The 72089-nt window shown below is 41.8% G+C and overlaps 2 protein-coding genes across 5 annotated transcripts; both read right to left on the minus strand.

Moving 5' to 3' along the window:
* Positions 1-18530: 18530 nt before the first annotated feature.
* On the minus strand, positions 18531-26248 carry ING2 (inhibitor of growth family member 2). 3 transcript variants are annotated; one of them, XM_045998577.1, is made up of 2 exons: positions 25902-26248; positions 18531-21016 (listed from the first exon to the last, which is right to left on the minus strand). In XM_045998577.1, exons 1-2 carry the CDS (start codon positions 26071-26073, stop codon positions 20346-20348), a joined length of 843 nt encoding a protein of 280 aa, XP_045854533.1. In that variant the 5' UTR covers positions 26074-26248; the 3' UTR covers positions 18531-20345. The 3 variants fall into 3 exon arrangements, with proteins under 3 accessions (XP_045854533.1, XP_045854535.1, XP_045854534.1); XM_045998579.1 differs by lacking the exon at positions 25902-26248 and adding an exon at positions 25045-25100; XM_045998578.1 differs by lacking the exon at positions 25902-26248 and adding an exon at positions 24895-25031.
* Positions 26249-64834: 38586 nt separating this feature from the next.
* Positions 64835-68606, minus strand: LOC123937571 (CDKN2A interacting protein). 2 transcript variants are annotated; one of them, XM_045998529.1, is made up of 3 exons: positions 67979-68606; positions 67395-67525; positions 64835-66966 (listed from the first exon to the last, which is right to left on the minus strand). In XM_045998529.1, exons 1-3 carry the CDS (start codon positions 68248-68250, stop codon positions 65624-65626), a joined length of 1746 nt encoding a protein of 581 aa, XP_045854485.1. In that variant the 5' UTR covers positions 68251-68606; the 3' UTR covers positions 64835-65623. The 2 variants fall into 2 exon arrangements, with proteins under 2 accessions (XP_045854485.1, XP_045854486.1); XM_045998530.1 differs by having other exon boundaries at positions 66837-66966; positions 67426-67525.
* Positions 68607-72089: the final 3483 nt, after the last annotated feature.

Raw genomic sequence — 72089 nt, forward strand, 5'->3', positions numbered from 1 at the left:
TCACCTGGCGAGAATTTCTTTAACTGAACGATGTACCCCTGAAGGGTGGCAAGTGACACCATCCCAGAATGTACCACCTTTACTACTCTTTGTCCAACGTGGTATAAAAAGCATGTGGTTCCAACTACTTTTTTGGGTCTTTGTTTTCCTACGGGGGTTCCTGCGCCCACGTGAAATCTGTACGTTTTTCTCTCATCGATCTGTCTTGCGTTGATTTAATTCTCAAGCCCAGCTGGAGACCCTAAGAGACGACACGTAAAGTCTGGTGTCCCCTGTGTTACTTTCTTCTAGCAAATCTACTTTCTGGATAGGAAGCCCTATCCAGAAACACGTTCAGTTCGCACACCAAAAAATCTGGAGGAAAAAAAAGAAAAGGATGGAGGGAAGAAACCACAAGCTGTCAACGTCACTCGCCTGGGGCTGCACTTAGAATGGCCAACCGTTTTCTTAACTGGAATTGGGCCGAGAGAGTGAAAACCAGCAGTGGCAATCTGAGAAATGGGATGGGGGCAAAGCCAGGGGTGACTACAGAGGAACTGGGCCCGTGACTCTGTCCACGTGCTGAAGTCAGGTTGATTTGCTGGAATCTCCCTCATCTCTTTGCCACGCCAATAGTCTATTAATTTCCACCACGGGAAGCATTTGAGGAGGGCGTCCTGTAAAAAGAACTAGGCTGTAGGCGGAACATAGTAGACTCATTACCTCTGTCCTGTTACTGAGAACCTGCTTTCCCCAGTTATCTTCAGTCTCTAGGGGTTGCAACCTATTTGCAGCAGATCCTAAGGAGGGAAACACACACCACAAGCCTTCTGCACAGTTCTCCTTATCGTCTTCCTCTTTTGAGGTGGGGTGTCACTAACACCAGAGCAGAAACTCATCTGTCTACTGGGAGGGCCCCTCAACGCTGTTGCAGTTAGCTCCGCTGAGGATTCGGGTGGCCCTGTTCTCCAGTACGGTACCAGCTTAGGTTCCTCATGAAGCATGTTCCTTGACCCCAGGGCTTTTCCAGTCTCGTGCCATTGCAAATGATTCCCGGTTTCTAGATAGGCTCCGGGTCAGCATCTGGGCACCCTGTAGAGAATCACACTGATAAGCTGCCTGGACCCAGCCAACAAGGATGCTAGGTGTCCAAAAACAGATGCCTTCCCCTAAATGGAAAGAGGAAGGCCTTGACCTGGCTGGTGGGGATCATCTGATATTCTCTATAGAATCAAAATGTCATTATCACATCTAAGGAAATTAATGATAATTTCATTATGTCATCTAATATTCAATTAGGCTCAAATTTCCCCATTTGTTTCCAAGATGTCTTTTGTAGCTGTTTTTGTTCAAGCCAAGAGCCATTCAAGGTTCACAGATTGCATCTGAGTACGTGTCTTTTTTCTCCCAGAACTACTACCCCCGTGTGCTCAACACCCCCCCCCCCCATTTTTCCCCCTGAAACTCTGGCTTTTTGGTCTGTCTGTGCCAGTTATCTCACATTCTGGATTTTTCTGATTGTTTCCTTATGTTGTAATTTAACTGGTTCTGTTCCCTCTAGATGTTAGCTCTGGAGACATTTGATTTGATTTAGATTTAACATTTTGACAAAAATATTCGTAGTTGATGTTGGATATTTCAGACTACATCACACCACAAAGCATGGAACAGTGAACTGTCTCACTATTAGTAATGGGTTTGATTAAGGTACTGACAGCCAGGGGCACCTGGGTGGCTCAGTGGGTTAAGCCTCTGCCTTCGGCTCAGGTCATGATCCTGGGGTCCTGGGATCAAGCCCCACATTAGGGTCTCTGCTCAGCAGGGAGCCTGCTTCCCCCTCTCTCCCTGTCTGCCTCTCTGCCTACTTGGAATCTCTGTCTGTCAGATAAATAAATTTTAAAAAATCTTTTATAAATAAATAAATAAAAGGTACTGACGGCCAGACCTTTCCACTGACCAGGTATGTTTCCCTCTGAAGGCAGTTAACAATGTGGGTGGTGATGCTTGGGCACCATGTAAATATCCTTTTCTTACGGTGATCCTCTTTCTCAGGTGGGGAAACATTTCAAACTCTTTCAAACTGACATATTCGATGACCCCTGGGCAGTGAGTCTTCCTGTCACTACTTCTGTGAAGACCCCATGTGGACCCCAAATTCCGTCTTGAGAATTTTAAGTCCCCTGGGAACAGGGAATCGAAGAAACAGATCGGTCATCTGTTACTGGAAGGAAGCAACAAGTGGCTTCCTCCAAACTTAGGAAGAAAACTAAGATAGGAGTGAGATGGGAAATTACAAGCTGAGGAACCTCGCACTAAGCGTGAACTCCCATCAAGTCAGCCCTTTACTCTGAGGGTCTTTGAGTGTGGGCTTGGCAAGTATCAACAGCATTTCTGAGATAAAGGTGTTGGAGTCATCCTTCCTATTCCTGGTGGGTGGTGGGTTATTGTAAGTTAGCTTACTATATCAACACCTGTGGCTTGCTATCGGCCTGGTTCTGGAAATTCCAGGCTGTGTGGACAGGGCCCTGGGAGTAGATGGACCTCTTTAAGTCAATCTCCTTTATCCTCTGGATCATGTCAGCTTTTTGGACTCCAAGGGATAGGAAAACTAAAGAAAAAGACAACTGGAAAATGAGCTGAAAGAGAAAAAGGAAACATTTCAATAACTGCCCCATACAAAGTCTCTGGGTGTTTATTAGTTTCTCCTGAGGAGAGATGAGAAGATTATGAATGTCTTGCCCAAAATGAAATTGCATTCTCAAAGGGCCTAGGTGAAAGGATGGGAGTCATCCCGGGGTCACTTCCAGCCAGATGAGGTCAAATACACTAACCGATGAGGACAAAGCAGTGTGTTCCTCAAGGAAAGACTATCCTACTGTTACCTCACCTGACCCTCGGACAAGATATGTGCACGAAATCTGGCAAACAAACCAATGGGCTTTATCTCTCTTACCAGAGATACTAACCCAGACCCAGAGCTTCTCACGTGGCTTTTGAGATTGAAATTCAACAGGGTCCTATGCTGGACCAAGACAAACGAAGTGGGGTGGAAAGAATTTGTACAATGGCAAAGTTCCTTAATCACTCAACAACTATTTATTGAGGACTAATTGCTAACTAACTGTGGAAGGTTTAGGAGGTGAATAAATAGCCCCTTTCCTTGTTTCCCCCCACACACATGAACTAACAGAGAAATAAGGAGCAGGTGAAATGCCAGCCTTATTATTAACAAGCTGGTGGAGAGCATGACTCTATAGCTAAGTGATCTTGCTACGTGGATTACATTCATTACATTGCCTGGTTCCAGCTGTTCCACAGGGGCAGACCCTTATCCAGTGGCAGAGGGGACATGCAATGCACATTCTTGGTGGCAGGTGGGATTGACAAGAGCTTCCAGCAAATTCCCACCTATTTTTCAACCATTTCCCACCCTGTCTTTCCCTCCAAGCTGTTCTAAGGCTTTGCCACGATTCCAGAGCAATCCCAAAAGATCTGTATAAAGTGTGCTCAGATGGTCCTAAGTTCCGCTGGCCCAATCAAAACCCTTCTTCCCATATCTATCTAGGTTAGAATATTAGGTCATGCTGATCATGTGGTCTTAATTCAAATGAATCTCAAATTTATTGAAACATTAGATCATGTAAGAAGAATATTCAACGAGAAAAGTGGGACCAACACTTTAAAAAGAAGGAAAATAATATATAGTGTATAAATTGTAATATCTAATATGTAATAATACAACGTGCTATATAACATACATTTGTCTAGGGCAGGGTGACCAGCACAGAGACATGCGTCTCTGTTTGAATGCTTGTTGAGAGATGGCCTTCTCCACAGTTCACAGCTTCTCCCTTTCTTTGAGCAAAGAATCCATTAGCTTTCTGGGACTTCAAGATTAGAAGTTTTTTTTTCTTTTTTCTTTTTTACCTCCCATGGCATTGGCAGCAAGACATCTGCAGTGGAGGGTAAGTGGATGGAAGTGATCCAGGGAGAGTTCAGCTGACATGGAAACTGGGAGGGACCTGAGCCAGTCAGAGCAAAGATGGGTCGCTGCGGGCTGGTACTGCACCATCTGAGAGGATCAACAGCTCAATGGTACTGAGAAGGCTTGGTTTATCAGGCTAAGGGCTGGTGATGTAGATCTGCGAGGTGATGGGTGAAGCTGTAAGGACTGAGAAGGGAGGGTGGAGAGAAATAGACATCCACGGCTGAGCATCAGGTGACATTCCCAGTTAAGGAGACAGAGAAGGACTAATCCAGATAAGAAAAGGGTCCTATATGTGAAAGCAAATGGAGTACGATTTCCAGGAAGGCAAAATCAGACAATGGCGAGAAATGGAGATACTGTCGCAAAATCAGACAATGGCGAGAAATGGAGATACTGTCGAGCACCACAAAGGTCGAGGACAATGTGGAGTGTTTGAAAAGCAAGTAGGAACGATGCCAACTTTTTTAGAATGCCTCACCACCAGTATGTCTTTGGAGCCCCAACTGGGAGGGCAGATAATGACTTCAGGGAAGCCATGCACAGCCCTCCCTTTACAATTTGTTGATGATGAGCCTCTGTTACATGCTTAGCACAGGACCTAATCTAGAAGCACTTGTCCCTGCTTTCCCAACTCAATGTAGCCCGAAAATTCCAAGGTCCTCTACTACAAACTAAGAAAGAGTTTGAAAAATCCGTTTGGGAATCCAGCAAACAGAAAGGTACATTCTCTTTATGGATCCTGTTTAACCCAGTCTGGAATGAGTTGCTGATAATAACTTGTTTTGATCTTTTGCAAAATGATCCGCATAGAACTGCGACCAGAAAGCAGAATGCCTGCTGTAAAGAATGTCTAAAGGTCCACTAGAACTGCAAAAGCAAATGGGTTTGATCTTCAGAGCTAAAGCCAATCAACTGACGGTAGCTCCTTAAAGGTGTGTATTGAGAAGACTTTTTGAGGTCACCAGAGGTCAACAATAAAGAATGCCAGGAAAAACTTAGCTATGTCTGGCGTGGGTCCCTAACTTCTCCACTCTGGTCAAATATTTGCTATTTCTATACCGCTCTTTCCCCACATCATACAAGACTGGCCAATCAGTATTTTCCTGGGATGTAGCACATTGAACATTATTTTTCTAATCTATCTATGACCTTGTACATTTGCTGTTTTGTCTTCAGCTTGTTTAGGCAGAGAACAACACCCTGAAAAAGAGAGCACTTGTATATTGACAAAGACAGAATCTGGGAAAGATCCTCCCTGATGTAAGTAATACAGTTTTGATGTCTGGATAGCAGAGGATGGTTTTCTACATTTTGACACAGGAAATCAAGGGTAATAAGTTGACCCTTCATCTTTCCCAGGGGATAAACATCAAGCCCTATGTGTATGGCTTGATTGTTACAGAATCTGACAAATTTGTTTTTGCAGTCATAGTAGGTTCAAGTAAAATTCAGTGAGCCCTGTCTTCCTTTATTCAGACCCAACTGCCCAGTGCACAGTTGGTATTTTGTGATAGTGACTGTCCATGTGATGCTTTTATAACAGGCTTGTGCTATGTACTAGTTCTTAAAGAATTAAACATTATTGGGTGCCTGGGTGGCTCAGTGGGTTAAGCCTCTGCCTTCAGCTCAGGTCATGATCTCAGGGTCCTGGGATCAAGTCCCACATTGGGCTCTCTGCTCGGCAGGGAGCCTGCTTCCTCCTCTCTCTCTCTCTCTCTCTCTCTGCCTGCCTCTCTGCCTCCTTGTGATCTCTCTGTGTCAAATAAATAAAAAAATAAATAAAAAATTTTAAAAAAATAATTAGGCATTATTAAAATTAATTTCTCATTTCCTCTACTCAACCTGGTATTTTATGTCTTGCTTTGGAACCAAAAGCGTTCTTGTGTTTTCCTTCCAAACATGTTTTCTCCCCAAACATGAACTAAATGCACCAGCTTTTAATTTTAGAGAAAAGACACAATCTCAGTGTTTCCTTAGTGCCCTGAGAAGTAGATCCCTGCCAGATCCATTGATCAGTCAGTAATATGGACAAGTAGTGGTTCCATTCATCATCTTCCTTCCAAGAAAACAGGCCTATTGAAAAGGGATGATATGGTTAAAGGCCAAAGACGCTGGTTTAGGTTAGTAAAATTTTATGACATTCAGTCAAAAACATTTTTATTAAGAACATATAGTGTGTTTGCACTGTTCTAGGCACTGAAAATACAGCTGTGAGCAAGACATGATCCCCATTCCCAAGGAACTTACATTTTAGTGGGAGAAGACAGTCAAGTAACTTTATGATCTGAAGAAAAATCAAAGGGAAAGGGGGAATAACACATTATTGGAACACTTTCTCCTTCCATGGGTGTTCTTTTTGAATTGTGTTCGTATGCAATGTCAAATTTCCAGAAACTCAAGATTTCTTTGGATTAATATCACATTAGCAGGACTAATGATATTAAAATTCTGGCGAGAAGGCTAAGGTCACATAATCATTCTTTTTTTATTTTTTATTTTATTTTTTAAATATTTTTATTCTTTTGGAGGCATCACTGGGATAGATAATCATTCTTTAGTTAGAATGGCATAGATTATGGTCTTTCTTCTAACCTAGATGGAGTTGGGTAAGAATTTTGGTAGAGGAACACAGGGCATTCTACAACATAAAATAGGTATTTGTGGAGTGATGGAGGGAGAAAATGAAATGGAAATTTGAGAGCAGAATACTGCAGGCCAGAGGGAAGAGTAAGTGCAAAGGCCCTGTGGTTGAAGCGATAGATATGTTCAGGGCACAGCAAGGCGGCCGATCTGATATGACTGGAAGAGAGTGAACTGAAGGAGAGTGCTAGGAGAAGTCAACACTCAGAGCCTGATGAAATGCAGCCTTTTAGGCCACCATAAATATTTTGGGTTTTACTCTGAGTTGGGCATACACTGAAGGACATTTAGCAGAGGAGAGACTCATTTGCTGAATCTCTTTAGCGGCTTTGTTGAAAATACACATATGGGGCACCTGGGTGGCTCAGTGGGTTAAGTCTCTGCCTTCAGCTCAGGTCATGATCTTGGGGTCCTGGGATCGAGTCCCGCATTGGGCTCTCTGCTCAGCGGGGAACCTGCTTCCCTCTCTCTCTCTCTCTCTCTCTCTGCCTGCCTCTCTACCTACTTGTGATCTCTCTGTCAAATAAATAAATAAAATATTTTAAAAAAAGAGAAAATACACATATGGACATGGGTAGAAACAGGAAGATTGGTTGGGAAGTCATTACAACAGTTCTGGCAGAAGTGATTGACGATGGTCTAGACGAGGCAAAGATCAGCAGAGCAATAAGCCACTTAATAGATTTTGAAGGTCACACTGACGGGATTTGCAGACAGATTTGTCCAGGAGTGTAAGAGAACCAAAGGAATCAAGGATGACTCCAAGATTTTTGGCTTGAGCAACTGGAAGATGGAACTGCCCTTTACTACAAAGAGAAAGACAAGGAAAGAACAGGTTGGTGGCCACGTCGTGGGGGGCGGGGAGTACAAAGACTAGGGGCTAAGGTATTTCATTTGAGATGGCCATCAGACAGGCAAAGGGCAGGAGGGCAGAGGGCGAGGCGAGCTGAGATGCGGGTTGGGTCGCTCGTACACATTTGGGAGTCATCTGAGTACACAAGGAGTTCAAAGTCACCAGACAGGCTGAGATTCTGCAGGGAACATTCATCAGTGTCCTTCAGAAGCCTCCGCCTGGGACACTCCAGCCTCGGAGAACAGGAAGAAGGGGCACATTCAGCAAAACAGAATGAGCTGGAACAATGAGTGCGGTTGGCGGGGATGCGCAAGCAAGTGCACTTCGTACCCTGGAGGCCGAGTGAAAAGAGACAAAATATTTTAAGAAAGAGTGACCATTTGTGTCCAGTGCTGGCATTTGGAAAGATAAGGATAGAGAACCAACAATTGAAGTGGACAATGTGAAGGCAGTTTCCTTGGAATGCTGGAGACAAAGCCATTCTGAGGAGAATGGAAGGGAAGAGAGTCAAGCAGAGGCAGCCCTTTGGGGAGTTTCACCCCACAAGTGAGTGAAAATGGGGCACAAGTTGGCGGAGGATGTGGGACCGCTTACTGTCACTATTTTTTCCTTCTTGTTTTTAAGATGGGAAATGTTGAAACATTATATGCCAGTAGGAAGTCCGGTGGAAGGGGCAGGTGGGGGTCATTTGGACCAGAAGGCGTAACCATGGCAGCGAAGTCCCCATGTGCAGGTGGGTGGGGCTTCCAGAACAGAGAGCCATGCCCTGGAAGGCGATGGAAGGCAGGCAGGCCAAGAGAGCTCAGTACTGTAGAAAGAGTGGCTGGAGAACTCCGATGAGCCTTGTTGTTGCCAGTGAAATAAGAAGTGAATTAATCCACTTGTGAGTGTAGAGGGTGGAAGCCACTGCACATTTGCAGGGCAGCAAGAGCAGAACAGGGGTCCCCAGAGTGAGAAGGGAGCTACAGATTGGGGGGGGTCTGTGAGGCCGCGCTAACCTCCTTCCGGCCCCCCAGGCTGCAGAAGCCAAGTGGGCTGAGCTGGGTGTTGACGGGGTTGAGGGTAAAGAAGCAAAGGAGTGGAGAATGTGTGTGAGCACCGGAAGTGTGATGGGCCCTGGAGTCTGAGTCAGGTAAAGGGGCCAAAGTCAACCTGAGAAGGCGAGGGAGTGGGAAGGTTGGGCGGGAGAATTTTGGAGGTCCCAGTGCTGAAGGAGAGCTCAAGTCAGAGTAGAGAAAGGAAGGAGCCAGAATGACAGGAGGCGGTGGTCAGAGGGTGGGATGCTGAAAATCAAGAACGGCCCTTTGGTAGCAGGTGAAGATCCTGGTAATCACAAAGTCTCAGGCTAAAGTGGGATGAAGTATTTGAGGCGAGAGGGTCAAGGCCAATGTACTGGATAGATTATATCTGTCAATGATTTCTGGTTTTGCTCTCACATCCACGAAATGTTTTTGGAAAAACTGTGTATCCTCTCAGACATAGAACCTGACCTCTAAAATGTTTCATCATAAGCTAACATGCGTGCAAAAAATATAAATTCTGGCATATTATCTACATCGGCATTTTATTTATTATTTATTTATTTAGGAAGCTCTACGCTCATTGTGGGGCTGGAAATCAGGACCTCAAATTCAACAGTCTCCCGCTGGCCCGACTGAGCCAGCCAGACGCCCGGTACCGCCATTTTAAAATAAAGCCATTACATTACTCAAATAAAGTCAATGGAATATAAACACTATACATGTAAAGGCATCAACAGATAAGAGTCTAACACTGTTTTCTCCCTGAAATTATACATCCATTCCAGTTCCCCCACAAAATAGTACCCTAATGATGCATTCTTTATTCTTAAGGATTGTTTGGCTACCCTCTTCTTCTTCGCAACAAAAATATGCCTCTAAGTTGAAAACTTTCTGAACTGTGAGTATTACGATTACTAGTGCACAATTGCTTAAAACATTATAAAATTGATAATTTATTAAAAATAAGGAAAACTGTGTAAAGCATGACAAAGATTTGGGAGTGTGTTTTATGCACTTTGTGAAAGTTTTCCCAATATCGGTATTTTGGATGTTCCCCACGTTCAAATGTTCCTCAAAGATTCCCCAAAAACTTAAAAAATTTGAGGCAGCTAAATGGATTGCTATCTTACCTAACAGGGCCTTTAAGACTATCATGAAACAATGGGAGTAAAAAGCTGGTGCTTTTTCAATGTTTTAGAAGAATTTATGGCACCTCCGCAGTTTGGAAAAAAACGTGACATGATGTTTCACAGCACGATGGTGGTAGGGAAAGAGCTTTGCTCTTCTTTTTTTCTTTCTTCTTTTCCTTTCCTTTCCCTCTTTCCCTTTTTTCCTTCCTCCCTCCCTTTCTTTTCTTTCTTTCCTTTCCTTTTTTTTTCTTTTCTCTTTCTTTCTTTCTTTTCTTCTTCCTTTTCTTTTTTTCTATTATTTTCTTTTCTTTCTCTCTTCATGTAAAATGAGTGTGATTGTGAAAAGGGAGCAGGGAGATTTTCCTTCGGCCCATCACCCGCCCTTGAACTCAATACTTTTTTCGCTTCTGAATAAACAAACTATTCTCAAAATAGCTTTACCAAACCCATTTCTAGAGACAGACAGGAAGCCTGTTGCTTCTCAGTATATGGAGGCCAGCCATCAGTTACTGCTTTATAGGGAGCTACCCCCCAGCCCCTCTTTCCAATAAGCCTCCGTATTCTTTTTTTTTTTTAAAGATTTATTTATTTGACAGATAGAGATCACAAGTAGGCAGAGAGGCAGGCAGAGAGAGAGAGAGGAGGAAGCAGGCTCCCCGCTGAGTACAGAGCCCGATGCGGGGCTCGATCCCAGGACGCTGGGATCATGACCTGAGCTGAAGGCAGAGGCTTTAACCCGCTGAGCCACCCACCCGCCTCCCTATTCTTGATACCACTCGTGCCACTGTTCAAAGGCCTCAGGGACAAGGCCTTATACCTTCTTTCTGTCCGTTAGGCAGTACTCCTCAGTCAGGTGGAGGAAGGGTTTTAAGGCTTCCTAAATGAATCTGATACAACAAATCACGATATTGTTTAAGTCAGAATTGGTTCTGGTTCCAGGAATATTGTACTTACCTTATTCTTCATGGCTATTGAGCTTTCCAAAGACCCCAACTTATAACAAGATGAAACAAGTAAAAAGATTTCCTACTCTCTCAACTCAACGGTGCTAGAAATGGTGAATTTGGAACTCTGCCAGTTGCTGCCTGGAGTTGTAAGTCTTGAGCAACGGACCACCCCTTTTCTCCAGAGGCTCTGTGCCTCATACACAATCCAGATTTTGGTTCTGTCTACAGAAAGTGTTTCCGTACCCTTTCACAGAAAATTTTGACCATGACATTGGTTAAGAAATTCTGCCTTTTCAGTAAATGCATTTTACAGAAACAGATTATATTACTTTGAAATAACAATAAAAATCTCCAAGGACAACAGTTTACTTGATCTTTATAGTTTCTAAAGCCAAAGGGGTATCACAACAGCAAGTCCTAATAAATGTCAGAGCCCACTGGGAACACCAAATTTTCCCCAGAGGTCAGTTCTCTTATCATTGACTCATATGGTAATAATAAAATATGGTTTGGGTTCATATCTTTAGTATAACTTGCTCTTTATAGTTCCTGTTCTTCCCAGAAACAGGTACAAGATTATTAACAGGGGTCTCTTCTGGAATTTCTCTGATCAAACATGAAGGCTATATAGCTCCTTTGTACCAGAAATCTAGGCCAATTTTACCAATCAAGAAATTGAGCACAATACTTTTCAAGGTTGAGCTAATAGGGCTACATAACCCAATTACATTTGACGGACAATTCTGACTTGAACAATATCGTGATTTGTTGTATCAGATTCATTTAGGAAGCCTTAAAACCCTTCCTCCACCTGACTGAGGAGTACTGCCTAACGGACAGAAAGATGGTACAAGGCCTTGTCCCTGAGGCCTTTGAACAGTGGTACGAGTGGTGTCAAGAATACGGAGGCTTACAGGAAAGAGGGACTGGGGTGTAACTTCCTATAGAGCATCCTCACCCAAAATAGGGCAGTAGTCTCAAAAAGTTGGAAAGCCTGCCTACTTCCTCAGAGTAAAAAGAGCCATTATGGGCGAAATGTGGCAGGATTTCTCAGGACCTCTATCATGAATCTCTAAGAGTAGGAGTACCACAGGCCACATACCCCAGCTTTTGGGGACAGAAGAGCCTTCCAGAACCCACTGAACACTCTAGGAAACTCTGGATTGGAATATAATGTCACCGCGAGGCAGACATGTCGGCTGGTCACGACAGGAATGTTCTAGTTCTAGGGTATGCTTTTGCGAATTACTCTTTCAGCCTACCTACATTATCCTGGAGTTGTCATATTAACGTCAAAGGTCAGGATGAGGCAAGTCAGTGGAAAAATGGAAAAGGTCGGCAAGGAAACAAATGACATATAGTTTCTGTCTGGGAATTATTTACCAATGATTGTGTAGTAACATTCTCTTTCATAGCATAATATTTGCGTTCTTCCTCCCTCAGGAGGATGGTCTTCAGCGGAGCGTGAGGAGGAAACAAAGATTCGGGTATCTGGTAAAAAAAAAAAAACAAGCAAACTACCCCAGCAATTTCTCTACCTTAACCTCTCACATAAAGTAGTACCCGGAGCTACTATTTTGCACCTCACGGAGTTAACCACTAGTTATGTAAGCAGGTACTACCAACTCTGACCCATAAAGTGCTTCTTTACAAAAATGCTTTACCAAGATCCTAAACTCACTCTCGTTAGCTTCAAAGGCTCAGTCTTGTTTTCAGATTTTCAAATGACATGAAAGTAATATATAAAAGTTTTAAAATCTCTCAATCCCAGATAATTAAGCATTTGATCTGCATTGGAAAGAGAAACCTAATTAATTCCAGATGCATTTTAACAAAGACTTAAAGAAGAAAAAATAACTTACATCCTTCTATATTTTCCTCTCTTAACTAGCATGGAAAGTTTCTTTTCCCCTGTGTAATTAGGAAAGTTCTAGACTGTTTGTTTTACTAAACTGCACTTCACATTCAGCCAGAATTTCTCCAAAATAACACTAAACTGATGGAGATGTAGAAAACTTTCAGTGTGATACCCAAGCATCATAAATTCAAAGCCAAAGCTACTATAAACATTTTGTAGTCAAAGCTGAGTAACTTTTCAGTCGCTATTTTGCTACAGTGTATATAATCTCTTTTCTTAATCTGTGAGAACTGATTTTTTTCAAGTTGGTGAGAAATGCAAATTTATAACCAAAAAGCAAAATGCACTGTAAATATCAGAGGGAAAAATTTCCGACAGTTGAGGGATTTAAGAAGGCTCAGGAAGGGCCGCAAATTCTGTCTTAAAGGCTTGGTAGTGCTATATACTACCTAATTCTACATTCCCGATAAGCCTAACAGCAGGTTCTTCTGTCCGTATCCAAACCCTTACTTCCCACTGAGGGCACAATCTCGTATCACCAGTCTAAACCCTGAATCTTTGGAGAGCAAACGAGCTAGTTGGCCTAACACCTTTGCTTCTATGTGGGAAGTTTCTAAGATTAATGTACTATATAAACAAAGGACTCTGGTCAAAGTAATTCATTTTTGCTGTTCAAAGCAAGAATATAACAAAACACTGCCATCTGAACAGTCAGAATCAAGAGAGGAAATCCACATATTTAAAAAACCAAAACTGGGGCGCCTGGGTGGCTCAGTGGGTTAAAGCCTCCACCTTCCGCTCAGGTCATGATCCCAGGATCCTGCGATCAAGCCCCGCATCGGGCTCCCGGCTCAGCGAGGAGCCTGCTTTTCCCTCTCTCTCTCTGCCTGCCTCTCTGCCTGGTTGTGATCTCTGTCTGTCAAATAAATGAATAAAATCTTTAAAAAACTAAAAATAAAAAACCAAAATCATACATTGATGCTCGAGCACTAGATCCTCTCTTAGAATGTATTTATTTTTAAGCTAGACGCAAATCTGACCAAATCCTTTTCCAGGGCTAGGCAGGCAGTTTTAGAAGCAACGAAAAACGGAACTCATTAAACGCAGCCACATTTATTTTAAAAAGAACTAGTCTGTGGCCAGCAGAGAGGTAGCAGCCCTCCACACGGGGGCAAAATGGGAGGACGTCCCCGTACATAAAATGGGTGCCAAGTCAAAAGATGAAGATCTCAAATCTTCGTTTATGTCGAAAAGGATCGAAGGACGTATCTAAGAAGGCAGGACGAATTTGTATCTAATGCAATTAAAATGGGAAAGACTGCTCTAGTGCGTGTGGGTGCACAAGGCCCAAAACACACTGCAACTCCCCAAATCTCAGGCCTTTGGGGTCAGGACATGTCAGTGTTATCTAATTCATAAGAAATTGGAATTTTTTTTTTTTTTTAAGTGAAGATCGCCAAATCAAGAATCCACTAGCCAGTGAGCAACTGAGGAAGTTACCTGGAAAATTTTAAGGATTTTTTTTTTTTTCCCCAGGCTGGAATGCCAGGCTCAAAAGCAACTACAGACAAGGCCGCCTGGGACAGCTCTCTCGGCTCACTGAGTCGCATCGGAGGAGCTGCAGGGTTTTTTATCCTGAGATTAAGAATAAATGAGGCGACCAGAAACTTAGGGGAGTCAGGATAACGCCAGTTACTTTAATACTGATGCAGGGAGGGCACCCAGGTGGCTCAGATGGTTAAGTGGTTAAGCGTCTGCCTTCAGCTCAGGTCAAACCGGGGTCCTGGGATCAAGCCCCACGTTGGGCTGCTTGCTAAGCGGGAGCCTGCTTTCCCCTCTCGCTCTGCCTGCTGCTCCCCTCCCCCGCCCCCCTGCTTGTACTCTCTGTGTGTCAAATAAATAAATTTTTAAAAAATTTATCTGACAGAGAGCGATCACAAGTAGGTAGAGAGGCAGGCAGAGAGAGGGGAGGAAGCAGGCTCCGATGCGGGCTCGATCCCAGGAGCCTGGGATCATGACCTGAGCCGAAGGCAGAGGCTTAACCCACTGAGCCACCCAGGTGCCCCAATAAATAAAATCTTTTTAAAAAAAATACTGATGTGGGTAATGCTGGTCAATATCTTGGTGTTGGTGGCAGCAGTTGGTGGGGGGGGGTTGTTTACAGAAACCTTTATAACTAGGCGGAGTCTCTCTGCAGGCACGTAGGTACACAGATGCCTTCAAGACCTGTTTGTATTTCTGTTTTATACTGATAGTCGAGAAACTGCAGTAGTTAACCTTCTGTTGCTTAAAGTGTTTCCCAGAGAAGGGTGGTAAGGGAGTGCTCAAAATTCTCTTTAAATCCTTTAGATTCCATCACACAGAATGACTTGACTTGGTGCTTATGTCTTTTTACCCCTATCTAATAGTAATTATTAGTAATTACTAAGAGTAATTACCTAATATTAATCACACTTCTTAAAAGGGGAGAACGGTTTTGAGGCTGTTTTCACAGCAATCCTACACAGCTAGAATTTAATAAACACTGCTCTGTTTTCATTATATTTTAAAGTAAATCCCGTCAAATCGATATCAATTTTCCACTCGATTTATTTCCAAAATAAATCGACCTCAAAAAGTGAGTTGTTTTAAAGAGAAGTTTTGAGTAAGTAACACTTTCAAATATAAAATTAGAATGGGGTGTGGACATGGCGAAAATCCATCAAGATCACTCTAGTGTCTGAAGTTTAGAAAACCCTGTTTGGAAGTCCCGTTACCACGCACGTGAACTAAACACCGTTATCTCATAAACTCAACAATGAGTAGGTTTGTGATCCGGAGACCTCTTTCCTAAGAATGCGAAGGGATGTGAATAATAATAACCATGTTTTTGGCATAACTGCATCTTAAATCACTCGTTTTACAGCTGAACAAACTGCAGGCCAAGGAGGAGGACAAGCCAGCCAGCCGAGACCCCAGAGAAATCCGTGTTTCTGGAATCCTCAAACAGGGTACTGTACCGCCTTCACATATAGGAAATGATAAAGGAGCTCTGGTCTCTGTAATTGATGTATAGTTTAGGCAACACAGTAAGGGTAATTTCAAGATAACTTACACTTAACTTAAAATAGATTTTCGATGACATCAGACTATGAGCACTTGATTCGGGAAGGGCTGAAGGATGGTCTGGCTTACTTCTCCCCCCACTGCTCCTTGAAGACAGGCTCTTCTCCATTTCGGGTGGAAGGGAATGAGGACAGATCCCTCCAAGGAAGCCACCCACTGGGCATATAAAAAGGACAGGGGAGCTGTTTTTTCCAGCTCCCTGTAGGGATATTTTGAAATTCTGTTATTTGGTCTCTGCTTGCATCCAGGCAACAAGTTATGACCAAAGACTCCAGCCGACCTACAGTTCTGACTGGACTTCTTGGTCCACTCTCCCACTGTCCTCAGGGCAACATCCCTTCCCCTCTTCCCCATCTCAGGCCTTCATGGGGAAAGTGGCAGCTGTTAAAAGAAAATCTTATTTTGCCCAGTACCAAATCTAGGGAGCTACCTGCATTCACACATGTTCACTTCCAGAACCCAAGCTCCCAGGTTACAAAGATTCGGGTTTTGTCTTGATCCCTGTTTTATTCCCGAAGACCTAAAACAGTGCCTTGTAAGTAATCGGTGTACAATAAATATTTCCATAAATGAGTTAAAACAGCATCTTCCTTCTTGACACAGGAACCGGGACTGTCCCTGTGCCTATCTGAGATGAAGCCTTCACAAGTCCAAGTTCTCACTCCTTCCTGCCTGCCTCGTTAGGTTTCACGTGTTCAGTAAGCCACTTCTCGTGACAGCGTGTATCTGTCCCCTTCTAATGGAACATTCCAATCTGTGTATGACCATGCTGCATGGTCTCCTTGAGTTAAAATCCTCCCTTAGCTCACCCACACTCAGCTCCATCCGCACTCCCCTTTACATCAAAACCTGAGTTGTCTGGAACTGCTGATTCTGCTTCTGCCCCCTTCTGCTCACAACCCACTCCAAGCCGTTCTTCATCCCCAAACTCCGAGCCTGTTAACTCCCAAAACCCCCCAACCTAGGGGCTAACTCAGCCTTCATCGTATTTGATCAGCACTTGAATGGCCATTCCATTCTGGAAAAGCATCACTTCTGTTGTGGTGTGCCACGTTTTTCTGCTTTATGTGAGAGATCTGGAAGTCTCCTTTGCTGGCTCCCCCTTCCAAATGCTGGAGGGCCCCAGGGCCCACCCCACCCTCTTCTGGATCGACAGGGTTGCGCCTCAGACCCTGGGTCCCAGAGCCAGCAGCATCAGCCTGGCTGAAGAGCTTGTTAGGGATGTAGGCTCTCGGGTCCCACACCAGACCTACCGAATCTGAATCGGCGTCTTAGCCAAAACAGGTGACTCTTAGGCACATTAAAAGTTGAGAGGCACTTTTCTGTTTACAAGTGATTTCAGTCACGTGGCTTTAAACTCTTATTCATTGGCTAATTCCCAAATGTTTGGCTCCTGGCCCCTTCCTCAATTCCATGCTGCATCCCATGAGAAGCCAGGTTTCTGAAACCCAAATGCAATCAGAAATCTTGAATTGTCCCCTTCAGCCTAAAAACCTAAGGTCACCCTTATCATCTCTTTGCTTTCGAATCGCTGGGCCAAAATCCTCCTGCTGGCAAGATCTTGAAGACATAAGCAGAGTCCTACCACTGGCCACCGTTTCCACACTTCTGCCCTGGTCTATGCTACCAATATCTCTGGGGCAAAGACTTCTAAGAGAGTCTCCTGATACTCCCTGTTTTCACCATGACTCTCTATGACCCGTTTTGCATGCAGCATGATATTGTGATCTTCAAAGAAGTCTTCGATATAAACTCAAATATAAACTCTTCAATATAAACCCTTCCCAAATTTTCTACCATGGATTTCAAGTGTCACCATTTTCTAGTGCCTTCCACAGCGTCAAGTTCTCTCGTCAAATCGACAAGCTTGTTTTACTCCTCCTTTCCCTTAAATCTTTGCTTTCCTCACTTCCTTATTTCCCTCTGGTACAGCTCAAAGATCACCTCCTTCAAGACTTTCTTTAATCACCATAATTAAGACCCACCTACCTTCCCATCCATTTTGTTACTCTGCTCTACTCCCCTCTAATAGTTACCTAATGTTACCTACTCTGATACCCCATAAAACGTCTGGTACGTGAGCAAGGACTTTTTCTTTTGAAACCACCACTGGTTAGAATGGTGCCCAGCACACAAAGCATTCAAGTGTTGGCAGACCACTGCGGATAAGGGACAACTTCTTGTGCATGTTGTTCTAGGGCTAGAGAGTCGTATAAATCTGGATGTAGAGAAGCCACCTACAGTTTTCAAGAGGCTCAAATTTTCCTAATATGGCAGTTCTAAAAAACGTTTCTGTAGATTAGAATCACCTGGGGATTTAAAAAAAATTCTAATGTTTCAGCCACATTCCAAATGAATTAGATCACAATTGCTGCGTGTGGGACCTAAGTATCTGCATTTCTTGAAGCTTTGGAGGTAATTCTAATAGGAGACAAGTTTAGGAGCCACTGGTTTATAGCATGAGTTGGTAATCACGGTCTGAGATGGTATATGAAATCCAGAACACTTAACAAAGAAATCCTAGGGGCGCCTGGGTGGCTCAGAGGGTTAAGCCTCTGCCTTCAGCTCAGGTCATGATCTCAGGGTCCTGGGATCGAGCCCCGAATCGGGCTCTCTGCTCAGCAGAGAGCCTGCTTCTTCCTCTCTCTCTCTGCCTGCCTCTCTGCTCCTTGTGATCTCTTTCTCTCTGTCAAATAAGTAAATAAAATCTTAAAAAAAAGAAAGAAATCCTTGTCAAAACTTATGCAAACTTAAGACTTCTATTTCCCGTGTGGTATAGAAAACAAACAAAAAAATTCATAAAAATAAAACTGTCTCAAACATTAGGTCTTAAATAGAGCACATTTTCCAAGGTTTTCCGTGTCTGTTTTCCTGTCAAGGCTAATCCAAATTTGGGTACTTCCGTTACGAAGTTTTTTGTTTGTTTTGTTTTTTCCTCACATGCTGAGGGAAATTTAATGTATGAAGAAGTGTTGACTTCTACATAGTCACATGTGAAAGCTTTCGGAGACTGTGAACATACAGATATTTTTAATGGTGTCAGGTAAATAGCTCTATCCTGGTACGAGGATGTAATCACTAAGACAAAAAGCTGTATTCTCAAGAGAGAAAACAATTTTTTTCACAACTCAACTATGTTACAATAAAATAAATTCTTCATCATGCTGTCTGATATTTCTCGCTCAAGAAGCAACATAACCACCGACGGGTTCCAGTCATCAAGCAAAACATCCTTAGGACAGAAGTTAATCAAATATTGTGCATGTGCCTGTCTCAAAGGTCACCTTTAAACTGTCTTCCTGCCTCAGAATGAAGAACAAAATTAACAAGAAAGAAAAACAAGTCATTTGATTATTAAAATCCCACTGTAGTGCAAATACTATAGATCTCGAAAGAACCTTGAAGATACTTAGGCCAACCTCATGTTACAGATGAATAATCTGACCCCCAGAGGTGAAATAACGTGCCTAAAAGTCACACAGGAGAGCTAGAAGAGAAAAAAAAATTTTTTTTTTTTCCAAACAAGCAGACAGAATTTTTCACATGTTAATCAAAAAGAATCAAGATCATCAGATTAGGGAGAAATGAGGAATAAAAAGTATGTTACACATGGATTTAAAGGACTAGTTAATCTGATGCCCCCTCCCCAAACCAAAAAAATTCTCCAAATAGATGTTCATATATCCATCAATATGCTTATCCTTAAAATAGCAGAATCTTGGAAAATTCAATTTACAAATACATTATTCATTGTATCGTTATCATGAAATTAGTTCATTAAACATGAAAACATCAAACAGCACCAATACCAGAAAGTTAAAGTGAATACACTATTACTTAAAATAATATATAATCACTGATTGGGACAGAAATCAACTATAGCCACTAGAAAACCATCTGAACTCCTGCTTGACAGAAAGGCAGTATTTAAAGACTTGTGTATGCCCTATTGCCCACTGATAGGCCTGTGGCCGGGCATCACAGCAGCGGGTCATTGGAAAATGTTGTTAAATAAGATGCCTTTTTTGAATTGCTCAGCCTTGAACCATGATACTACATAACCCCGAATTTTCCACTAGAAGCCAATGGCACCATTCTTGAGATCCTAACCATGCTTACCTGTCCCAATTAGAACAAAACAAAACTCCCTTACTAAGCACTAGATGAAATGTACCTAGGAGGCAGCAGCAAGGCATTTACAAATGGGCTACTGACAGTGTATCAAAATGCTACTAAGGAAAATACAGCAGCAAATACTCTAGTAAGAGCACAGTATTCCACATGGAATCCCAAATTACTCTTATCTCTAGCTCCTTGGACTCCTGGAAGACTAGAGATGAACACGTGTGTGTATAAATGGGCGAGGGAGAAAGAAGCTCTACATGTAGTGTTCGTATTTTAAATTACCCAAGATAATCTGAAGGCTTACAGATAACTCCAACTGTACCTAAATTGTTTAAAGCCCGGAGAACTAAAATGCTCGCCAAACTTTGGTGTTTACCCAAAAAACAGCACTGTGGTTTTAAATGAAAGTGAAAACAGGCCTGGTTTGTGAAGCTTTTATAATGTCCACACCACGCTCTCCCCGTTCCCTGCTCCTTTCATCAGGTGATCTAAAGCCTACCTGGTTTAAAATATTTGGTAATTCAGTGCAGAAAATTAAGGTCACAGACAAAGTACAACAACTTTTAATACACCATTAATACTAATGATTAAAAATTATTGCATAGTCTTATGCATTTACCCTAAAACATTTTCCGAAAGTAAATCCTGAAAGAATTATATAAAAGACAAATAACCTTTTAAAATGTGGATGGCATTTACTACCTCGATCTTCTATCCTTTTTTGCCTTGTCAGTACTTCTGTCCATTGTTTTCTCATTATCTCCCCTGCACTTTGGGCAATACCACTTCCCCTTTGGTTTATAGGTAAGTGAAACACACGAAAAGTGAAACCATTCAATTGGACACTGTTCATTGTCACATCCGATCATTTCCCCGTAAGACACTTGGTTACATAAACAGTATGTAGGTTCATTGGGATCTATTGCAAACTCAACAGGCGATGCTTCCCTTTCCTGCTTGGCCTTGGAGCGCTTCTTTTTCTTGGCTGACTTGGATTTCTTTTCTTTAGGTGGCTGATCATCACAGTCTTCAATCCCATTCGTCATGTGACATAAATCACGGCTTTCACTGGTTCGCTGTCTGCGGGGTCTTCTTGAAGATCTTTCCGGTTGGCTGGAATCCATCTTTGCTTTATCCGAGGCCCGTTCACCTTCAGCAGGATCTTGAAAACACTGTGAATGCAACTCCATTTGCCTTGCCCGATTTTCCACCAATTCGAGCATCTGTGTGACAATCTGAATTTTTTCATCTCCCAATTCTTGACTATTGATTAATGCTCTCTGGAGATGCTGCTGTAGGCGTTTTTTCTGGTTTGAATCATCTTCTTTCTTATATTTTTCATAGACATCATCAATTTCCTTTAATGTTTCTAAAAATGTAAGAGAAAAATCAGAACATTTGTGCATTAGCACATATAATATTTTTTAAGCTAGCTATCTTTCACAGAACTGGTAAGCTGAATGAACTCAAATCATAAAATCGCACTCCTCTTGGTATATATACATTGAAAAGCATTATTTCCCATAGAAAGATCATCCAATATGAAAGTATATTCAGAAATAAATTAATAAAAATACAGAGCTTTCTTTTTTAAAATTTTTTATTTTTTTTACAAAGCTTTCTAATACTCATGAGTCTATTAAAAAGGGTAAGAGGTGTGGCTAGCTCAGGTGGTAGAACATGTGACTGCTGATTGCAGGATCATGAATTCAAGCCCATACTGGGCATTGAGCTTACTTAAAAAAAAAAAAAAAATGGGGGGGTGTCTGCGTGGCTTAGTTGGTGGAGCATCTGCCTTGGGCTCCGGTCATGATCCCAGGATCCTGGGATTGAGCCCCACATCAGGATCCTCACTGGGGTGGGGGGTGGGGGGGGAGGAGCCTATTTCTCCATTTCTCTCTGCCTGCAGCTCCTCCTGCTTGTGCCCTCTCTGTCAAGTACACAAACAAAATCCTTAAAAAATTTTTTTAAAAAGGATAAGAAGAGATGTATGTACGAATTAGTACTCAAAATATTTTACATGGGCAAGAACCCTGTATGCACTTTATAGTCTACCTCGCAAAGTCACTTAAACTTCATTTGAACTTCAAAACAGCACTGGGATAAACTTTACATGCCAGACTTCAACTGTAAAACTTAGAGAGGTTCTAGAAGTAGGCTACAGATGCCTATCCAATTGTGTTTACAGGACTTACAGTTCAATCGATGACTTGCTACATGACTCCAGAGAGACACTGCACCTTGACTTTCATATAATACCCCTGGACTCTTGAACAACAGACACGAGTAACTCTTCCCACCATATTAGTCTTACTAGCTCATTTATTTTATCATATGGGAGATTCTGAAAACCAAATTATTTCCAGGGTAGGTTTAGGTTCAGATTCTGGCATCAACTGACGAAGCTATTAACAAAATTACGGTAAGGTCAGCATTGGGTCACTCTGCTTTTGCAGAGAACTCAGCAGTTGGTTTTAAGCTTTCTGAACTGCTGATTTGGGTATTGTATAGCATGTGGGACACATTGAAATCAATTAAAAATGTCTGAGTCACTAGACAGTATACAATAATCTGAAAACATAGTCCCAGATGTCACCAAAAATTCATGTAAGATCAGTTTTTTATTCAAGTCTGTTCTATTTCTTGTCATTGTGAGATATAAAGCTATCTAACAGAACTGTCTTACTAAACGTGGAGAGGCAAAAATTGACTCCAATTTATCGCACTGCATGGCATATCAGTGTTTTATGTTCTAAGGGTACTGCCAGCACGGGGCACACCATCATTCTACCTTCCAATACTATTACTCTAACGATAATAAAAGAAATGTTAGACAAATAAAATGCATACACTAGGGCTGTCTCCAAGAATGGTTAACACAAAGCAGGTCTTCAACACAACTCATGAATTAATTCCTCCCTAGAAATTGTAAGTACTCACATGTGATGGACAACTGCTTAACCTGGGATATGGGACAAAGTGCCAACTTTTTTTTGAGCGTCCGCATACCTGCACAGCATATTTAATTTAATTTTTTTAAAAGACTTTATTTATTTATTTATTTATTTGACAGAGATTACAAGTAGGCAGAGAGGCAGGCAGAGAGAGAGAGGAGGAAGCAGGCTCCCCGCTGAGCAGAGAGCCTGATGTGGGTTTCGATCCCAGAACCCTGAGATCATGACCTGAGCTGAAGGCAGAGGCTTAACCCACTGAGCCACCCAGGCGCCCTGCACAGCATATTTTAAAACAAAGTTCATATCTAGTCCATTTGCCAGCTAGGCATGTAAGTGGTTTTCGTAAGAATATAATTTTTCCCCAGGAAAAATAATTTTGTATTTTCCCCTCAGCCACAAAACTTGAGAATTAAAATATAAAGGTAAACCTCATTTTAGATATTCTGTACCTAACTATCAGGAGTTAGATGCTAGTATATCATACAGGCACACTGATACTATATATGAGAAGAATTCATATTTCTAAGACTCCTTAATTACAAAGTGAAAGAAAAAAGGAAACTAACACTTACATTTGATAAAGATTTTCTCATTCAATCCCCAAGGCAACCCCATGAGGAAGCTATCACTTCTATACATGAAGATAATGAAGTTCAAGAGATAACAAACCCAGACTCTGAACTCTGCCACATCGGTATGTCTGGCTCCACTATTGAAGCACTTTTTACTAAGCTACATGGAAGGCACTTGAAAATAAATATTAATTTTTAGTTCAATGGTTATTTACCCAAGAGATTATGAACAAGAAAATCAGAACAAAAACTGAGGTTCTCCAATAACCATATCCCACAGTAAATACTTCTTTCAATTGTGAAACTATTGTCTTCATTTCTCTAGTTTTAAAAGTTTTTAAGGTTACTTTTAGCGATTCTTCAGTAATCTCTGAAAGTGTCTCAAATAGGCAGGAGAGAAACTGCTTTGATTTCCCGTATAATTTGTATCCCTAAATACTGCAGTAAGTATTAAATCCAAAACCAGAAAATACTTAAGAACTGGCAAAGAAATAAAAAAGCATATGAAATCTGAACTAAGAACACACGAGCATATAAAGCTAAATTGTCCATGTGGAGCTTAGTAAGCATGGGAACAGACTGAAAACTAGATTCTTCTTTTATATTAATCTTGAAACTAACCAAGCTTAATGGAGCTGAAAATGTTTATAATCTCTCAATCTTTTAAAGCTTAATATTGTTTCTCCTGTTACTAGAGTTACTTAGGACAATTCTAGATGGTAAAAATGGCAGATTTCCCTGTAACCGATTTGCTCTCCCAAATTCAAATGAAAATAGCTTAACTACTATAAAGGCAAATACGTGTCTTTCACGAAATGTAAAACCATGCAAGCTTTACAAACTTCAGAGTTACTGTCTGGAAAACTAAAAATGTTCAATACACAGCACATATGTATCATTTTTAGGCTACAATTCATGTATATGTTCCGGGTCTGTAGAAAATACCTTTGGAGAGATTTTGCTAAATAAGTTTTTATAAAAAGCTAATAGTTTAAAAAAAAAAAAAAAAAGATGTGCACATGAAGTAGCCAGGCTACTTCCCCACCTCATCAAACAAGTCACTTAAACTCTTGTAAATTTTAACTTGTCTGTAACATACGTTTTTACTTCATAGAGCTATTGTGAGATAATGTTCTGGACCTGGCACACAGCGATGACACACAGTAAGTAATCACTATTTAATTCTCTTTCCCTCTAACGGAGATCAGTCCTATCAACAACCCTACCATATGGGTTCGGAAGGCAGAAATAAATTACAGATTCGAAAACACGACACTTAAATATTCTAACATGCTACAGGCCAGAAGATATCACCCCAGAAGTGGGTTCCTTTGAGACCAAATCATGAGTAAAGGGTCTAGAAAAACAGAGAATGGGATCCAAAAAGTTATCTTTTTAAAGTCCGTACGGCTGTTTCCACATTACGTCCAAGGTCTATGCCTTGATCAGGCTTCTTAAACGCAAAACCGTTACACTTAAATTTCTCCCCTCCCAGTAGCACCAGAAAGGTCCACCAATAGTGGATGATAAATGAAGCGCTCTGTAGGAAAGCCTGATTCCCTGTCTTAGTTTTCTTGGGGCTGACCACAAAGGGTGGTTTTTGCCTCATCACTCAAACTTGGCGAAGGAGGGACCCACGGGTTAAAGGACGCCAGGCGGTTGCCCAGTCAACCACCCACTTCCACCTGGAGCCCGGAAGTGACGCAAGGCCCGGAACCTACGCGGTGCTAGGGTCAGCAGTGGTCCTAGTAGCTGAGCGTTTCTTCGTCCTGATTGAATGGTGGAGAAAGGGTCGACAAACATGTCCCAAACCTCAACACTGACTCTGCTAGGCACCAACTAAACTCTTCCGCAAGGCTCCGACGCCTTACCCGCAGCCAGCTCCGCCCAAACCTTCCGGCAACCAGCCATTTCCGAGGCGGGTGGGAGCGCGCCTGTCCGCGCCCCTCCCACGTTCTACGTCACTCCCCAGGCCCCGCCCCCGGGGACGGGAGGCCCTCCCCGCCACACACACACCCCTCTTCCTCTCCCCGCGGGGACCCCTCCCCTTTTAACCATTTGGCTGATGGCGCTGGGGAAAGGCTGCGGCCCAGAACTTTCCCTGGGGCGGGAGAAGGGAACGTACTCTGTTCCCGAGCCGGGAGCTGGAGAGCCGGAGAGCCGAGGGAGGGACCTCCCCGAGTCCGCCTTCGCGGCCCTCTCCTGCCCCCACCCCCCCCGCACGTTCCAATGCATCTCCTCTTGGGGTGCGGGCCGGAGGGGGGAGTGGGGAGAAAGCCGGGCCCCGGAGACCAGCGGGAGCCCGGCTGCGGCCGGCCGCTCACTCCTTACAGCCTCCCGCCCGCTGCACGCTACCTCGCCGGGGCAGAAGGGTCTGCGGCACGGGGCAGGCAAGCGCCGGAACAAACGCTGCTTAAAATGGCTGATTCCTCTCCACACCAGCTGCAGCCGCTGGGTCTGCAGCGGGGGCTGACGAGCGGCCCCCACCCCCACCCGTGATACCCCACAGAAGTCCTCGCCGACCGCAGCGGGGGAAGGGAGGGCCGCGAACCCGGTCTCCGGCCCCTCTCCTCAGTCCCACACACCAGACCCCTCGTGCACTCGGGGAGCCTGTCACCGGAGAGATGTAAAGTGGCACTTCCCCGGGCAGGCTCCGAGCGACAGTGCGCGGAGGCCAGCGAATCCGACTGAGGGGAGGACCCGCACGGGCAGCCCCGCGGCCCCCTACCTTGATATTTGTTGTCCAGCTCTCGAAGCACAGACACGTTCCTCTGCATGTCGTGGGGCAGCGACTCCACACACTCGAGGTAGTCCTGCACGTAGCAGGTGAGGAGCCGGCTCCGCTCCCCGGTCAGGAGCGCGGCCGACGAGTATAGTTGCTGCTGCTGCTGCCCTAACATCCTGCCGCCGCTGCTGCTCCTCGCCGCCGCCGCCGCCGCCGCCTCCGCATCCAGCAGCCACACATGCAACAGCCACGGCCGCCGCGGCTCCTCCGCTCGGCAGCCCGGCGCCGCGGGGACACCGGCAGCCGCTCAAGAGGGCACAGCCGAGTCCCCCGATCTCCACTCCCCCCAAAAGAAGCCCTCACTCCCCGCCCCCGCGGTAACAAGCCCAGGGGCGGGGCGAGATCAGGGCTCCCTCCTTTTCCCCTCCCTCCCCAAGACTAGAGCAGCGGGGATCCCCCGGCGGACCTGGCGCCGGGGTCCCGGGCGTTGACACTTCCTGTCCCCCTCGGAGTCCCCAGATGCTACCAATGCCGTCACGTAGCACGGATCCCCATGACAAGCCCCTCGCTGCCCCCTTTCCTCCCAATCACCCTCCGTGCCTGTCGGAGAGTCTCTCACTGGACTGCCCCCGCCCCTCCGCCTGCGGCCGCCTCTGCGCCTGCGCAGGACTTACTCCTAATAAGGCCGGGGGCCCGCCCCTACCGCCCTACCGAAGGGTTCGCATTCTCCCGCCTTCCCTCCGCCACCCGGGCGATTGGTCTGTCAACTCTCGGCCCGCGGGGAGGGTGCGGAGGACGGCCAAACGGCAGGCTGCGCCCCGCCCCCTCTTAAAGGGGAAGCACTGTCAAGCCCGCCTCTTTGCTCAATGTCTGAATGGGACTTGAGAGGGAAGGTGGCTGGCTCCTTCCTTCCGTCTTTCCCACAGGGAAAGGGAACCTCGGTCCAGCTCCCTCGGCCCGGTGTTACCGACATTTTCCCCGTCGGGTGGATCTGGCGCGGTAACTCGCAGGGCTTTAAAAGAGCAGCAGGCGGCCGGCCGCTTTTCGCTACAACCCGGAGTAAGGCCGGCGGGAACTACGCGACCCAGCGTGCAGCGGGCGCGGCTCCCGGCATGCTCGGCGGCCGTGTTCCCGCCGATCCGCCGCGGCTCGCTCGGCCGCCGCCTCAGCGCTGCCCGCGGGCCCCGGCCCTCCTCCCGCGGCGGCTCTCGACCTCACCGAGCGCCGGGAGGGGTGGGGGGTGGGGTGCTGGTCGCCGAGGTAGGCGGTGCTCCCGCGGCCCCCTGCATTTCCTTTCTCTTAGTCAGCTCGCCTTTTAAATCTCCCTCCTGGCTTTAGCACATTTCCGCCCTTTCCCATGGGCGGGAGGTCTCCCGCCGCTGAAGTACCTGCAGGTTTTGGCCACCCTCCGGCTCTTCAGGAATCCTCCGTTTAGTTTAGTCGCCCTCTGCCCCAGAAACGTGTTTGTCCGACACACAACCTTTAAGGAGAATTTTACCCCCTCGAGTGTCAGAACGTTTAAGCATTAAACGTCGGCGCGGGCTTAGAGCCAAGAGGGGCGCAGCACCCGCTTTTCATCTTTTTACCCTAGGACCGAAAGCCGCTGGGGGTCGGGGAAGACGGGAAATGAGAATAAAAGCCTAACCAGTAATCAGGCCCACGTCCTTATCTATGTGATCGACTTTCAGGGCTTAATTCTTGGGTGGTGTTGAATGAAACGCTCCGCGGAGGGGCTGATTTTCATGCCAGACTAACTCTCAGTATGCAATCCCATTTGTTTTTGAAAGAAATGGCTGTAAATAGAACGAATTTGCGCAGAATTTTAGCGGAATGCCTAGGAAAAGGAGTCCTCTTCTGAGTAGTACCTGTGAGTTGAAAAGGAAACCTAAGCGGCTGTTTAACTTGGGATTTCTCCTTCTGTCCAGTTCGTTCCCGGGGGTGGTACATCTGTGTGGTGACCTATGCAGAGCACTTTGAAGTAACCACTGACGTGCAAAGAGAAGTGTAGGCTTTGATCTACAAGAAATTTTAAATTGTAAGCCAAAACAAAGCCCTCCAGAAAATTCGGCATCGCGGGAACAACAAAAATATTGCACGGGACTCGGAGATTGTCTGGGAGTGTTATCCTATGACGCTGTTGTGGTTTTGACTACTGGAATATTAAATCGACCCAGGCAGTAGTACGGTGTGGTGTGTTTCGGAGAACCGTGTAGGGATTTCCTTGTTGTCATTCTTGCAAGCTTTCAGATTAAACAGCCAGATTTTGTCCAAAAAACGGTCACTGTTAAAAATGGAATTTTGTTGGTTTTTACCTGACCCCTACTGTTTTTGTTTACTAATGGGTTTGATTTCAGTAGTCATTATTGGAGGCCCAAAATAATGCAAGATGCGTTTTTACTGATTTAGGTTAGGCACTGAATGTACCCTGGATTTTATCCACAGCCTGAGAAGTAACCTGCAGGCAGATAGGACACGTGGTTAGAACCTAGCAATAAGGGAAGCAGAGATACGGAATACTTAAGACTGTGGCCTTCAGGAACCTGGAGCAAGAAGAGAGGAAAGGAAGCTGAGTATGATAATGGAGATCTTTTATACATTATTTTCACCTTTCATAACTGTCGAACAGGTTGTCTGGAAGCAAAAAATCCAAATAATGATTTTTCAGCTTGTGTTGGTGTATGCGTATAAGAACACTGTAATATGGGTGTGTGTGTGTGTGTGTGAATATTTCAGATGTGCTTTTTTTTGCTATACTTATAAAATTAATCAATGGCTCATTCCTGCTATATTTATGAAAGCACACTGGGGGGTGGGAGTACTTACATGGGGGGAAAATCACCATATTCCCCATCGTGGTCTTTTCTTCTCGGTAACCACTTAACTGGACATTTGGGGGCTTTCACATTGGATTGCCTTGCCGAACCAAATGCGAAATTTTAAAGTCACCAGTTCTCTGCAATGTAGAAATTAACTGGTGATATTAAAACCTCTGATACAGCAAAAAGTCATCTTATTTACTTTTTAAAAATTTTCCTACCAGGAGGTAACCCTAAAAAAAAAAGATAGGTGACCCCGAAATTAGTAGGCGTGTCTGGGATTACCTGAAATTTTAAAATCATTTTCTTTTAAAAGATCGCTGTTAGGAAGTGTTTATGCCTCTAAACCTATGTCTTGTAGCCCGTATTTATATTGTGAGGGGGGAGGGCAAAGCTTCAAACTCTCAGTGAAAACAAACTAGCAGATAGTTCTGAAGGATTCCTAAAGATACCGCCTGAGAAAATTCAGCTATTGCTTAAGTCAGGCCAATTAAATTTGAAATGCTTTTCTTCTTTTTGCTTCTTAATGTTTTGTAAGACTTTTTAATTATGGAAAATTTCAAACATGCACCAGAGTAGAGGTAATAGGGACACCTGGGTGACTCACTGGGTTAAGCGTCTGCCTTGAGCTCAGGTCATGATTCCAGAGTCCTGGGATGGAGTCCCACATTGGACTCCCTGCTGAGCAGGGAGCCTGCTTCTCCCTCTGCCTGCTGCTCCCCCTGCTTGTGCTCTCTCTCTCTCTGGCAAATAAAATCTTTTAAAAATCTTTAAAAAAAAGAGTACAGGTAATAATACAATAATCCTAATGCACTATTCATCCAGCTTGAACATATATCAATATATAGCCTCTCCCTTCGGCTCAGGTCATGATCCCAGGGTCCTGGGATCGAACCCCACATAGGGCTCTCTGCTCGGTGGGGAGCCTCCTTCCTTCTCTCTCTCTTCCTGCCTCTCTGCCTACTTGTGATCTATCTGTCAGATAAATAAATAAAAAATATTTAAATATATGGCCAACATTATTTCACCTGTGGCCTTTCACACTTCCTTTCCCTTGCTGCATTGTTATATTTTATCTGTAAATACTTTAAATATAGAGGGATAAGAGATAATTAAAAAAAAAAAAAAAGAAAAAACCACACACCCACAATTCTATTATCCCATCAAAAAGATTATCATTTAATATTCAGACCATTAAAATTTCCAAATTTTCCTAGTCTCATTAATATCATTTTACACTAGGTTTAACAGAATCCAAACAAGTTCCACACCTTGCATTTAGTTAGATCTTTTCTGAACCAGTAAAAGGCAGTTAATTCCCAATTTAACTCAGTGAAGCAAATAGCAATGTTTTTCTAAGGAGGATATTTGGGTAGTTAAAAAGCACTGTTAGGGGGTGCCTGGGTGGCTCAGTGGGTTAAAACCTCTGCCTTCAGCTCAGGTCACTATCTCAGGGTCCTGGGATAGAGCCCTGCATCGGGTGCTCTGCTCAGTGGAGAGCCTGTTTCCCCCTTTCTCTCTGCCTACCTCTCTGCCTACTTGTGATCTCTGTCAAATAAACAAATAAAATGTTAAAAAAAAAAAAAAAGCACTGTTAGAAGTATAAGGAAAGTCTAGGAAAGCACTTTAAACAAAAATCCTCATATTAAAAGGTCACCAATTGATAGCCCACAGTAGAAATATAATTGTATCTAATGCAAATAAATAAATTAATACAAATCTAAGAGTTCGTATTAGTTTACAGTGTAATTTGTTCTGGAAGATCCAGTGAAGCATGTTAAATTGTAGTGAAAAAGCCTAAAACTTTAAGTCAGTTCATTAGTGTGATAGGTAACTAAAACAGTCTGTCTCCACCGAGGTCAGTTTTCAAGTATATTTAATTGCTTTATTGCATAAGTAGTATACACTAATTTTATTTAAAAAAACAGAAAATAGAGCTAAAAAGCAGATGCATAAAAATCACTATGAACTGGAGATAGCTCTTTTCAGTTTCTAAGTATATCCCCAAGATATAATTCCACTTTACTTCTTTGCTTTAAGGAAATACTTAGGCCAAAACTAAAAGATCATGTTAAGAAAATAACCAGATTCTTGAGGTGGAACATGAGAAATATGAGCAGTATTGTACATTTAGTCTGTACATTTAGCTCATGAGGTAGCACAGATTTAAAGTTGCGTGTGTGCAGTCAATTCCACTGTGGGTTATAGTATTGTTCAGCATTTAGAATGACTACTGTCAGCAAGATGATCACAGCAAAAAATGGAAGGGATTGTGAATGACTGGGACTGTAGTAAAAAGAAAATTCAGTATCATGAACTATCATTCCCATAGCCAAGAAGAAAAAGCGAACACATATTATCTACTTTGGTTATCTCAGAGAGAAAAAATAACACATACGGTATACTTTGCATATTGCTGACCAGAAAAACATTCAGTTTTCCCTAGGTGGTTACCATAGTTACATGAGCTGTTTATAACATCAAGAGGAGGAACTAGGTCACAGTATTGAAGGAGTCTGAATTATGCAATTATGTTTCCTAAAAACGGGAAAGGGTTTAAATTTTAAGGAAGAGAGATTTTTACTGTATGTTCAAAATTGGAAATTCTGGTCTCATTCTGCCAGTGAAACCTAAAATTTTGCCCAAAATTAAATAGTTGATACTATACGTAGAAATTGTTCAGTCCATACAAATGCTGTTAACAGTGTGTGCTGTAATCCAGAAGTGTGATAAGAGATGCCAATGTATTCCGTGAAGATAACCTGTTTACCTTAGTGAGGTATCTTTTTTTTTTTTTTAAGATTTTATTTGTTTATTTGACAGATCACAAGTAGGCAGAGAGACAGGCAGAGAGAGAGAGGGAAGCAGGCTCCCTGCTGAGCAGAGAGCCCAATGCGGGGCTTATATATATGTGTGTGTGTATATATATATATACACATATACATATATATACATCCTATATATACACACATATATTTTACATGTATATACACACACATATATATACATACATATATGTATATATATATACACACATATATATAAACTAAGATATATATATGTAAAATATATGTGTGTATATATAGGATGTATATATGTACATATATATATATTTTTAAATAAGAACCTCACAAGATGATTATTTTTTTTCAATATTTTATTTATTTGACAGAGAGAAATCACAACTAGGCAGAGAGGCAGGCAGAGAGAGAGGAGGAAGCAGGCTCCCTGCGGAGCAGAAAGCCCAAAGTGGGGCTCGATCCCAGGACCCCGGGATCATGACCTGAGCCGAAGGCAGAGGCTTTAACCCACTGAGCCACCCAGGCGCCCCAAGATGATTATTTGATTCAGGAACCATGTCTGTTGTATCAGAGCTCGCACAGTGCTCAAAAATAAAAGCTGGATGCAGGAAAAGAAAATGAAAAATTGCATCTCAAGGTTGCAGGAATTGCAAGTGGTTATTTTTAATCTCATGATCATCAGTTTAGACTCATAGATATTTTTAGCTAAAAGTAATCTCAGATCAATGGTTTCCCCCAAAGGAAGAGAGAGGGGACAACAGGCAGCCTCACTGAGAAGCTGGGTGAGCCTCTGCCACTAATAGTAATTTATCATAACTACATGGCTGGAGGACCCGGGCAGGCTGGGGGTCCCCATTGATAGATGACCCCTAGACCCACATGTTTTTACAGATGGTGATTTGGAGACCCAGAAAAGTTAATTTGCCCAAGGTTACATAGTAATTTATGAAATAAGTGTACACCTAGAAATTTAAGAGTAAAACAAATACTTGGTAGTTTTATTATCTGGCTGGTAATCATTAGAAAGGACAAAAGTACCCATAGGGAGAAAAGTGAAGAACTTGGGGCATTCTAAAATTACTTTTTCTGAGAACTCTTACAGCAAATTTAACAAAATTACCTCTAAAGGTAAATTAGAATTTCCTGAACAATAATATTCCAAATAATCAAAATTAAAAGTGCTAGAAACCCTGTTTTCGTAGACTTGTTACTGTCAATGCTAATGCCTCATGCCTTCGATTTTGGCCAAAGTAAGTATGATCTTTTATAGAGAATGCTAATACTACTGGCCAGGAGCCTTTTGCTTAATCTTTTGTTCCTTTTAAATTGTTCTAACTCATTGTTTTGTTTTGTTAGGAAGATGAGATATATTTTGTTTAACAGGTTTGGACCCTTATTAATTTAAATATTTTTTCATTGCTATTTCTTTCTTAATTCAAGTATGTGTACAATGTTATAATAGTTTCAGGTGTACAACATACTGTTCCCTCAGTAGTATTAGACAGAATAGGCAATCCTTACCATGATAAGTGTAGTCCCCATTTGTCACCATACAAAATGATTACATTATTATTGACTATATTTCCTGTGTTGTACTTTTCATCCCTGTGACTTCTTTCTTTCTTTCTTTTTTTTTTTTTTTTTAGATTTTTATTTGACAGACAGAGATCACAAGTAGGCAGAGAGGGAGGGAGAGGCAGGCTCCCTGCTGAGCAGAGAGCCATCTCAGGACTCTGAGATCATGACCTGAGCTGAAGTCAGAGGCTTTAACCCACTGAGCCATCAAGGCGTCCCCTTATGACTTGTTTCTAACTGATTATTTAATGAGGCTCTATTGGAGCTATTCTTACATTAATCACTGTTGTCATGGTTAATTTAATCCACCATTTTGGTAGATACTGATTTCTGAGGATGATAAATTTTTAAAAATTGCTTAGCCAGTTTTATTTCCATAAATTGAGGTCTTCTGACTCCTTTTTTTTTTTTTTTTAGTATTTTTTGGGGGGTAGACATTTTATTTTTTTAATAAAGTATAATTAATATACAATGTTTTATTAGTTTCAGATGTACAACATTGATTCGACAATCCTATACATTACTCAGCACTCACCAAATAGTCAGGATCTGTCACCCCACAATGTTATTACAACATTTTTTACCATATTCTCTGTGCTGTACTTTTCACTTCTGTGAGTTATTTATTTTATAACTGGTAGTTTGTATCTCTTAATCCCCTTTATCTATTTTCCTGACCCCCCCATTCTCTGACTCCTTTACATACAAAAGAATATATAAACAGTATATCTCACTTTATCCAATGTATGTGTTTCTGAAAAATTGTGCTTAAACCTTACTTTGCTATAAGTAATTTTAAACATGCCATTCTATAAAATAAGAGATCCAAGTTTTGAAAATATTTAAGACAAATAATTTGTCTGATTTTATTTCATTTATTAGAATGTCCTCAAGTGTTTTGTTCTTGAGAAAACATAGGTTGTATTCTTCATTATCTAATTGCAACCGAAGTATAGTTTCTTTTGCTTGTTTTAAATGTGGTATACATTCCAGATACCTTAGCATGATATGCTTTGGTTACAGAAATGTCATCTTCAGGAAGAAGACTTTTGAGAAAGTGATAGTAGAAATGTTTTCTTCTGGTATCTGGCAAAAGTAAGTACTAGAATTAGAGGGATAAAAAAAATCAAAGATATAAAAAGGAGAACATTTATATGGAAAATATTAGAGGCTGAATAGTTTTCTATTATGGGAAACCAGAGAAAGGAACGATTATTTAAGCCATTAATGGTAGTTGTACAATATTAGAATTAAAATTTAGGGACCGTGATATATAAATTATATCTATGGAAACTAGTTGTGATACTTTTATGCATAATGAAAAGACAATTGTAATACAGGGTTGGGCAAATAGTATCTCTAACTTAATCTTTGAAAATTGGCATGTTGATTCAAATTAATTTCAAAAGAGCCTAGTGCCTTTCTTATATGATATTATCTTAGACTATCCCTAACTTTTTGTATTTAGGTAAAATATCTCTGGAAGAATAGTCCAGCAGTATTTACTGATAGTTGTTACCCCTAACTTAGGGCCTAGGGACCTACAGTTGGAAGGACACTTAGTTTTCACAAATACCATTTTATACATTTAATTGACATTTTCTTATTTGAGTATCATTGACACAATGTTACATTAGTTTTAGGTGTACAACACAGTGATTCAGACAAGTTTATGCATTATGCTATGCTTTAATTTTTTGCTACATGTATTACTTTAATAAAATCTTAAGCAGGTTCCACACTGGGACTCAGTCTCTCAACTCTGAGATCATTACCTGAGCCAAAATCAACGGTTAGACGCTTAACCAATTGAGCCACCCAGGTGGCCCCAAGATTTAGTTCACTCTTATGAGAATGTTTCTACTACTGCTGTTAATATTGTCTCCACTTGGCATACCAGCATTGTAATTGCATATACATTATTATATAAATTAAAACCAAGAAATGCAATTTGGTAAATTTGAAGCTTTTGAAGACTTCCTACTTGAGGAACTAATCTGGGAAGTTTTGCATCAGAAACACATTTTTTTGTGAAGGTTTTTTTTAGCAGTATAAGAGAAGTTCCATGTAGCCTTTTTTAAAATTCAGTATATAGCCCTCAACTTGTTAGGAGCTTTTTAAAATTTTGTATAGTCTTGGGGCACCTGGGTGGCTCAGTGGGTTAAAGCCTCTGCCTTCGGCTCAGGTCATGATCCCAGGGTCCTGGGATCTAGCCCTGCATCGGGCTCTCTGCTCAGCAGAGAGCCTGCTTCCTCCTCTCTCTCTGCCTGCCTCTCTGCCTACTTATGATCTCTGTCTGTCAAATAAATAAATAAAATCTTTAAAAAAATTTTTTTGTAGTCTTATTTGAGTACGTTATTAAGGTGGAATAAATTTTTTATCATTTTTTTAAATTGAATGCTTGAAAATTCATATTCAGGTCAATAGTATGTATTAATGCCATCTATAACTTCTGACTACAATCTCAGACAGGACCTATGAAATATATCTACCCAAGAAGGAGTCCTTCCGTGAAGACTCTTATTTAGCTGTGGTATTCTCTATAGGATTGAAATTTAACAGAAGTATTTAATGAAGAGGAATCTGAATGTAGCAGATGAGAAAGGGAAAAGATGGGGAGAAGAGTCCAGCAAAGAGAGGATGATGTCCAGGAAGGAATTATTTGCTCTGTTGCTTGACTCAAAGAACTCCAAGAAATTTGATTCCACACCACTGGACATATCTTTCAATTTAGGATAGAAATTAATTTTTTTCTAGGGGTACCTAGGTGGTTCAGGTTTTAAGCATCTGTTTTTGGCTCACGTCATGATCCCAGGGTCCTGGGATTGAGCCCCACATTGAGCTCCCTGCTCAGTGGGGAGTCTGCTTCTCCCTTTCCTGCTTCCCCTGCTTGTGTCCCCTCTCTCATTGTCAAATAAAGAAGTAAAATATTTTTAAAAAACACATAAATTTTTATCTAATAAAATAGATATTAGTAGATATATAAGACACAGGAAAACAATTGAGCATAGTGACCTGAGTGGTTACAAGACCTTATGTAAGAGACCGTCTTCAGAAAGTTATTCTTCAGTACATGGATGTTGCTTTCTAGAAAAGAACTGGAGTGACAGGACTGCTGTAAGGAGGGAAGGGTGACAGGGAGAGGAAGGGAAAGCAAGAAAGGAGCAATTAACAGGGAAATGCAGTCATATGGAAAGAACGAGATAGATTCAGGAAGCTTCTAGGAGGTAATATCACCTGATTTTAGTGACTCTATCTAGGGGATGGGAGAGAAAAGAAGTCATCTAGAATTTTGGGTTGGGCCATTAGTGGGTCATGGCAATGCTGTATGAAATAGAAACTCCAGGAGGCAAAGCAGGTTTGTAGGGGAGAGACTTAAATCATACAAGGAGATAACTGTAGTTTTTACGTCTTTGGGCTCTATTGGTCTTAGGCCTCCTCTGTCAAGCCACAGAAACAATTGCTTCCTGTAAGTAGCTTGCTTGTTTGTAAAGAACAGCCAGCTACAAAAAATTGGAGGCTGGGAATGTGTTGGGAAGAGTAGAAAGAGTGGGGAAATGATTTAGATATACAGTGGTCTTAAAAATGTCTTTCCACACGTCAGGACTTAGCTTCCTATTATTTCTATCAGTAAGCCAGGAATTGAAATAGACAATAGCAGGGACAAATACAGACCATTATGAGGAAAAAGTTAATGTGGCGGGTATTTGATTATACCTTGCTTGTCTCCATGGGAACCATGATTGACCGTTGCCCAACCCTGGGATTTGGCCCTTGGAGTGTTTTTATGGTAATGACAATGACTTTGTTACATACACCTGGATCAATTACTTTGGTTTTGTTGCTGGGGTCCTGAGTGTCAGTTGCCATGGCTGATTGCACAGCAGAATATATATATGTATTAACACTTCTGTAGAAGCCTTAGACCCCAAAACTCAGTTGGGTTTCCATGGGCAGAGGCATTCCACAGATTCCTATAGTTTGCTGCTAGAGAGAGAAAGAAGTCTATGCTGAACCTCTCTGGACTTCACCAATGGATCTTTTCCCCATCACTTTTGCTCTCTACCGTTTGCTGTAACAAATTTTAGTTAAGTGTATAACATGCTCTTGAGTCTTGTGAGTCCTTCTGGGAGCACCAAATATACAAAATGCTGAAGAAATTTAAAACCCAATTTGTCCATCCAAGTCTTGGTAGGATTTACCGAAAAAAAAAATTAACAGATGTAAGTATGTATCTGTGTGTGTAGATTTAAACTAAATCGAGTCTTTGGCTCATGCCCAGGAGACATTTATAGTCTCTATAGGGATATAGGACAGAGATAGAGTGTTGGGAAAATGCTTACAGGCATAAGTATAAATAAAAGCGAATTAGAAATAAATATAGAAGCAAGGCAAATTAAAAGACTAAAATTGGTTAGAGTCAGTCAAGATTTAAATATGGGGCATATTTCAGAAGAAATACACAACCAGCTTGTCAAACCGTAGCTTTTATCTTTTCGCCCATGTATACTTCAACAGTATATTAAAAAAATGTAAAAGAAAAACATTTTTTTTCTCAGTTTTATCTGTTAGGTACTGAGTCCAAATCAAGTTTGACTGAACTATTTGTGTGGAATCAAAATTAGTACAAAATTACGATGTAAGTACTGTATGTGGTGATTGAGTTCTGCAATTATTTCAGCAGTGAGTTAGTATTCTTACATAGAACCATTCCAAAGACTCCACACCAATTCCCATTTTAGTCAAGAAGCAATATCTGGTAGTTTCTTCAGCTATTTACTTACAGTGCTTACATCCAAAGATTGAGAGTGAACTTTGAAAGCTCTGCTTCTGGTAATGGCCAAAGAGCTCCTATCAGATCACAGATATTTGGGGGAAAAAAAAGACACTGGGGAGCAAGGAAAGGAAGGCCAATTCTGGAGGGAAGTCAACACTTGGAAGAATGAGGCGGCACTTTAGGGGTTTCCTTGTTTTAAGTGTTTTAGCCTGCAGCATCCGGTCATGTAGGGTGACCTAAACTTAGAAACTTGCAGGCATATCGGTTTGATGAACCAGAAAATGGAGTCCAGGGCAAACATAGTGTGGTATAAGGTCTAAAATTAACATCATATACTACCTTGACGTCTGGTAAAATCAGAAGTGTCTTGACTGACCTAAGTCTAAGTGCTCTTCCCCACGCTGCTCTTGTGGATAAGGTCTCCTAGCCGAATAACCCTCCCTGTCTTGGGGACCACATATATTTCCTCCTTATCCCTGCAAGCTTATGGAATTATACAAACAAACAAATCACATTCTCCCATGGGAACCAGGGGCTACCTCATCCCCTTGATATTACAAAACCTGCCTCTCACAGTGCCTGGTTATTTATTCCTAAGCATAACTTCCACGCAGCCCTACATGGGGTTTGGTATCCTCCACTCAGACTGTCAGGATATGAGACCAGTAACTGCTGTTCATCTTCTCTGTCCAGTGCTGGGTGCCATGTGTTAGGCCATTCCCATACCCACAGGATGGGAATTCTTCCTTTCCCTTACCAATGAGATGTAGAGGCAATTAAATAGTATTGGGAAGTGGGGGAGAGAGATCCCAGCAAGGAGAGAGCCAGAGAGAGGGAGGCTTAAAGTCTACAGAAACTTGCCAAATCTCTAGCTAACTCCTAGACTACACATGCGCAGGATAGTCCAAGCAGCCTAGATAAGGCTAAAAGAACTGCACTGAGTTAGAATTTGAGCTTAGCCAAGGTAAACTGCCTGCTGAAGCAAAAAATTAGAGAAGCATAACAGAACCAAGCATCTCTAAAGCACGTCACTAAGTCATCGTTCACTTCGATACAGGATAGTATCCAAGATTACTAGACATATGGAGAAATAAGAAAATGTGATCCAAAATTCAGCCCATGGATGTCAGCTCCAAGATGAACCAGATGATGGAATTAGAGACAGGGATTTTATTTTATTTTTTTGTATTTTAAATATTTTATTTATTTATTTGACAGACAGAGAGGTCACAAGTAGGCAGAGAGGCAGGCAGAGAGAGAGGGAGAAACAGGCTCCCTACTGAGCAGAGAGCCCGATGCAGGGCTCAATCCCAGGACCCTGAGATCATGACCTGAGCCAAAGGCAGAGACTTAAACCACTGAGCCACCCAGGCGCCCTGAGACAGGGATTTTAAAGCAGCTGTTGGAACTATGCTTCAAGAACTTTAGAGGAAATACACTCAAAACAAAAGAAAATATAGGAAATCTCAGAAGAAGAAAGAAATTCAAAAAGAAGCAAAAGGTAATTCTATAACTGAAAAAGTATATCCGAAATAAAACTTGCACTCAATAGCCCTAAGATCAGAGTGGAAATTATAAAATATTTGTGAATTTTAACATAAATCATTACAAAATACTCAATCTGAAGATCTGAGAGGAAAAAAATACTGTAAAATAAATAATAAATAGTACCTCAGGGACCTTCAAGATGATACCAAAAGGTCTAACATGTAGGGTTCCAGAAGGGACAGAGAGAGAGAATGGGCCATAAACGTTTTTTGAAGAAATGTGGCTGAAATTTCCCCAAATTTGATGAAAGACATAAATTACCAGATTCAAGAAGCTATAGGCTGTAATGAAAATCACATCTAGGTACAGCAGTCAAACTGCTAAAAAGCAAAAGCAAAGAGAATATTTTGAAAATAGCCAGAGAAAATATTAAATGAGGGGAACAAAGATTTGAACTACTACCGACTTCCCATCAGAATCAAGAGGAATGGCATCTTTAAAGTGCTAAAAGAAAAAAGTCAACCCAGAATTGCATCAAAATATTCTTCAAGATGAAATGAAAATATCTTTCAAGAACGAAGGCAATTTAAGATGTTTTTATTTAGAAGAAAACTAAGAGAATTTGTCACCAGCAGGCCTATACTATAAAGAATGTTAAATGAAGTTCTTTAGACAGAAAGGAAATAATACTAGATGGAAAACTGAACATTCAGGAAGGAATAACGAAGCACCAGAAAAATAAATAGAAAGGGATTTTTTGGGGGTCATAGTTTCTTTAAAATATATAAGTTTAAAGAAAAAGCCTAATTGTATAGTGGGGTTTATAGTATATGTAGATATAATACATAGGACAAGTAAAGGTGTCAGTGGGATGCAAAGTTCTTGTATTTTATGTGAAGAGGTACAATATTAACTTTAAAAATACTAAAAAGTTAAGGATGTGTATTGTAATTCCTAGGGTAACCATTTAAAAAAAACCCTCAGAGGGTTTTGCTAAAATTAAAATAGAAGTCTAAAAATTATTCAGTTAACACCAAAGAAATCAAGAAAGGAATAACATGGGAGGGGAAAAAAACCAACCCAGGTGGACTAGACAAAACAAATAATAAAATCATTGACTTTCATATCATCCATATCAATAATTACATTAAATGTAATTCGACGAGGGACACCAGGGGGGCTCAGTCCATTAAGTTTCTGCCTTCAGCTCAGGTCATGATCTTGGGGTCCTGGGATCAAACCCTACGTTGGGTTCCCTATTCAGTGGGGAGTCTGCTTCTCCCTCTGCCCGCCCCCAAACGTGCTCTCTCTCTTGCTCACTCTCTTTCAAATAAATAAAATCCTTAAAAAAAAATGTATTAAAAATGTATTTACGATCTAACTCAAAGTTAAGGACCTTTAAAATTGTTTTGTTTATCATTCCAGTTTCTTTCATCTGTGTACTTTTTTTACATAATTGAGCTGATAATGTACCTTTTTTTACATAATTGAGCTGATAATGTATATACTCCTTTGCATTGTTTATAATGGCTAAGGAATATTTCATCATATAAAATACCATAATTACTTTATAATTTCTGTTCATTCAGGTTGTTTTCAGTTTTTCAATCTCTTAAGATTGAGATGATCATCTACATGCTTAATTATTTTTATATATTTCAAACTATTTTCTTGATAGAGACCCCTTTAAGCAGAATTAGTGCATAAAATGGGACAGCTAATTGTCCTACAATATATATTCTCCCCTATTTCCACAGTAACAGAATTTTAAACATGTGTATGGAAATTCAGTACAAAAACGACATTCCTCCTTTACAGCTAGATATAGCCACATGTCTAAATTCTGACCTATAAAATACAATAGGAAATGTCATGTGACAGCTTCCAGGACTTTTCCAAGAGGCAGCATGCCAATGCCTATTCCTGATTTGCCCTCAACCACCCTGCTGCCTGGAACATGGCTGTCACCATCTTGGGCCACGTGGACAAGGACCCCAGCCTAGGGATGGCATCGTGGAGCTGTGAGCTGGATGAAATTTGCAGCTTGAAGACAGCACAAAGCAGAGCTGCCACAGCAGTCCTGGACGGCCTACCCTGGACTAAATTTATATGAGAAGGAAATAAACATTGTTCTTGTGGACACTAAAAAAAAAAAAGAATTAGAGCATAAAAGTTCTTGCCACATATTGATAATAGGCAGATACTCTCTTTCCCTTCCCTTCTGCCTTCCTTCTTCTGAATCATTCAGCAATATCCACAGTCTTAAGTGCTTTCTTTCTGTGCTTTGGGATTTTGGATTTTCCTCAAATCCCTCTTTCAGTTACAAAGTCCTCCGTACAAGAGTGCCAACTAACAGTCTAACAGTGGGACATCTAGGTATTTTAATGGCATCCCACCTAGAGAAAGAGAGAGAAGCTCAAGATTCACATGCTATCCATCCTGCTTCCTAAACTCTTATCTCTTCCCCAGGATATTTATCTTAACAACAGAGATATGCATCAAAATTTAGAGGAACCAAATATTACTAGGTTCTACTTTGTGAAAATTATTTTGCATATTTCATCTTATTTAATCCTTACAGCAATTATATTAGGTTGGCCTTATCATCTTAGTTTTATAGATGTAGAAATCGAGGTACAGCATTTAAAGATTTTGTTTTTTAATTTATTTGACAGAAAGTACAAGCGGGAGGAGCAGCAGAGGGAGAGAAGCAGGGTCCCTGTCAAGCAGGGAGTCTGAAAGCAGGGAGCCCGACACAGGGATGGATCCCAGGACCCTGGGGATCATGACCAAAGTCCAAGGCAGACGCTTAGCCAACTGAGCCACCCAGGCGCCCCGAGTACAGCATTTAAATAACTTTCCCAAGCTCATTCATCAAATAGGAGACTCAAGATTTCAATCCAGGCTAGTCTAACTTCAAAGTTCTTTTTACTATACCACTATTCCTTCTTAGTTAAAGGAAAACTGTGAGCAAATGCCTAGTGGATTCAGTTCTTAAATAATTGTGTAGGGGAGGAAAAATTTCCTCTACACTCTAAGGTTCATGTCTGGAGCACGAGAATTTGATTTCAAAAGATTCACAGGAGAAAAGGCATACAAATTTTATCTGATGTTAATATTTCAATTTTTTACGTGCATGATAGCCTTCGTATAAAGTGAAACTCCACAGAAGTAACTAAACTCAGGGGGTTTATATACTGCCTTAATCAAATTAATGAATTTGGTAGAAGTGACAAAACAAAGTGAAAGGGGTTTGGTGAATTGTGGGAGAGAAACTATATCAGGGAAACCACTGGAAGACAGGATTATTTAGTATGGTTTTGTTTATGCAGACTCATCTCAGTGCTCTCTCCCTCTCCCATGATAAAAGGTTTTTCTCTTTCTGGTACAAGAGAAGGAGACACCGTCACAAAGGAAAATGTTTGCCTTGATTTTAGGCAGAATGTGGGAGAATAAAGGGGTTTTCTTGTGTCTGCCATTTCCTCATTGCCATCAGTTCAAAATAATCCTTATGCCAAAGGGGCATATTTTGGGGTGGCATATTCTGATCCTCTTCAATGTACCACTTTAACATGATTATATAAATAACTGAAGTCCAGCCTCCCTTTATACTTTATTTTCCTCTACTATATTTTTCCCATGTTTAGGTCACTTATTCTTTCGGTTTTTCCTGTAGCCATGGCTCCATCCCAGCAAAACTGACATTTAATTAAGTAGCATAATTTAATTAGGTAGCATAAAATGATTTTCTGAGAAGATTGCTGTTAATTAATAAAAAGCATTGCTGATTTAGGTATAGTTTTTAAATTAAGAAAATTGAGCCAAATTGCATTTGTTTCTGCCATAACATCAGGCATAGTCTGATGAATATTACCAAACACATAATATGTTCTTATTCATGTAATAAATGGCTCAGGCCAATGTCATCCCGATTTACCAAGATCGTTGCTCTGGAAACCAAGAGAGTAATCATATTTCCAAAGCCCGTGAAAACTAATCATGCTCACAAGAGAGACAATAGAACCATATGTGATCATGTATAAACCTGTGGGAAACGTGTATCATTCAAGTAGAGAATTAAAAAGGGTGGGGAGGAATGCTGGATTATGGTACATTTATTTGATCAGGACCTGAAAATTTTTCCTGAACAGAATACTAAAAGGCACAAATGTTAAATGGCAAAACCATGGAGCAAATGGATCCTAAAATTTAGAAATAGGGTTTTGAGGCCATCTTGAATACTCTCCATCGGAATTATCTCCAGCAATTACTAGAAATGCATGCTTCTAGATCTCAACCTAGTCCTATTAAATCAGAGATCTAGAGAAGTGGGGCCCTGGAACCTGCTTTTTAAACAAGCTCCTCATGATTCTTTCACTCACTGAAGTAGAGAATCATACACTTAGTGTCTGGTTCCCTACCCAGATGCCAGTCACCTGAAGAAGTTTAGTCACCTTATAGCCCAAGATTTTTTATTTTTTGTTTGTGGCTAAATGTTGGCAAATATTTTCCTTCAGGGTCTGCGTTCTTGAAAAAAATCAGACATTTATAAATCCTTCTAAAAGATCCAATTTAAAATTTGTTTTAGTAAGGAGTGCTTTCCATCAAATTATATGACAAAGTTACAGACATGTATCTGATACCACCATAAACAAATTTAGCAAAAAAAAAAATATCTTCTTGGGATGCCTGGGTGGCTCAGTCAGTTGGGCATCTCCCTTCAGCTCAGGTCATGATCCCAGGGTCCTGGGATGGGCCTCACATCAGGCTCCCTGCTCAGCGGGGATCCTGCTTCTCCCTCTGCTTATCACTCCCCCTGCTTGTGCTCGCTCTCTCTCTATCCAATGAATAAATAAAATCTTTTTTAAAAATCCACCTAATACAATGTTAAGATGCCAAAACCCTTTACTTATCTTTTAGGGAAACATTGAAAATATTTATAGACGAAATTATTTATTTCACAATGTTATAGGAAATAGAGTAGTAGATGAAGTTATAGACAAAATGTTTGGCGATGAGTGGTAGTTGTTAAGCTGAGTGATGATTATATGGGAGTTCCTGTACTATTTTATTTACTTTTATGGATGTGTGATATATTCCATAATAAAAAATTGAAAGGAAAACAAAAGCTGCTTGCCCTAATGCTTTTTTTTTTAAAGATTTATTTATTTATCTGTTTATTTGACAGAGATCACAAGTAGGCAGAGAGGCAGGCAGAGAGAGAGGAAGGGAAGGGGGCTCCCGGCTAAGCGGAGAGCCCAATGCAGGGCTCGATCCCAGGACCCTAGGATCAGAGGCCTTAACCCACTGAGCCACCCAGGCGCCCCTGCCCTAATGCTTTTGAATGGCTGTCTTATTATAAAATCTCTGGGGGCTTGTTGCTGATTATTCTCTTAGTTTTGCTAGTGGGAATTTTAGATATAAAATTAAGCATATACTAATCATACATTTTGTTATAATTGTAAAGTTCAGTTAAATTTAATTTAAGAGACTCAAGGAATGCTTCCTATTGCTAAGATTTTTTTAATTAAAAATCTCCTACAGTGTTCATTAATGGATGGATGGATGGATAAAGAAAATGTGGTACGTACATAAAAGGAATATTATTTGGTCCTAAAAAGGAAGGAAAGTCTGACACATGCCACAGTATGGGTAAACCTTGAAGACATTATGCAGAGTGAAATAAGCCAGTTACAAAAGGACACATACTGCATGATTCCCCTTATACATGCTGCCTAGAGTAGTCAAGTTCATAGAGAGAGAAAGTAGCATGGGAACTGGTGTTAGAAGGGATGGGAAGCAAAATACTCAGCTAAATGGTAGTGATCATTGACCAACAATGTGAATGTCCTTAATGCCACTGAATTATATGTTTCAAAATGGTAAGTTTTATGTTATGTGTATTTTATTTACCACGAAAAAAAAATTGAGTGCCTACTATGTGCCAGTCACTGATAAGTACAAGACAGTAAGGCGACTGGTATCATAAAGTTTCCATTCTAGTGAAGGAAACACGCAATGAGTAAGCAAAAGAGAAATAATTGAGATAATTACAAAGGAAATGAAGAGGGTGATTTTGTGATAGAGAACAACTGGGGTAAGGAATACTCACCCTAGGCAGTGATATTTGAGATAAGACCTAAAGTATGAGAATGAACCTTTAAAGGTATTTTAGGGAAAGAATGCAGCAAGTATGAAGGTCCTGAAGAGGGCAGGATTTGATGTGTTTGAGGAAGAGGCCATGGTATTTGAAGAAGTGGAAAGAAGCCAGATCATGTACAGTCTGGAATCTTTTGAGTTTATGCAAAGAAGAGATAATGATGGGTTAGATTGAGAGTTGGCAAACTTTTTCTGTGAAGAACCAGATGATAAATAATGCAGTCTTTGCAGGCCTAGAGGGAAAAATACATACAAATAAATTCCTACAGTGGTATTGGTAGGAGAAAAATCTACAACAATGCCTATAATTTTAAGAAAGGAGTGGCCAAGGGGTGCCTAGGTGGCTTTGTCCATGGGGCTCCAACTCCTGATTTTGGTTCAGGTTATGATCTCAGGGTTGTGAGATGGAGCCCCACGTCTGGCTCATGCTGGGTGTGGAACGTTCTTGGGATTTCTCTCTCCCTCTCCTCCCCTCCCCTCCCCATCTCATGGTCAGGTGCTCTCTCCCTTAAAAAAAAAAAAAAAAAAAAAAAAAAGGAAAAGAAAGGAGTGTCCAAAGTGACAATCTCTTTGTTCCACTTAGAAATGATCATAGCCGTGATGCTTAGAGATCATGATCCCGGGGTCCTGGGATCAAGTTCCACATTGGGCTCCTTGCTCAGCTGGTTCTGTGTTGGGCTCCTTCTCCCTCTGCCTGCTGCTCCCCCAGGTTGTGCTCTCTCTCTGATAAATAAATAAGTAAAATCCTAAAAAAAAAAAAAAAAAAAAGAAAAGAAAGAAATGATCATGGCCTTGCCTGAACTATCATCCATTCAAAGGAGTAGGACTAATAACAGAAAGACGGGCCTAAAGTGGGGAGAGAAAATCACAATGTTTGTTTTAAAAAGGCCAACCTGGGTATTCAAGAAAGAGAAGGTTAATGACCTAAACTATAAGCAAAATTGGAAGTAGGCAACTTTGCTTTTGATACCTGTTAGCACCGTTCCATTCTTCAGTCAGTGTGAATTCCTTAGGTGTTTGGCACGTAGGATGCTGGATATATACTAGTTGAATGAGATGTGTATCTGCCTTTTCCTTCTTTTTAGCGATTCCCTAAGAAATCAGTGCCCTAATGCTGCCCCCTGGTGGCTCAAACATTTTGTCATTGGACATTTCTCCTAAACCTAAGTCTTCCCAGCCAATGATCCTGGCGAGAAGGGAGCTTCTATGTTTGGTGGTTTTCCTCTACCAACAAGATGTTAAGGATGTTCCAGGATAACAGTAGTGTAGGCAGAATAAGCAAATATTTCCTTCCTTTACATTTCTACATCATTTTATATAAGACTTTGTAAAATCATTCCTTTATTAAGTGAAATGATCATATAAGACCAGCAGTCACAAAATGATTGTTTACACATGTTGGTTTTCTTAATCTCTTATAGGACCCATTTGTGCATAAAAAAGCATTTTAGAAACTAAAGATAAAGACTAAAATTTACTTCTTTAAAAGACTCCTGTGCTTATGTTTGTACGAATACTTGATCTCAGAGTGAATTTGAAATAGGTTCCCATAGATCTCATTTTCAGTTGTAACAGGACCATTTCTGTCCTTGTTCTTGATGCTTGTTAGGCTACAAAAACTTGCTATATAAGAAAGAAGTTGAACATTGTTGCCCACGAGAGGCAGTATACTTTGCTTTCGCAGAAATCCAGAACTTGTCTAGGGAAAGGTCAAGAATCTCATCCCCAGGGGCACCTGGGTGGCTCAGTGGGTTAAAGCCTCTGCCTTCGGCTCAGGTCATGATCCCAGGGTCCTGGGATCGAGCCCCACATCAGGCTCTCTGCTCCACAGGGAGCCTGCTTCCTCCTCTCTCTCTGCCTAGTTGTGATTTCTCTCTGTCAAATAAATAAAATATTTAAAAAAAAAAAAAAAGAATCTCATCGCCAGGGTCCTCCTCAGGCGATGTCTTCCAAACAAAGTGCTTCCTTGTCTCTCAAAGCCAAGTTCTCCCAAGCTGAGCAGAAGATTCAGACAGAGAAAGGATCCCTCCCCCAGGTGTTCAGCACTTTGAAAGGCAGGGAAAACGTGGTTCCTTTTGTCCGGTAGTGAATTCTTCCAGGAGGCTTTCAACCCAGCTGGAGTCTTAAATGATCTCTTCCCTCACCCTTAAGGCCAAACAGCAGTGGAAACATTTCAAGGTGTTCCTCATCAATGTGATTTTTCCAAAACTTCGGTTTCTCTTTAAACCCAAGAATCTTGCTGCTAGAAGTCAACACATTTTCTCCAGGGCCTGGTGGATGCTTGTCCAACTCGTTCATGTGACGAAGTGTTTGCAGACACTCTTTACCTTCAAAGCACTCAGAAAATCTGTCTCACTCTTTTCTCCGATGTATTCCTGCAAGTCACCTTGGAGCTCAAAGACCAGGTCGGGAACTTTTCTTCTGCTAAGCCCCTAGATTTCTCTCCATACCAGCTTTATGGGACTTTGTACCGGTTTTCAGTTTTGCGAAACTACTCAAGCGAACTGGGCTTTGTTTAAATGCAGTTTACTGTTTTTGTAAAATCGCTCAGAGCCTTGGGCATTTCATCTCGGTGGGTTTGGTATTTCAAGTGCCTCCAGTGAAGAAAGCAGTGCCTTTCAAAGAGCTGTGATTTGTAGTTAAGTACTATTCCTTTTTTTTTTTTTTTTTTTTGCACCCACTGCTGCGTGGGTTTTTTTTTAAGATTTTATTTATTTATTTGACAGAGAGAGAGATCACAAGTAGGCAGAGAGGCAGGCAGAGAGAGAGGAGGAAGCAGGCTCCCTGCCGAGCAGAGAGCCCGATGCGGGACTCCATCCCAGGACCCTGAGATCATGACCTGAGCCGAAGGCAGCGGCTTAAACCACTGAGCCACCCAGGCGCCAACACACAAAGAGGCCAACTTGGATTGCCAAAACCCATTGGTAAGTAACGTTCACTGCTATTTTCTTCTGTATTCTCCATTTTACTAGTGTGGTGAAATGACTCAGGAAGTTATAATAGGCCTTATTTAGAATTGTCCTTTGGCGTAAACCTAGAAGGTTCTTCTTCAATTCCATAGATCTTCCCCCCAAAATTGCTACATTGGACCATCGTACAAAAAACAAACAAATACAAAAGAGAAGGACATAATTAAAAAAAAAAAAAAGAATCACAAGCAAAAAACAAATTAATAATTCACTTCTACCCTGCACAATCTACGTTTTGCAGTTGGTTTTTTTTTTTTAAGAGTTTATTTATTTGACAGAGAGAGATCACAAGTAGGCAGAGAGGCAGGCAGAGAGAGAGAGGGAAGCAGGCTCCCTGCTGAGCAGAGAGCCCGATGCGGGACTCGATTCCTGGACCCCGAGATCATGACCTGAGACAAAGGCAGAGGCTTTAACCCACTGAGCCACCCAGGTGTCCCCGTTTTTGCAGTTTACATCAGCAAAGCAGCAGGGGTGGGCGGCTGAGTCGCAGGGCATCAGAAAATTCCTTCTTTAGAAAGGACATTCCGCGGTGGTGCTCAGACCGGTAGGCTTATTGGCTGCTGTCAGTCGGCGGCGTACTGGGGAGACTGGGGAGCTGAGTGATGTCCGCAGCCTACCGTCTTCCCATCCCCCACCGCCCTGCTGCAGAAGTGCCTTCGGATGATCAGCGGACTCCTCTATCTGGCGTCAGAAATGGAGAATGGGCTCAACTGCGTAAGAACCGTCCTCCTGGGCCCTGCGGTAAAGGGGCTGAAAGACCTCTAGTGAAATTAATAGGACAGTCCCTCCTGAGAAGTGCTGATGTTGGGGCGCCTGGGTGGCTCAGTGGGTTAAGCCTCTGCCTTCGGCTGGGGTCATGATCCCAGGCTCCTGGGATGGATCCCCACATCCGGCTCTCTGCTCAGCGGGGAGCCTGCTTCCCCCTCCGCATCTGCCTGCCTGTCTGCCCACTTGTGATCTCTCTCTCTCTGTAAAATAAATAAAATCTTAAAAAAAGAAAAAAGAAAAAAATGCTGATGTTGCCCAGCCTGCAAAGTTCCGACAGATGGGTTTCAGTCCCAGGCTCTTGAAGAACCCCTCGTGACCTCTTCTAGAACCTGGGGCTCCCTGCGTTCCAGTTGAGAAACCACTCAAAGACAATGCGGTTGGGCGGGAACTACTTTTTGATGGGGCCCAGGAAGGGCTCTCTGAGGAGATGCCTTATGAACTGAGACCTGCAGATGCTGGGCTCACGGGCTTTGCACTGATCAGCATCAGCATACCCAGTATCAACCAATCCTGGAGACTCCAGTTTCTTTCAAAGTTTGATTTTATTCATTCCCTTTGTTGTTTGGTGATAATACTAGAAGACATCTGAAATGAATTCAAAACGGCTTCAGGGGCGCCTGGGTGGCTCAGTGGGTTAAGCCTCTGCCTTCCGCTCAGATCATGATCTCAGGGTCCTGGGATCGAGCCCCACATCGGGCTCTCTGCTCAGCAGGGAGCCTGCTTCCCCCCCTCCAACCCCCCCCCCCCACCCTGGCTGCTACTCTCCCTACTTGTGATCTGTCTCTCTCTGTCAAATAAATAAATAAAATCTTAAGAAAAAAAAAAAAAAAAAAGATACTCAAATACATCTTAAAAAAAAAAAAAAAAAACATTTCAGATATACACAAGACTGTGTTCCTCTTTTTTTATCATTGGCCTTCTATCCAGAGACGTAGAAAAGCTCCAGTGTTTGGGAAAGATGGAAAGAGTTATGTACTTGGGTTTTTTGCAGGGCTTTCTTATGTGTGGGATGAGGGGGTGGGGACGATTGGCGCTGCATCACAGAATTGCATTGGAGTACAGCAACCTAGCAGGGAAGCCAGAGGCTGTGATCAGCCTGAGTACGGATATGGGAATGACCAAGAATTGCTAATAGACCGGAAATTCTTCCTGTATACTGCAGAAGAGAAAAATTAGGACACAGTTCATATTTTGTTGTCTCTGGCAAAAACCACCCAAGAGTTACTGATGAAAGTGTTAGTTTTAGGATTAAAAAAAGAAAATCCTAAATATAGCCATATCCGTAGCTCTATACCAGCGGTTAGGATATATGCATGGATAGATGGATGGGTGGCATTAACCACGTTGTTTCTAGTCAAGGTAAACAATGGCTAACATCATTCCACGTTGGATTAATGCATGGGATACTTATCTGAATTCCTGTCTTAGAAAAAGAGTACTCATTTTCCTGTCTTTTAGTTTGGGAGTCAATCACCAGACAAGGTTTAATAAATAGTTTCCCCTTCGAGCAAGGCCATTCCTGGTCTCACCTGGATTCTTGTTTGATAATATCTCAACTCCTGCTTTCTTGGGTAGTTTGCTTTTTATCATCATTTTGATAGCACTTGCTATGTACAAAGCAATGTAAGCACCCTACGCAGTACCCCATTGAATATTCTTTGCTTTTATTGATACATTTTTGCTTATCTCTTTATTTTTAAACTTTCTGCGTAATTTTGTTTTAGTCATATCTCCTAAATGCCACATAGAGTTATATTTTGCTTTGTGATTCAGTATGAAAACTGTTCTCTTTAAAAGGGTAAATTTATTCATTTACATTTTTTATAAATATAAAAATATTTGATATATTTGGAATTGGGTCTGTCCTATTGATTTTGTGCTTTCTCTTTTTCTATCTCTTTCAAGATGATGCATGTGATCTATTTTCTATGTTTTGTGTGTATGCGCTTCTTTTAATAAGTAGTAAGACTTGGGGTTTTTCCCGAGAGTTTACTCTTATAACTTTATATATGCTCCTAATCTCTTATTTCTTTAGGCAGTGCTTATTAGTTCCCTACTATTACATATACATTTGTGTTAGTTAAGGTTCTCCAGAGAAGCAGAACACATAGGATATAGAGAGAACCGAAAGGAATATGTGTGTGTGTGTATATATGTATATATATATACACATACATACTATATATCTTTATATATTATATCTTTATGATTATATATCTTATATAAATATATAGATATATATTTATATCTCTATCTATCTATATATGTGTGATATAATATATATCTTTATATATTATAAAGAAATTTATTGTAAGGAATTGGCTCACATGGCTTTGGAGGCTGAGAAGCCCCAGATCTGCAGTCAGCAAACCGGAAAGCCAGGAGAGCTACCGATACAGTTCCAGTCCCTCGTCTGAAGATCTGAGAACCAGGAGAGTAGGTGGTATATGCCCCAATCCAAGTCTGATTCTAAAGGCAGAAGACGGATGTCCTAGAGCTCCAAGAGAGTCAGGTAGAAACAGAAAATTCTCTCTATCTCTATCTTTTTGTTCTATTCAGTCTTTCAATAGATTGGATGAAGCCCACCCACAGTGGGAAGAACCACCTGTTTTCTCAGCCTACCAATTCAGATATTATTCTCTCTCTCTCTTTTTTTTTAAAAGGTTTTATTTATTTATTTGACAGACAGAGATCACAAGTAAGGCAGAGAGGCAGGCAGAGAGAGAGGGGGAAGCAGGCTCCCCGCTGAGCAGGGAGCCCAATGCGGGGCTTGATCCCAGAACCCTGAGACCATGACCTGAACCGAAGGCAGAGGTTTAACCCACTGAGGCACCCCCAGATAGTATTCTCTTCCAGAAACACCCTCACAGAGACAGCCAGGAAAGTGTTTTTTGGTTTTTTGGTTGTGTTTTGTGGGGGGGCGGGGGGGAGTGCCAGGAGGGGGCAGAGGTAGAGATAGGGAGAGAGAGAATCTTCAGCAGGCTCCCCGCCCAGTGCAGAGCCCAGTTGGGAGCTCAATCTCACAACCCTGAGATCATGACCTGAGCTGAAATCAAGAGTTTGATGCTCAACTGACCGAGCCACCCAGCCGCCCCATCTAGAACAATGTTTAACCAAGTGTCTGGGCACCCCATGGCCCAGGAAAGTTAACACATAAAATTAAGCATTGCACTACTTTATGTACTATTCCCAAATTTAGCTGATTGTTGAGTACGTGTATCATTCCCAAATTTCATTGAATATCTTTCTTACTGTTTACCTTTGAGCACTTGGGGGGAAAAAACATTATTTGATTTGCCAACTCTGAATGGTGACCTTTGATCCCATTAAAGATGTGGAAATTTGTATACTTATTACCACCTACCTTCTTACTCATTTTCTGCCCCAACTTTTATTAATTATATCATTCTATGTTATCAAAAATATAATATTTACTTTCTTTTCTATCACTTTAATCTTCAAGTTTGCTTTAATCTTTGTTATACTGTTAAATAGAGTCAATGATCACTGCCAACAACTATGCCCTAGCTTTCCTGGTTATCTCTTCCTGGTTAAATTTTTCACTAGTATACTACTTATGAAAGGCTCCTAGGGACAATATTCCTTGAGTTCTTGAATGTTAAAAATTGTTTGTCTTTTTCTTTAATGTCCAAATGTTTCCTTTATTTTATTTTATTTTTAGAGACGGAGAGGGGGTGAGAGAGGGGTAGATGGGCAGAGGGAGAGGGAGAGAGAGAATCTTAAACAGGTACCACGTCCAGAGCTGGGTCCAACATGGGGCTCGATCTCACAACCCTGAGATCATGACCTAAGCCAAAATCAAGAGTCAGAGGCTTAACCAGCTTTGGCTGCCCTGGTCCCGTAAGGTCACATTTCCTTCTTAATGTTTTCTAGTACTGACTGCTGCTATGAAGAAGTCTGAGGTCACTCTGAGTTTTTTCTTATAAATGACTTAATCTTTTTGGTTAGACACCCAGAGGATTCCTTTTTAAACATTTCAAGTCCCATAAGTTTACTAGGATATATCTAAATATTTAGTATTATGGAACAATTTTCCCTGGAGTGTGGTGTACTCTTTTGACATGTTGATTCCAGCTTTCTTTTATCCCAACAATATTTTCTTGAATTGTTATTATTTGTCCTGTTCAACTATTTGAAATTTCATTTTTTGATACCGCAGTTATGGTGAATTTCCTTTCTCTGTTCTTCCCATCTATCATTCTCTCTCTAACCCTTTCTAACACTTTGTTTCCATTTCCTTCCATCCACTTTCATGCTCTCTAATCTCTGTGCTCCTGGGCCAGCTGTGTCTGTTCTCCCTGTGCTGCTCTCAGTTTTGCTTTAAAAGGGTAAATTTACTCATTTACATTTTTTTGATAAGATATATTTGGTGTTGGTTCTGTCCTATTTATTTTGTGCTTTCTCTTTTTCTATCTCTTTCAAGATGATGCATATGATCTATTTTCTATGTTTTGCGTGTGTGTGTTTCTTTTAACAGGTGGCAAGATTTGGGTTTTTCTCCCAGAGTTTACCCTTATAACTTTATAGTGTGCTCTTAATCTCTTACTTCTTTAGACAGTATTTATTAGTTCCTTCCTATTACATATACATTTGTATTAGCCTAAGTTCTTCAGAGAAGCAGGACAAATAGGATATAGAGGGAGAGAACCAGTAGTAATATATATATTGGTATATTGCTTTCATTCTGATATGATGGTTATATTTTTTTCATCTACTTGTTCTCTGGGTTCTGCCAGCTTATGTCTTATGTATTCCTGTTCCTCATTCCTTCTTTCCTGAGTTATTGCATCTCTGCTTTGAGCTCTTGTTTCAAAGGACTAATTGCTTTTTAAAGTTGTTTCTTTTAATTCATGAAGTAACACAATTCAACTATTCTATGGAAACATTTTTCTTTTGTGGTTATAGATTACCACTTTTTTTTTCTGTTTCTCCTCTTCACCTTTTATTTTCCCCTTGATGTATGCTTTTATAGATCCTCTATGGTTTCATTTTCTTCCTTTTTTTTTTCCCCCTTACTCATCTCTGAAACAGACAAATTACTCCTGGACCAGCTATTTGGAGGACATTATGTTGGGGAGGAACCAAAACCATATTCCTGCCCGGCTGGGATTTTTCTTACAACCCATAGTTTTATTTGTAGGTTTGGTTTTTTTTTTTTTTTCATAATGCCAAATCTCTTTTCTCCTGTTGCTACAGAGACAGACTGTTTCCTCCGTGAGAACTTATCCCATCAGCACATGTACCATGTTCCCACGGTTACAAACAAAGGATTTAACTTTTAGGCTTCATGGTGCCTCCCTCACTTTGATAAATATAGTTTTCTGGCTTTACGACCCTGCAGTTGCGTTTTCTCTCTATATCCTCCCATGCTTGTAACTGATTGATCTCCACTGCTTTTCGCAGTTCCTCTACTATTTTATGATCTGGCATTTCTGCTCTCTCTTAATTTCTCTCTTTCTCTCTCACATACACACACACACACATTTCTATTTTTGCTCATTTTCTCTTACGCTTTTGGATTATTTCCTGGAAAATAAGAGCAACATGCCGACTCTACACCACCAATTTCAAATTCTGGAAAATTGGTCCGTATTATAACAAAACCTTATAAACGCATGATGTATAACTCGTATTTGTTCCCAAATTATACACATTAATTTAAGTGCCAATTTCATTTAAATTTTTACCTTGGAAAGCTTTATTCTTATTCCATCTGTCCTACTCTTGAGCCATACTGTTCTATAGCTCTTCTTTGTAAATTCTTTTCCAATTAACAAATTTACAATTGTGGACTTTTCTTTTTCATTGCTTTACAGCATTTTCATTTTAAAATACAAAACTATTATTTATGGTGCTAGTTTTCTTAACTTCTTTGCGGAAGTGTCCTTGATCTTTATGGTCTCATATTGTGATACACCAGCTGTATACCTCAGGGTTCCTCAGGCTGCTAGGTTTTAGGGACAAAAATCTCCTCTGAGAAAGGTTAAGTATTTTGGATGCCTGGTGAGTATGCCTGATGTTAGGCTAAGCGCTAAGGAAAAGAGTCACCCTGTGCTGAGCTGGGCTGTGCTACAGGTCATGTGCCTCATTAACATTCAAGAGTCACCTGCTAAGTATTCTCACCAGCTCCTGAAGACAGGCTGTTGTGTTCAATACAAAGACTTTCTCATGGAAGGTGGAAAGCCCTAGACAGAGAGTGAAGCAGGCTCCCTGCTGAGCAAGGAACCCAACATGGGACTTGCTCCCATGACCCCAGCTGCAGGCTTAACCAAATGAGCCACCTGGCATCCCTCCATCCCCTCACTTTCAATCAATGGGTGTCTTTAGGTGAAACTGAGTCTCTGGTAGGTTTCTGCTGCCTACATTCTTGGTGGTTTAACTTGCCCTTTGTTTCAATGAATGACCGTTCCATAATTTTCGTTTTGCCATTTTAGAGTTATTTTCTGTAGTTTGAAACAAAAGAACCCTAACTGATATAGGCATTCAAGAAATGGTAAGATGGGACAATTTTTGTGTTAAGCCAGTTGACAAATGACACAAGAATCCTTAAGTGGGGACTTGTGAATCATCAAAACTGATGAATTAATATGAGGCCTTATCTGATAAGTGCATTTTATATCCTAAACTCCAGGAAAAGTAAAAAATCAAATCAATCCCCAAAATAAAAATATTTGCTACCACTAAATCTCTGAAGTAATTCCAAAGAACATGCTTCTGGACCACAAGGCAATTCCAAAAGAGGTGGCCTAAAAACACTTTGAATGTAGACTAATGAAATACAGATATTTTTTCCAAATAAAGATATTCTTTCTTGGAAGCCCACAAAATTTGTATTTTGTAAATTTGCTGTTAAAAAAAACCCACATAACTCTGATTTTAGAAGTATGCGTGTTATCTGGAGCGAAACCTGTGCAGCCATGTTCCTTATGAACACATCCCTTTCACCTCTTTAGGATACTTGCAAGGTAATGTGAAATATTTGAAGTCAGTCAGTGTGATTTTTCAAATGCCTAGGATATATTTAACCATTATGGCTAACAAAGAATATCCAATCAGGTGTTTTCAGAGTTATATTATGCCCTTAGGCTATTTGTTCAGTGCAACTCTTGATCTCAAGAGTTGTGAGTTCGAGGCTCACGTTGGGTGTAGAGATTACTTAAAAATAAAATCTTAAAAAGAAAAAAAATCAGGATGAGAGGCACTAAGGTGGCTCAGTTGGTTAAGCATGTGACTCTTGAATTCAGCTTAGGTCATGATCCTAGGATCCTGAGATCGAGTCCTGTGTTGGGCTCACTACTCAGCTGGGAGTCTGCTTGTCTCCCTCTCCCTATGTCCCTTCTCTGCCCTTTCGCTCTCATGTGAGCTCCCTCTCTCTCTAAAATAAATAAGTAAATCTTAAAAAAAAAAAAGTATCTTCCTCAGCAATGAGAAGCTGACATTTGACATTTGGGAGATCAGTCAGGCAGTAAGTCAAGGAAGTTAAGTCATGGAGTGCTGACCTTATAGTTCTTAACACACCCACCAGGCTCATTATGGCAAAGAGGCGATTCTACTGGCCCCCACAGAAGTCTTGAAAAACTGTCAACAGTTTGCCATTGTGGCTACTACTGAACTTCTATTATTTGACCCTGAAGAGAAAGTCCTGGCCCCCACAGAAGTCTTGAAAAGCTGTCAACAGTTTGTTTGCTATTGTAGCTACTATTGAACTTCTATTATTTGACCTTAAAAGAAAGTCCTTCTTATTTAAGGACACTTGGAGTAGAAAGAGGCTCCCTTATTAGACTTTGAGGATTAAATGGCAGAGAAACTAGCTGTGATCAGACGCCATTTAAAATAAGTATATCCGTCTTTACTACATCAATTTATTGAGCCGCGCTGTGTGACTCATTTTTAAGCTGAACCACTTTCCATTCTGCGTCTTGCTCAGCAGCAAGGCAGTCAACACTTGCCATTTATGAAGTTAAAAGCCCAACATTCTTAAGATAAATGGTGGTGGTGAATTCAGATCTCTGTGTGGTAGATAGAACAATGGACCCCCAGGGCACCATGTCCTAATCCCTGGAACCTATGAATATGTAATGTTACCTGAGAGAATGAAGTTTGCAAATGGAATTAATGAAGTTAATCAGATGATCATCTGATGATGATCTTAAAATAGGGATATTATTTCCAATGAAGACATACAAATGGCTATCAGACACATGAAAAAATGTTCATCATCACTAGCCATCAGGGAGATTCAAATTAAAACCACATTGAGATACCACCTGACACCAGTTAGAATGGCCAAAATTAGCAAGACAGGAAACAACATGTGTTGGAGAGGATGTGGAGAAAGGGGAACCCTCTTACACTGTTGGTGGGAATGCAAGTTGGTGCAGCCACTTTGGAGAACAGTGTGGAGATTCCTGAAGAAATTAAGAATAGAGCTTCCCTATGACCCTGCAATTGCACTACTGGGTATTTACCCCAAAGATACAGATGTAGTGAAAAGAAGGGCCATCTGTACCCCAATGTTCATAGCAGCAATGACCACGGTCGCCAAACTGTGGAAAGAACCGAGATGCCCTTCAACGGACAAATGGTTAAGGAAGATGTGGTCCATATACACGATGGAGTATTATGCCTCCATCAGAAAGGATGAATACCCAACTTTTGTAGCAACATGGACGGGACTGAAAGAGATTATGCTGAGTGAAATAAGTCAAGCAGAGAGAGTCAAGTATCATATGGTTTTACTTATTGGCGGAGCATAACAAATAACATGGAGGACATGGAGAGTGGGAGAGGAGAAGGGAGTTGAGGGAAATTGGAAGGGGAGGTGAACCATGAGAGACTATGGACTCTGAAAAACAACCTGAGGGTCTAGAAGGGGCGGGGGGTGGGAGGTTGGGGGAACAAGGTGGTGGGTATTAGTGAGGGCATGTACTGCATGGAACACGGGGTGTGGTGCAAAAACAATGAACACTGTTATGCTGAAAAGAAATTAAAAAAAAAATAGGGATATTATTGGGACCCAAATGTAATCACAGGGGTCCCTCTAAGTGGACAAGGGAGGCAGGAGTGAAGAGAAGACAAGAGATGTTGGGGACAGAAAAATGACTTGACAGCAGGAGCAGGGCCAGGGCGATGCCATTTGAGGACTCGACGCATCATTTCTAACTTCACTCCTACAGATTTGTATTGTTTAAGCCACCATAATTGTGGCAATTTTGTACAGCAGCAGTAGAAAATCAATATGTTGTTAATGTTATTTTAGTTTGTTGCAGGTCAAGACTCAGTGGGAAAGGTTTGTTTTGATAGATGATGGCATGGATTCCCTTACAATAAGGGATAGAATTTTAAATTCTAAAAAGCTATCAAAGTCTACACAAAATCCACAGGTCCATTGGATGGGAACAGAGTTGAATGAGCCGATCTTCTGTTGTTTTGTATGTACCAGTCTTTCCCCTCCTGTTTTATAGTGACACTGAAATTCATGGGATGTCCAACTTCTGAAGCACATACTATCTTCCATGGTTTTAGAAAGTAAAACTCTTAAAACCTTCGATGTGGGTGAGCTCACCTCAGCAAAGCTAACGACCAAGAGAGAATTAGTGGAGCAAAGAAACAGATCAAAGGGAAACAGGGAGGGATTGAGGGGGGTTGCATCGAATGTGCGGAAGCAAACCTGATAATTAAGGACAGTGTCTGTCTGTGGGCGAGAACACAGAGCAGACTCTCACTGCTAGTCCATACCTGAGCTGACATAATTCTTCATCTGCCTAATTCCTGAATTGCCCCCAAGCTTTGTGAATAGAGGAAAAAAAAATCCTTAGCACAACCCAAGTAGACTTGCTTCACCTGACATGATTTTAGGCTACTGTCTTAAAATAATTCTTCCTAGAGAAGAATGTGTTGGGCAAAGTAACTCATGACCAAGTATGTATGAATAATGGCCCGGCATGGTCAAGTACTTTAACATACGCTACTCCTAAGAACTGTTTGTTAGAATTTGTATGCAACTCATGCTCCCTAGAACCACTCGTATTTATTTCAAATTACTTTTTTAAAGTGAGATTTTTTTTTATTAAAGATTTTTAAAAATTTATTTGAAAGAGAGAGAGCTCGAGCCGGGTTGGGGGTGGGCGCAGAGGGAGAGGGAGAAGCAGACTCCCCGCTGAGCAGGGAATCCTGAGACAGGACTCCATTCCAGGACCCCTAGATCATGACCTGAGCCAAAGGCAGACACTTAAATGATGGAACCACCCAGGTGCCCCCTAAAGTAAGATTTTAAAAATAAGTTTATTCATATAACAATTTCAGGGATTCCAAAAAAGGACCACCTTTTAACAAAACTCCAGGGGACATCATGCACTGCATTAAATGACATCCATTGTTTTCCATGTGAATGATGACCCATGGTGGTGTACAACTCCGTGTCTCTGGGTTTAAGGTCCTGATGCCCAAGTATTTCTTACTCAGTCCCTCTTGGGATCTCTTGGATTGTGCTAAGGAGCGATGCATTCTCTGATTAGAGTCAGGATAAACAAGGCAGGCTCATTAAATGAAAACTCTTATTCCCACCTCTACATGACTGCCCGTCGGAGTTCATGCTATAGGGCTAGAGATCGGGACCCACAGGTCTCAAATGCCTGTTTCCCTTCCTTACCCTTCTCCTCCTCAAAATCTACCAAGGCCGGAATGCATGGCTTTTTACTTCCTTGCTAGCCCTGGAATGGACTGCCCTAAGTCATATCATATCCTCCTTCCCTCTACGAGGAATTCTGCTCTAACAGCAGAATGACCGCTAGAGAATGTGAATTACGGGGGGAAAGGAGCAAATATTTTCAAAGTAGTATCTTTATCTTACCTATATCATATTTATCTTGATCGCACTGAATACTTTGGAATGAAAAACAAGGACAGAAAGTACGCCTACTTTATCCCATATTGGTTTCCCAGCTGTAGGTTACTGAGCGTATCTCAGAACTCCCTCATTCAATATGGTCGACTATCAGTGCCCGTGGGTAAGATCAACTAGAAACGCTTCCCTGGACCTCTATTGGTTTCTATTTCCTGAGAACCATTTATTTTCTTTAGTGTACAAAAACCCCTTAATAATATGCAAATGGTGAAGGATAACGAGACAGGGTTCGTATTTGTTTCAACCCCTGATTACATCATGGGTTATACCATTGCCTCTGTGAATTGTCCCTTTGAGTTCTACAAATAGAATGTCTAGAAAATATTTTCCAATGATTAGACTTGACCAGTTTCAAGTTTACTTCTTTAGAAGCTTCCTAGTTTAAATAGTCAAATAAATTTTCTCAAATTTTCCTCAAAATCTGTTACACTTACTATTTTCTGGAACATGGGAAACAGCATGTCTCATTGGTGTTCACATTCACTGCCCCAGATTGGAATCAAGTCATTGCTTAGTGTTCTGTGGGAACACTGACTTGAGTCTCTGCCTCAGCATACACTAATTCTGTGATTTGAGGCAAACTATTCAAAACGGTACTCAGTTTTCTTGTTTGTAACACAGGGTCAACAATACCAACCCACTTTATGGGGCTCAGGGAGGCTTAAATAAGACCTAGGTAGAGGCCCCTGGCAGGCTCAGCCTGAGCAGAGCATGTGACTCTTGATCTTGGAGTTGTGAGTTCAAGCCCTACATTGGGCACAGAGCTTACTTGAAAACAAACAAACAAACAAACAAAACAGACATCGGTAAACCAACAACTTATTGTAGGCACCAAATAAATGTGGCTACTCACAGGGGAGTGCTTGCAGTGCTGATAGTTTTATTTTGTGAGCTAGGGAATGTTATATGGGCATTCAGTTAATCATTATTGGACTTTCTGCACTTTCACAATTCCATTTCACAATAAAAAAGAAAGGAATGGTAGTTATTTTGAGTGTTATTTAAATGTTAATTTTCTGTGATGGTCCCTTGGGCTTTACTTCAGTCCCTACTAATTACAGTCTATTTGGCAGGTGACTTAAAAGGCGAGTAGTTCCATTTTGTAGTAAACTGGTGACTTTCTGATACCTGTTGCAGGATGAAGCGATCTACACTGGGCCTCATGGTGGTTAACCCGCCTTCTGCTCCGGGTCCAGAGAAGTGCTGCAGGAATGAGGAAGCTAGAAGGAATTCTCTGGGGGCCACCCTCCTTGAACTAAGGTAGTTCTGCTCCTGTTTCATACACACGGGGCTCTCCCATTTTTCTTTTAGGGCATAGGGCGAAAAGGAAGTTTGAAAACCACAGATTACGTATTCAGAGCTCGAGTCTTAGCATTCCAGTGTGTCCAAGCCCTGGTGAACTGATTTACATGACAACAGTCATGGAGCAAACCCTAGGTGATGCCTATCCATTTGGCCTGTCTTTACATTCCTTTTCAAGTTCTATACATTCCGCATCTACAGACTGGTTTTATAGTTCAGTGTATTTACTGTTTATGTTGAGACAGTTTGGTTGCTTCCTGATGACTGCTAAGGTCGATTCAGATTCTACTTGTGAAAACGCCCAAATCACAAAAGGTGTATTTGATTGCTTCCTGTTAAAGTCCTGGCATACGAAATCTCTCGTTTTCAAACAAATGTCCTGTATGTCACCATTCCTTTTCAGTATTAACATTCTTCGCCTTTCCAAGTTAGTCAATTTAGTTTGGCACTCTGTCTGCTATTTTTTTTTCTTCTCTATAAACAGCAGAGGAACAGATGAAGAAATCTTTAAAAATTAACGTTCATTTGCAGGTGATAATCCTCCTTCCGTCTTTTATTTTTTTCTTTTTTTGGAAACAGAACAGTAGGAGAGATAAAGCTGGCAAAACAGAAAGCAAAGGAAAAACGAATGGTTTTAGCTGGATAACAAGCAAAGTGCATTCAAGAAAGCCAGGGAAATGTGAAATTTCTACCAACGTCTTTCTTGTGGTGTAGTGGGAAAATTAATGGCTTGACAACCCCTGCACTTTTCTATTTGCTTAAATGGTAAAAAGCTACAGAAAGCACTTCTGTCCATTAATTACATTAAATATTTTTTTAAAAATCATGGCTGAAATGGCTACTGAGAGATTTGTCAGCGATGTGAGTCCATGTAGGACTTTAGCACAATTTTTGAGCAAAAAGCCTACAAATTCCCCTTCCACTACAACAACAACACAATTGTAGGACCGACCTGATTCCCAGCTAATGCTGGCTTTGGTTGCCTTCTCACTGCCATTACTCAGGGATCTAAACAGCAAGGAGAAATGTGTACCCCCCAAAAAGTTGCACTTGGTAGGCTAAATGATGGGCCTTTCATATATAAATTGAAGCAGGCTTTTTATATGTATTTCATATACACACATACATATGCATATATATATCTACACACGTGTAGATATACACACAATCAAAAGCCTTGGAATGACACTTATCCTTGTAACAATCACTCTAGTCAATGGAAGCAGTGGCAGGCCCCAAAAATTTGGGTTAAAAATTCACGACGACACTATTCTTCTACATCAAACTAACTTTAATATTAAAAAAATCCAACTTTAGCACCATCAGGAAAAATCAGTTTTAGAACATCATCTCAGCTCAATTTAAGGATGAAATTCAGTATTTCCCATCTTGTTAATTTATTCACTCAGTGCCAGTGAGCAAGAGCATAGCAGCGAGCAGGGTCAGAAGCAGAGGAGAAGCAGACTCCAGGAGCAGGCTCCTTGCTCAGGAAGCCCAATGCAGGGCGCAATCTCAAGGCCCTGGGATTATGACCTGAGCCAAATGCAGAACCGACTGAGCCACCCAGGGACCCCTTTACTTCAAAAACAAATTTCAGGAGCACCTGGGTGGCTTAGTCGGTTAAGCATCTGACTTCAGCTCAGCTCAAGATCTTTGGTCCTGGGGTGGAGCCCCACATCTGAGCTCCCTACTCCTCAGGGAGCCTGCCTCTCCTCTCACTGCTACCCCTGCTTATGCTCTAATAAATAAAATCTTAAAAATAATAACAAATTTCAGTTGCACCCATAAGGGCTAATTCCCTAGTTGAAGATATTCGAGACATACAACTACTGAGGACTAAGAAACAGAAGAGTTCCTCCTGTGACTCATTCCAAGGAAATGAGGCTTTGGAAACATGTTTTGTCACTTAGTAAAACTGGTCGAAAACTACAGTCTCGGGGATTTTCAGAAATTTTAGCATTTAGAGAAATGAGAAAGATAAACAGTAAGAGCTTGTGCTCTGAAATCAGATACGGGTGTGAATTCATTCTTTGACCGTGTAACTGTTTCAACTGAAAAATAGGCCATGAGAATAGTCAGTCATGAAGTTGTGAGGAAATGAGTGTACATACACAAGCAATTAATGAACTCTGGCAGATTGCACTGTACCGGACAGTTTAAATGTATTATCTCCCTTAATCCTCATAGCTCTTTGAGACGGCCATTAGTCCTATCTTACAGGTGAAGTCTAAAGGTTAAATTCCCAAGGGGAGCCAAGATTCTATCTCAAGAATAACAGATTCCTACCCACGGCCTGTTTTCTTCTACACTGTACTATCCTGAACTATTGTAAAATATGCATTTCTGTTTTATCAGGGATTCTTTAGATTTTTATTGAGTGTAAGTTGTATTATAAGCTGAGTATAAGGCTATAGCAACTAAACATTTATAAATTAATGTTTTTACACTAAGCAACTTCCTCCAATTCTACCGTATCAAAAGGTTTCTATAACTGATTTTCACTTAACTTTATACTAACTTGACACAAGCCAATTTAGGAAATTGCCAAACCACCTAATCAGATGCATTACAGAAACTGATTCATCCTTTGTAGTATCTGGCTGACTTTTCTGGGAATCATTGTCCCACAAAATACACATTCCCAGACTGAGGAAGGTGCAAGCGCTTTCTTAACAATCATGTCATTGCTTCTCACAACATACAAAGACACAACCCATTTACAGAATATGGACTTTGGTATCTAATATCCTCGCAACTGAATCATTAAAGATTATCTGGTAAAATGAAAGCTGATCATTTCAAGTATGTGAAATATCCTTGTCTATTTCTAGAATGTAAAATAGAAATAACTTCTGCGTACTTGAAATTGTGCTACTTATGTTCAATTTTCCGATTCTAATACAACTAGAATATGAAAGGTCCTTTCTTGATTTTTCTCTATACGCTACTGCCATCACTGCTCAATGTGCCGCAGCTAGACAGAAGAAAGGCCATGTCTTGGGCCGGAGTTTGAAGAAAAATGAAACAGAATATACAATAGAGTAAAACAGTCAGAATCACCTAACAGACACAGGATTCCATGTCATTACTAACAAGTGTAATTCCACTGAACAAGCTCATTCAAGCTGCCATGGCTCCCCACTGTTCCCAGTCTTCTTCTAGATTTGTAAATTTAAAAAACCATCTAGTTTAACTAGTTCTAGATTTGTAAACTGTAACGTCTCTATCCTTTAAAAAAGTTGTGTATCAGCTAAGAAAAATTACCTGACTGTAATTTATAATGACTAGCAGTGAGAAGTCCATTTGCAGGAACTGGTTCTGACTTAGAGGGGGCGAAAAAAAAAACACGACTTCTTGAAAAGGTAAAATAGCTTAAAGCATTTAATATCTAAACAAATCAATCTGTTAATAGTAGTCACAAAATATGCTTAATATAGAAACCCACATTTATGTCTTTAAGAAAAAGTGTAAATTGTATTTTACCTCAAACATAAATTAACCCACTTAAAGAATCTGCAGCGGTCAAAATCATGGTGAATTTTAAACAACTTCAGAATAAAATAACCTTAAGTACTTTATACTGCTTTATATCTAAAAAATGCTTACAACTTCTCATAAAAATAGTCTGAGGCAACTATTTTTTCTTTTATTCTTTAACAGACATGTTCAACATTATGGGCAACATTCTTAAAACCTTAAGCTTCACAGACTTTCAGACATTCAAATACTATGGTCCCCTTTTCTTTGATGTGCAGGTTTATTCAGCTAGGGGAAAAAAAAAAAGGAAAGCATGGTAGACAACTTAATACATTTTCACCAAATTCAAAGTAGTACAAAAGTTTTTTAAGATTCTACAGAACTACACATCGTACCTAACGGATCATTAAAAATAGAAGACAGTATTTTCTTCAGCAAATAAAACAGCATACTGGTATGCTGTTAATGCATACTTTTTAGTATGGACTGTCATTCATAAATTATTTACAACTTCTACTGTGTGAAGAGAACTCGAATGTAAATTTTCTGCAAAACTGGAAAAAAGCAATACAAAATTTGTGAAAGCCTGTGTTTTATATTATACAAAAGTAAGCGAGTTTTTCTCTTCCAATACCAGACATTATATGCAGTGGTATTCTGGACGTATTATAATAACTCTTGGGGATGTTTTAATGCTGGCGGTAAGTTTACAGGCCTTGATTCTTCATCAAGGAGTACCAGATCTTCTATCTCACTGCCTCTGTATTTCCTTTTACATATCTTTACCACTACCTTCTTCTTGAGAAATAACTTTAGTGCTTCTCTTGATGCAACAGCTTTTGCATTTTCTTTGCTTTTTCCACAGCCAGTGCCCAAATACACAGACTTGCATCTCAACTCACAAACAATACTTTCTTGAGAGCTTTTATTTTGAGGCAGATCTGCTAGTTCTTTTAGTGGAACAAAAAACACATCCAGTGTTGCCTTCAGAGCTTCGACGGCTGCGTTTAGGAGCTCTCCGTGATTCACATTGGGACTAAAGCCACCAACAGCTACCAACTTCCATGCCACCGTCTTATACAGTCTGTTGAAAAAAGGTTGTTTCTGCTTCACATCTTCATTGGTTAATTTGCAACAAGAGAATTTAACAGAGCTCTCACTTGACTGTGACGTACTTTTCGAAGGCAACTGTGAGGTGCTAGTCTGAGAACTACTCTTCGAAGCCAGCTGGGACACGCTGGCTAAGGGAGTGCTTTTGGAAACGAGAGATCCGCTGGTCTGGGGGCTGCTCTTGGACGCTAACAGGGACGCAGCTACCTGCGAAGTGCTTTTGGAAGTCAGCATCGAGGTACTTGTCGATGTGCTGCTCTTGGGAACTAGTAAGGACGTGCCTGATGAGGAACTATTTTTAGAAAGAGATGCTGAAACACTTGCCTCTGAACTAGTTTTGGAAGTTAACCCGCCTGAAGCTGTCTCTGAACTAGGTTTAGAAGACAACAGTGGCAACTCTCCTTCTGAGCTTCCGGAGGAGCCCAACAGAGGCACCTCAATCTCGGAGATGCTTTGAGAAGAGGAGACTGAAGAGCCTTCCAAAGCACTCTTTTTAGGTGATCCGCTTTGTTGTCTGGAATCGGCAGCCTGGGTCACATGACTATTCACACTGGATTTCAACAACGAAGAAACAATGGATGCTGTACTGTGTTTCTCAGAAGCTTCTGAATCCGAAGCCTTTCCAGACCCTGCCGCTGTTACCTGAGAGGAAATGCTGCTGCTGCTTTGGCTGGAAAGAGACCGATCTCCATCCCCTGTAGAGCTATTGGAGATGCCAGCGCTGCGACTGGAGTTCCCACCACTCTCCGACTTCGCAGATGCCCCTGTAGCCGCGGAGCTGTTCTCGGGCTGAGCCAACGCACGTTCTGTTTTGGCAGACATTTTTGCGTGATCTTGCTCAACTGCAGAACTGTTTTTTCCTTCCATGATTCGTTTTTTCTCAGGCTCTTCTACCCCTTCTGAAAAGAAGGAAAACAGACAAATGACTAAGTCGAGCTCATACAGATCAGCTGAAAATGTATAAGACACATACTTGTTAAAAATAAAGGCACGAGGCAAAAATATTTCAGGACTAGCAGTTTCTTTCAAAAGTGTGGAATAACTTGAATAAGTTCTTAAAACGGGGTTGGATGACATCGTTTAATTTCTAATATTAAAAAAAATCAACAGCACAGACAACATTTGACACTTGAAAATCTACAGTCAAAGGAAACTATCAAAACCAGGGCCTAAAACACACAGACACATAATGTAGGTTTAACATTCCAACTTGATTATTAATAAACATTCTAGCTTGTTAAAAAAAATTAGTAATAACAGTAAGTCCTAATGATATCAAACTTATGTTCTAAACTCCTATGTATGTTCACATCTATGATCTGCTAACCATTGCTACTCGATATCCCTCTTTTCTTCACCTTGGCAACCAGTTCGTCTCTTGTTGTATGGATTGGAGCATCTGTCACTTTGATGCCTTCAGCCATACTAAGTATTTTATCCATAACTTTTTGTGGGTACCTGAAAAAGAAAAAGACACTTTTTAAGAAGTGCTTTTTTGGTTTTTTTTTTAAGCTACTACTTCGGGAATGCAAGAACAGGCCACAGGAACTGCATTTCCTGGTTGTAATCAAGAAAGTGCGCCGACCGCCAGGAACTTTCGGTTTCCTGGAACCCCAGAAACAAATGCTCCAGGGCCCGAGGGGCGGGGTCGCTCCTCCCCAATCCTTCAATCCAGCGTCCACCACGAGAGCGCGGTCAGCCCACAACCCCACCAGCCGCCCCCCACCCAACCGGGGGCCGGCTGTGGCTCAGGTCGGCTTCGGGCGGAGACGCCCTTCTCACCCTTAGAGGGCAGCCAGTCCCGCAGATTCCCGCGCTTCCCAACTTCCCCCTCCCCGCGGAGGCTCCCGGCCCCGGTCTGGGGGCGGCCACAAAACGCGGAGAGCGGGTCAGGGGCGCCTGCTCACTCACCGGCACCCGAGGAAGACGTGGTTCGCCCAGGCCATGGAGAAGGAGATGAGCTGCTGCAGCTGCCGATTGCGGCTCCCGCTCTCGGCGTCCGCAGCTTCCTCCGCGTCGGCGGCCGCCGCGCCGCCCGTCGGGGCCAGGTCCCCGGCGTTGCGGAGCAGAAACTCGCGGCGGTGGCGCCAGTGTTTGTCAGTCTCGCCGTCGCAGCGCAGCGCCTCCACCCAGGCGGCCACCCGCGGGTTCTGGCTCAGGTACTCCGACACCTCCTGCGCCATGTTGGGCCTGCGGGTCGCGGAAGCCGCGAGCAGACGCTGCACCGGGAGAGAGGCGGGCTGCGCGGGGGCGAGCGGCCCTGTCACTGCGGCCTGCACCCGCGGCCCTCCAGAGAACGCCCCTCAGGAGGCCTAAACGCCAAACAACAGCGCCCGGAGCAGCCGAACCGCCCACTTCCGCCCGCCGCCGGCTCCTTCCCTTTTATAACCTCGCCGCCGCTGAGCGCCCGCGCGTCCTTCCGGCGCGAGCCGGCTCTCCCAGGACGCTTTGCGGCGCCCGAGTGCCCGCGACGCCGCGGCTGGGCCCGACGGCGGTGGGGCGCCCGCGGGGGCCGAGGGAAGGGGTGGGCGGCGAGCGCTCGCGCCTCCCGCGCCGCCGGGGCGGGGCCCGAGTGGGTTCGCCCGGGGCGCCCGGGTCTCCGGCTCCAGCCCGGCGTTCCGGCTCGGCTTTGTGACGACGCGCGCGCTCCCGCCGCCTCCCTCCCTCCCTTCGTGCGCGGGCCCGCCTCGGCGCTGGGCGTGGAGTGGGGGAGGGCCGGGTCGGCGGAGGGCAGCCGGGCAGGGCGGGTCAAACCCTCGCGTGCCGCCGCTTCCTCGCGGACCCCGAGGCGCGAGTCGAAGGCGAGGTGTGCGCGCCTCCGCCGCGGACGCTGGTTTTCAGCGGGGCCGCCATCAACAAAAGCGCGCCTCCATCTTTTGATCGTGTCAGAAAACAGCCCGCGGCGCTGCTTCGAGTGTAGACGTGCGGCGGCGTCCCGGACGCCGGGCATTCAGGAATGCTAAAGACTTGGGTCCCTGAGAGTAACAGACCGTAACCCCCAACTGGGCAGATAGCCAGGAGGCAGCGTGGAAAAGTGTCTGCGTATCTCTGTCCCCCCAAAGCTTTCCCCCTTAGAGCTTTTTTTCCTTGCAATTTTTTCTACTTTATAATATCCACACTTAGAACCTTGCCGCCGGCTTGCTTATCGTTAACGATTTCAACTTCAGGTGTATGTGTTTTCAAGATCAATACATTTTAGTAAGGTACAGTAAGTGCTGTGCAATGATGAGTTACGAAGTAAAAATAAAATTTCCTTCCATTAAACGTTTATGGACTTGGACTCAAAAATGCTTGAATCAGAATAATCAAGCCCCAAAAGTCACACTGGATAAGATTTTTTTAAACGTAATTTATGGACATACTGGAATAATCACCACCCAACTATTACATGAAAATAATACCCACTTTCCTGTTAATACTAAGTTCTACAGAGGAGTTTTGAAGCTTGGGGTTTTGCTTCTAATTGTGTTCTTTCCTCCTCTTCACTGAAAATTTCTGAAACTTGAGATGAAAGGCTTCAGAAATCTGGGAATTTAAAAGATAAATGTTATGGTTTTTGCTTTCATGAGTTGTTTGACATGGGGGAAGATGATGAGTAAAAATCTCTGATCACAGACCTAGATCTTATGTGTGCTTTTAAGCCAAGAATTTTCTCACTTATTTTCTTGTTCGCATGGAACCTTCTACCTATGGCTTTCATTGCCTTGAGAGGAGAATAATGCCTGAGTTCCAAAATAATTTTTAAAGTTACAATAAAAGCAATATGGCCTGAATAGCCAGAGTACTTTTCAAGAACCAGGGGCTTGACAGGAAGAAAAGATACATGTATTTTTCATTCTTAAAAAGTTGATTTTACATATAGAGATTCAGGGCATAGACCATGGACCATGGAGTTAGAAGAATGGTATATTAAATGGTAAATTTAATGGTATATTAAAATTAATATGGTAAATTAATGATAAATTTGGTAAATTGGCAAAAATTTGGTAAATTTGGTAAAATTGGTAGAAATTGGTAAAATTAAATGGTAAATTTAATGGTATATTAAAAAAAGAGAAAAAGAAAATGCCTTCTTACCCTGTGGAGACAAATTGCTTTTTGGGCTGTGGGAAGAATTCAGAGAAAAAAGGTAAGAGAATTTAGGAACATTAGTGAAGGTGAGGGGGAAGTGTTGGCTCTGTCTGGACCTTTGGGAGAAGACAGCACCTTTAATTCCCTGAGTCACCTTGGACTGGCTTTTAGAAGAGTAGAAATGAGCACCAAAGAGCCTTTCATTGCTCTGATAACCGACTACACCACCCCCTTCCTTCTCCCCAACACATACACACATGTCTCTCACAGGTCCTAGAGGAATTCAAAAAGTTACAGGGAGAGAGAGGAATGCTCAGATGCCTCCCAGGCAGCATGATCCCAATGAGCCTAGAGGATAGGACAGCCTGGGCTGCAAAGGAGAAAGCAGCCAGTTCTCAACAAGCCATGAGGCCCCTGAGATCCAGGTAGGGCCAATCAAGAGGGGAGAGCCCCTCAAACTCCCCACCAGTGACCAATGTCACTTGTATTGGGAGACCAGACAGTTCGCTCTCGGTAGATCCTACAGGGAAGACAATACAGAGAGAAGTACAGAGAATGCTAGGATGATACACAAGCCGCTTCCCCTACCACTGCCTGCCCCCCCAGAAATCTGATCAGAGGACAGAGAGAGAATCCTAATAAACAGAAATATCCACTACTACCGCACCGAATTATGTTTTAAGATGCAAGTGGCCTAATTCTCTTAATTTCATGAGATTAATATTAATTGTCTCGTTACAAAGAAAAGCACATTCATTAAAATTGCAGCTACATTGCGTCTCTGAAGAAATCTGGTAAAAACTCCCGTGGCAAGCTGGCCTTTGTGCAAGATGGCTCCCCCACATGGAGCAACCCCGAAAGGCCGCTCCTGCTCCTGAGGGTGACTGCAGAAACAGAGGACTGAGGACGCATTTGGCACGAAGCGTGCACGTGGAGTGCGGCAGTCTGGGTAAAACAAATGCTCTAGTCAATGACCCGGCTGAGGTTATGGTTTGACTTGAGAAACATTCCACAGTGAAGGAAAAACTTTCAGAGCAAACAATCTACGAGGTCACAAGTTAGTCAAACCACAGTGAAAAGATGAAGGGTCCTGCAAGTCAAAGATGCTTCAAGAAGACAGTGGTCCCCTGTGTCGGTAGCTGGGAAGAAGTCAAGGAAGAGGAATACTGTTAATGGATGTGGAGGTTGGAACCATTCCGGTGAGTTTAGCAAAAGTAGTTTTGGTGGAGTGATGGAGACAGACTCAACATGGGAGCGAGTTCAGGACAGGAAAAGGAGATGTTTGACTGTGAAGGAGAGAAGAGAGGGAAAGCCGGAAAGGGTCGTGGCGTCTTGACAGCTTTTAGTTAGATGGGAGTATCTTGAACATGTTCCTCTGTGACTGGGAAGAACCAGTAGAGGGAGAGTTTGGAGATCCTGAAGGAAAAAAGGGTAACAATTTCTAAAGGAGTGGGGAGGGGCAGGGATCCTACACACAGGTAGAGAGATGAACCTCTCTCTAGAAGGAGAAGGAGAAACACTTCCCCCATTTTCGAAGAAGATGTAAGTTTGGAGGTGGGAGATGGAGTCTGTGTGATAGGATGCTGGAAATGGACATTCTAGATTGGGAGCAAGCTGCCTAGATGAACAGAGTTAAGTTCTGGCCAAGTTTTAAAAAATTGTAATTACACATGCTCACAGAAATGAAACTTTTCAATGAAGGTAAAGATAAAATGAAGGTAAAGATCTCTCTCCCTCTCATCCCTGGTCCCCTTCTACAAATAACAGCATTTATTTACAAATTTATGTCATCTTCTGTCTTTGTTTCTTTGGGCGGTTATTTTCGTGACTCTCAGTTATATGCTAATGTTTCTCTTTCTTGATTTTTCAACTTTAAATGGTACTTATTCCACCTTGGAATGTGAAAGATGATAAATCCATATCACTTATACTATCCCTTTCTTGTCCCAAT

The sequence above is a fragment of the Meles meles genome, chromosome 2, assembly GCF_922984935.1.
Source record: "Meles meles chromosome 2, mMelMel3.1 paternal haplotype, whole genome shotgun sequence".
Taxonomy (NCBI): Eukaryota; Metazoa; Chordata; class Mammalia; order Carnivora; family Mustelidae; genus Meles; species Meles meles.

Coding starts and splice junctions, on each gene's coding strand:
- ING2 (XM_045998577.1), bottom strand. CDS start 26,073: ATGTTAGGGCAGCAGCAGCAGCAACTATACTCGTCGGCCGCGCTCCTG. Junction 21,017..25,901: donor GCTGGACAACAAATATCAAG/GTAGGGGGCCGC, acceptor TTACATTTTTAG/AAACATTAAAGGAAATTGAT.
- LOC123937571 (XM_045998529.1), bottom strand. CDS start 68,250: ATGGCGCAGGAGGTGTCGGAGTACCTGAGCCAGAACCCGCGGGTGGCC. Junction 67,526..67,978: donor CACGTCTTCCTCGGGTGCCG/GTGAGTGAGCAG, acceptor TTTCTTTTTCAG/GTACCCACAAAAAGTTATGG. Junction 66,967..67,394: donor AGGGATATCGAGTAGCAATG/GTTAGCAGATCA, acceptor CCTTCTTTTCAG/AAGGGGTAGAAGAGCCTGAG.